The sequence below is a fragment of the Oncorhynchus mykiss genome, chromosome 1 (genome assembly GCF_013265735.2).
Source record: "Oncorhynchus mykiss isolate Arlee chromosome 1, USDA_OmykA_1.1, whole genome shotgun sequence".
NCBI classification, from domain to species: Eukaryota; Metazoa; Chordata; class Actinopteri; order Salmoniformes; family Salmonidae; genus Oncorhynchus; species Oncorhynchus mykiss.
In genome coordinates, this window is record NC_048565.1 from 30,405,618 (window position 1) to 30,471,887 (window position 66,270).

General features: G+C 41.4%; 1 protein-coding gene across 1 annotated transcript; it reads right to left on the bottom strand.

Moving 5' to 3' along the window:
* Positions 1-8,463: 8,463 nt before the first annotated feature.
* On the bottom strand, positions 8,464-55,726 carry slco3a1 (solute carrier organic anion transporter family, member 3A1). Its single transcript, XM_021598330.2, has 10 exons — positions 55,060-55,726; positions 49,057-49,516; positions 16,334-16,432; positions 15,507-15,794; positions 14,134-14,298; positions 13,775-13,973; positions 13,264-13,399; positions 10,697-10,869; positions 10,497-10,561; positions 8,464-10,365 (listed from the first exon to the last, which is right to left on the bottom strand). The coding sequence occupies exons 1-10, from the start codon at positions 55,201-55,203 to the stop codon at positions 9,995-9,997; spliced, it is 2,100 nt and encodes a 699-aa protein (XP_021454005.2). The 5' UTR covers positions 55,204-55,726; the 3' UTR covers positions 8,464-9,994.
* Positions 55,727-66,270: the final 10,544 nt, after the last annotated feature.

Below are 66,270 nucleotides of genomic sequence, written 5' to 3' on the forward strand. Positions count from 1 at the left end.
AACATTAATTAACTAGGAAGTTGGGGCACCACAGAAAAATGTTGTTTAAAGAGAAACTATTTCCCGGATTTAACTCCCGTCAGATATTTTCATATCTTATCGATTACAGTCTTATTAATATATTACCTCATCAGTCATATTCTGAATGTTGCAAACTCCTGGATGTCTGCACGAACAGTAGCATAAATTATGAATCAACGGCATACCAATTGCCTTAATTATTTATTTACTAACTAATTAAATAATCACACAGAAGTACATAAACACACACAGGATAGGCTATGCGTTGGTTATTATCATGATACAATGAAAAGTCCCTAGTGGACTAAACCACTTTAACAGCTTGTTATATCAAATGAAAAGGGAGGGGCAGGTAAGAAAGAGTGGGAGAAAAGACAAAGGACTCCACTATTGTACACACAGCTGATAACTAGGCTCATGGAAATGCTAATACTTTGCACATGAACAGCCGCTCATTTAAAAAGAAATAGCAAGTCTTATTTTATTGGTCACATACACATGGTTAGCAGATGTTAATGTGAGTGTAACGTAGTGCTTGTGCTTCTAGTTCCAACAGTGCAGTAATATCTAACAAATAATATAACAATTCCCAACAACTATCTAATACACACAAATCTAGCAAGTAATCTAACAATTCCCCAACAACTACCTAATACACACAAATCTAAAGGGGTGAATGTGTACATATAAATACATGGATGAGCGATGGCCGAGCGGCATAGGCAAGGTGCAATAGATGGTATAAAATACAGTATATCCACGTGATATGAGTGATGTAAGATATGTAGACATTATTAAAGTGGCATTATTTTTAGTGTCATTGTTTAAAGTGACTAGTGATCCATTTATTTAAAGTGTCCAGTGATCGGGGCTCAATGTGGGCAGCAGCCTCTCTGAGTTAGTGATTGCTGTTTAGCAGTCTGATGGCCTTGAGATAGAAGCTGTTTCTCAATCTCTCGGTCCCAGCTTTGTTGCACCTGTACTGACCTCGCCTTCTGGATGATAGCGGTGTGAACAGCTGGTGGCTCAGGTGGTTGTTGTCCTTGATGATATTTTTGGCCTTCCTGTTACATCAGGTGCTGTAGGTGTCATGGAGGGCAGGTAGTTTACCCCTGTGATGCGTTGTGCAGACCGCACCACCCTCTGGAGAGCCTTGAAGTTGAGGGCGGTGCAGTTGCCGTGCCATGCTGTGATACAGCCCTACAGGATTCTCTCGATTGTGCATCTGTAAAAGTTTGTCAGGGTTTTGGGTGACAAGCCAAATTTCTTCAGCCTCCTGAGGTTGAAGAGGCGCTGTTGCGCCTTCTTCACCACACTGTCTGTGTGGGTGGGCCATTTCAGTCTGTCTGTCTGTGATGTGTACGCCCAGGAACTTAAGACTTTCCACCTTCTCCACTGCTGACCCTTCAATGTGGATAGGGGGTTGCTCCCTCTGCTGTTTCCTGAAGTCCACGATCATCTCCTTTGTTTTGTTGATGTTGAGTGAGAGGTTGTTTTCCTGAAAGCACACTCCAAGTGCCATCACCTCCTTCATGTAGGCTGTCTCAATGTTGTTGGTGATCAAGCCCACCAGTGTTGTGTTGTCTGCAAACTTGATGATTGAGTTGGAGGCGTGCATGACCATGCAGTCATGGGTGAACAGGAGTACAGGAGAGGGCTGAGCACACACCCTTGTGGGGCCCCAGGGTTGAGGGTCAGTGAAGTGGAGAAGTTGTCTCCTACCTTCACCACCTGAGGGCAGCCCGTCAGAAAGTCCAGGACCCAGTTGCACAGGGAGGGGTTGAGACGCAGGGCATCCAGCTTGATGATGAGCTTGGAGGGTACTATGGTGTTGAATACTGAGCTGTAGTCAATGAATAACATTCTTACATAAGTATTATTTTTGTCCAGATGGGATAGGGCAATGAGCAGTGCGATGGCGATTGCGTCATCTGTGGACCTGTTGCGGCGGTATGCAAACTGAAGTGTGTCTAGGGTGGCCGGTAAGGTGGCGGTGATATGCTCCTTGACTAGCCTCTCAAAACACTTCATGATGACAGAAGAGAGTGCTACGGTGAGGTAGTCATTTAGTTCAGTTATCTTTGCCTTCTTCGGTACAGGAACAATGGTAGCCATCTTGAAACTTCTGGGGACAACAGACTGGGATGGGGAGCAATTACAGTGCCTTGCGAAAGTATTCGGCCCCCTTGAACTTTGCGACCTTTTGCCACATGTCAGGCTTCAAACATAAAGATATAAAACTGTATTTTTTTGTGAAGAATCAACAACAAGTGGGACACAATCATGAAGTGGAACGACATTTATTGGATATTTCAAACTTTTTTAACAAATCAAAAACTGAAAAATTGGGCATGCAAAATTATTCAGCCCCCTTAAGTTAATACTTTGTAGCGCCACCTTTTGCTGCGATTACAGCTGTAAGTCGCTTGGGGTATGTCTCTATCAGTTTTGCACATCGAGAGACTGACATTTTTTCCCATTCCTCCTTGCAAAACAGCTCGACCTCAGTGAGGTTGGATGGAGAGCATTTGTGAACAGCAGTTTTCAGTTCTTTCCACAGATTCTCGATTGGATTCAGGTCTGGACTTTGACTTGGCCATTCTAACACCTGGATATGTTTATTTTTGAACCATTCCATTGTAGATTTTGCTTTATGTTTTGGATCATTGTCTTGTTGGAAGACAAATCTCCGTCCCAGTCTCAGGTCTTTTGCAGTCTCCATCAGGTTTTCTTCCAGAATGGTCCTGTATTTGGCTCTATCCATCTTCCCATCAATTTTAACCATCTTCCCTGTCCCTGCTGAAGAAAAGCAGGCCCAAACCATGATGCTGCCACCACCATGTTTGACAGTGGGGGTGGTTTGTTCAGGGTGATGAGCTGTGTTGCTTTTACGCCAAACATAACGTTTTGCATTGTTGCCAAAAAGTTCAATTTTGGTTTCATCTGACCAGAGCACCTTCTTCCACATGTTTGGTGTGTCTCCCAGGTGGCTTGTGGCAAACTTTAAACGACACTTTTTATGGATATCTTTAAGAAATGGCTTTCTTCTTGCCACTCTTCCATAAAGGCCAGATTTGTGCAATATACTACTGATTGTTGTCCTATGGACAGAGTCTCCCACCTCAGCTGTAGATCTCTACAGTTTATCCAGAGTGATCATGGGCCTCTTGGTTGCATCTCTGATCAGTCTTCTCCTTGTATGAGCTGAAAGTTTAGAGGGACGGCTAGGTCTTGGTAGATTTGCTGTGGTCTGATACTCCTTCCATTTCAATATTATCGCTTGCACAGTGCTCCTTGGGATGTTTAAAGCTTGGGAAATCTTTTTGTATCCAAATCCGGCTTTAAACTTCTTCACAACAGTATCTCAGCCTGGTGTGTTCCTTGTTCTTCATGATGCTCTCTGCACTTTTAACGGACCTCTGAGACTATCACAGTGCAGGTACATTTATACGGAGACTTGATTACACACAGGTGGATTGTATTTATCATCATTAGTCATTTAGGTCAACATTGGATCATTCAGAGATCCTCACTGAACTTCTGGAGAGAGTTTGCTGCACTGAAAGTAAAGGGGCTGAATAATTTTGCACGCCCAATTTTTCAGTTTTTGATTTGTTAAAAAAGTTTGAAATATCCAATAAATGTCGTTCCACTTCATGATTGTGTCCCACTTGTTGTTGATTCTTCACAAAAAAATAAAATTTTATATCTTTATGTTTGAAGCCTGAAATGTGGCAAAAGGTCGCAAAGTTCAAGGGGGCCGAATACTTTCGCAAGGCACTGTAAATATGTCCGTACACACACCAGCCAGCTGGTCTGCGCATGCTCTGAGGATGCGGCTAGGGATGCCATCTGGGCCAGCAGCCTTGCGAGTGTTCACATGTTTAAATGTTTTGCTCACGTCAGCCACTGAGAAGGAGAGGGGTGGGCTGCAGACTTTGTTAGCATGCCGCGACGGTGGTACTGTATTATCCTCAAAGCGGGCATAGAAGGTGTTTAGTTTGTCTGGAAGCATGACGTCGGTATCTGTGATGTGTCTGATTTTTTTTTGTAGTCTGTGATTTTCTTTAGACCCTGCCACATGCGTCTCTTGTCTGAGCTGTTGAATTGCAACTCCACTTTGTCACTGTACCGGCATTTCGCTTGTTTGATTGCCTTGCGTAGGGAATAACTACACTGTTTATATTCAGCCATATCACCAGACCTCTTTCCATAGTTAAATGCGGTGGATCGCGCTTTCAGTTTTTCGCGAATGCCGCCATCCACCCACGGTTTCTGGTTAGGGTAGATCTTAATAGTCACAGTTGTTACAACATCTCCAATGCACTTATTTATAAATGCACTCACCGAGTCAGCGCATAGATCAATGTCGTTCTCTGAGCCTGACTGGAACATATTCCAGTCCGCATGATAAAAACAATCTTGGAGCGTGGCTTCTGATTGGTCAGTCCAGCGTTGAATGGTTCTCGTCACTATTACATCCTGTTTAAGTTTCTGGCTAAGAGCCGGGACGATCAAGATGGCTTCATGGTCGGATTTGCCAAAGGGAGGGCGGGGGAGGGCTCTGTATGCATCGCGGAGGTTAGAGTAGCAGTGGTCGAGAGTATTAGCCCTATGTGTCTTGCAATCAATATGCTGTTAAAATTTAGGTAACATTGATCTCAAATTTGCTTTGTTAAAATCCCCAGCTACAATAAATGCAACCTCCGGTATATAGTTCCTTGAGGGCCGTCTTGGTGTTCACTTGAGGGGTTGTACACAGCTGTGACTATAATTGATGAGAATTCTCTTGGTAGGTAGAATGGCCGGCATTTGATTGTAAGAAATCCTAGGTCGGGTGAGCAGAAGGACTTGAGTTCCCGTGTTGTTATGATCGCACCATAAGTTGTTAATCATAAAGCATACACCCCCGCACTTCCTCTTCCCAGAGAGGTGTTTATCTCTGTCAGCGCGATGCATGGAGAAGCCTGGTAGCTGGACCGATTCCAACACCATATCCCGAGAGAGCCATGTTTCTGTGAAGCAGAGAATGTTACAGTCTCTAATGTCTCTCTGGAAGGCAACCCTTGCTCGAATTTCGTCTACCTTGTTGTCAAGAGACTGGACATTGGCGAGTAGTATACTCTGGAGTGGTGAGCGACGTGCTCGTTTACGAAGCCTGACCAGAAGACCGCTCCATCTGCCCCTTCTGCATCGCCAATGTTTTCGGTCAACTGCTGGGATTAGATCCATTGTCCTGGGTGGTGGTTTGAAGAGAGGATCTGTTTTGGGAAAGTCGTATTCCTGGTCGTAATGTTGGTAAGTTGACGTTGCTCTTATATCCAATAGTTCTTCCCGGCTGTATGTAATAAGAATTAAGATTTCCTAGGCTAACAATGTAAGAAATGATACATAAAAAAACAGAATACTGGATAGTTTCCCAAGAACGCGAAGCAAGGCGACCATCTCTGTCGGCGCCATCTTAATTTAAATAGGCCTGTCTGTAAACTAGTTGTAGCTTGTTCCTTTGTTCCCTTTGTTCTGCAAGTGTCTGTTATAATAGATATGTCAGACGTACCAATGATCGTTTGATAGGGAAATGTTCTCCAGAATGGATCAATCAAAATACTTACTTAAACAGCTGCAGAGACTGAATGTTCCTTTGTAGTCTTTAGTTTTGTAGAGATTTTCTTCTTCTCTGCTGAAAGTTTCAGAGTTCTAGCCATTATGTCCCTCACAGCTCACGCTGTTGGTCTCGTTGGCCTAATGTAAATTTTGTCGGAAGTGGGTTTTATACACTTCTGGGAAAAGGGGGTTCCATGATGCCGATGTGGGCACGGCCACTGACTTGGTTAAGACTTCATATGAAAAACAATTCTCTCATTTAGAAGGCTAACATCACATTCTTCTCACAAATAGTTTCATATTTAAACATATACATTCCACAACATTTTGATGTGACCCTGACAACTGGGAAATATATACATTCAGAGATGCAGTTATGCTGTTAGACTGTCTTTAGTTACATCACAAATTATTAACAAATTCGACATGATTGTTCTTTAAATACCCACAGACTATTCCAAATGTTTGCAATACAGAAATACTGTTAATTATTCAACCTTTGGATGTTACCGGGCTCTGGCTGGGCCACTCAAGGACATTCAGAGACTTGTCCCGAAGCCACTCCTGTGTTGTCTTGGCTGTGTGCTTAGGGTCGTTGTCCTGTTGGAAAGTAAACCTTCTCCCCAGTCTGAGGTCCTGAGCGCTCTGGAGCAGGTTTTCATCAAGGATCTCTCTGTACTTTGCTCCGTCCATCTTTCCCTCGATCCTGACTAGTCTCCCAGTCCCTTTCGCAGAAAAACATCCCCACAGGATGATGCTGCCACCACCCTGCTTCACCATAGGTATGGTGCCAGGTTTCCTCCAGATGTGGCGCTTGGCAGTTAGGCCAAAGAGTTCAATCTTGGTTTCATCAGACCAGAGAATCTTGTTTCCCATGTTCTGAGAGTCCTTTAGATGTTGTCATGTGCCTTTTGTGGCTTCCTTCTAGCATGACCAGCGGCTTCTTGGTCACCTCCCTGACCAAGGCCCTTCTCACCAGATTGCTCAGTTTGTCTTGGTGGTTCCAAATGTCTTCCATTTAAGAATGATGGAAGCCACTGTGTTCTTGTGGACCTTCAATGCTTCAGAATTGTTTTGGTACCCTTGCCCAGGTCTGTGCCTCAACACAATCCTGTCTCTGTGCTCAACGGACAATTCCTTCGACTTTATGGCATGGTTTTTGCTCTGACATGCACTGTCAAATGTGGGACCTTATATAGACAGGTGTGTGTCTTTCCAAATAATGTCCAATCAATTGAATTTACCACAGGTGGACTCAAATCAACATCTCAAGTTGATCAATGGAAATAGGATGCACCTGAGCTCAATTTCGATTGTCATTGCAAAGGGTCTGAATACTTATCTTTTTTTATTTTTAATACAGTTGAAAAAATGTCTAAAAACCTGTTTTCGCTTTGTCATTATGGGGTATTGTGTGTAGATTGCTGAGGATGTTTTATTTATTTAATCTATTAAGGCTGTAACACAGAATAAGGCTGTAACACTTCAACATGTGGAAAAAGTGCTTTCAGATTTGCAATATACAGATTAATCTAAAAATGCATTAGGGCTGCAAGTAATATTTGATTCTAAGGAGAAATACAGGAAACAGAGGAAAAGCATAATACATCCTTGATAAATCACCAATAATTGAATGCCAGTCTCAAGATGCTGCAAAATCAAACCAGGCAAATAATTTTGCTTTGTTTATCTGTACAGTATATGTGTGTGTGTGTGTGTGTGTGTGAAAGCATCATCAAACACATCCCATAATGTTACAATCTTTGCAATGTTCTACCACTTCCTCTGTTATTATTTTCATTATCAAGGGCTATCAAATAAGGGCTATCAAAGAAGAACTATTAACATGCACACACTGAAATTGTGAGGCCATTTTGTAGCACAATGTTTTTCTGCTTTAAAGATAGAGGCACAATACTGCACACACGGGACACATGGAAAACCTCCAGCTTAAACATAGAGGGATGTGAAGACTATTTTTCCTGTTTCCTCCAGCCAGAGGAGTGGAGAGTCATGTGGGCTGATAGATTCTGTCGTGTCTGTCCTACTGTTTTGCCAAACGCTCTGATGGCTACAACTAAAAAAAAGATGCTATCTAGAACACAGGAGGCTGCTGAGGGGAGGGTTCATAATAACGTCTGGAATGGAGTGGATGGAATGGTATCAAACACATGGAAAACATGTTTGGTGAGTTTGACACCATTCTATTCATAGCGTTCCAGCCATTACTATGAGCCCGCCCTCCCTAATTAAGGTGCCACTAACCTCGTGTGATCTAGAATCTAAAAGGGTTCTTTGGCTGTCCCCACAGGAGAACCCTTTGAAGAATCATTTTTGGTTCCAGGTTGCAGATGAACCCTTTTGGGTTTAACCTTTTGGAGTGAGTGTGTAGAGTAGAGTGATGATTAGCTCTAAGCCGCCTTGCATTCTCTTCCCCTCCACCAGTGTTAACTCAGTTCATCTGCAATGGCTCAAAAGAGAATCTAAGCCATATCAATAATAACTCTAATCTACTTACCAAGCTGACCAGATGAAAGCACTGTGCAGTTGTCCATTTACATTTTCAAAAGACACTCAGCATACATCAAGTACAAAGTACCAATAGGTCATACATATGCTCTGGGAAGCTATTTAAATATATTCTGACAAACTGAAATCAATCACTACACCTGTATTTTAATCATTTTAGGACCTGGACATCAGAATTAAGAGGGCTGATTGCTGAGTGCTTTAGACACATATTAAATATACAGATCATTCATTTCTCTGCCTACGCGTACAGTGCATGTCAGTACATACATTTTCTCTGTAAAGAAATAAAGTGAAAATGACACCATGTCTGGTTTATTTTCTGAAAAATATTTTATTTCCAGAGTAAAATAAATGATATATTGCCATACAAAAAAGTGTAAGAAAAGGGACAATGCCAAAACTTTAACTGTAGAGAAAATGGAAAATAAGAAGTTAGATGTGCCATCAAGCCTTGAGGGTTTTCAAATAAATATGTCAAGGGATAACAAAATAAGAACGCCTATTACCTTGTAGGATTATCAGCCATTGCATGTAAATTACTCCAAGTACCTTTTGTGAGACTTCACATGTAGATTCTGCATGCCTAAAGCAACAAGCAGTGTTACTCTGCCCTATGAAAAGCCCCTGTTTTAGTTTGCTTTGATCTTGTTCATTGTTTGTTTCTTATTCATTTCTTGTTATGACATTGGCTCCCATCTGATATGTGATTCCAACTAAAAATGTCTTAATAATTAAATATCAAATTATTATATTATCATCTCAGCTTAGTTAACTCTAATTAAATATTCTGAACCTCACAAGTACAAATATATAAACTTTAATATTCATGGTTTAGCTTGAAGAGATATGGTATGTCATTATAACACACACAAAAATACTTGTTGATTTTCCAATCTTTGCTTTTCCACTATGGTCCAAAAGCTATGGTCCCCCCCCCCCCCACCCACCCCCCCAAACATAAATCATATTCTTATCTAGTAATCCCTCATATTAAAAAATATTAGGGTTTAATAAACTAGGCAAATAAAAAGCAAAGAAATGTTTACAACTTGAAGACCCTTCAGAAATGTGTCTGCAAAAAGACAGATATACAGTATCTCTTTCACAATGATAGAAATGAGTATGAATAATATAAGATAACCCATAGAAAGACAAACTGTATTCTATGTTCATAGTCAAAAACAGTGTTTCTGTTCCAGCAAGAGTACTGTTTTTGTACAATGTATGCTGACATTAACACCATTTCAGCTACCTCCTCTGAACTGCATTCTGACACTGAAAGCATACAGTAACTTCAGACTATCATCCTATATAAGCGTTCTACTTCCTCTACTATATAGAGTACATGAGAAAGTGCTCTGTTCGTTTCATCAAAGTAAAACGTAAATTACACAACACCGAATCATTTACACTTATATATTAGTTCCCTGGCGGAACGAGATGTAACACATAGTAATACTGACCGAACAGGACCTGTCATTTTCACTGACTGGATCCATTTTATACTCAAGCGAGTATGGCGCCCACAGTAGTATAATATTGACCATCTAATCAGCTATGAGCAGGACAGAACCAGACAGCAATTGTCTTCTACTAACAATCACAACAGAGTTCACTGGCACTGGACGACATCCTCGCTGATAACACCTCTACAAACAAAATGGCCTCTATCAAAAGTTACCAATTTGGAGAAGAGAGCAGCAACAGTCTTCCAGAGCCTGAATAGGACTTCAGATAAAAAATGTTCTATCATTTAATAAATAAAGAAAGACAGAAAGACGATAATCCTTCAAGAGAATTATGAAGGTCGCAGATAGTCCTCTTGATGGTTCAGAAACTATAAAACCGACTCCATATTTTCGCACCACTCATGGTCCTCTAAGTTGTATATAAACTTTGTCCTGTTTGGGTTCTGACTCCCATCCTTCATGTTGTCCATTGTGAGACTGGAGGGGAACAGTTCGGTTGGTGTTGTATAGCCCTCGTGATTTTTTATGTATTTCTTATAGTTCTTGCGTAAACAGTACCAAGTAGTGGTGTACAGAATGAAGGCGGTGACCTTAAGACCAATGGCCAGGCTCACATACAGATGTCTGTAGGCGATATTGTCATACAGCAGGCAGGCTCCCTTATCCCCACACTCTGTACTCCAAAAAAGGCATGTTGAGTCAATCCCAGCACCAAAGATCAGAGGAGGGGGGATGAATCCTACAGAACAGGTGTGTAGAGAAATCAATACTATAGCATCTGAAACCTCGGTATGTTTGATTTATAAACAAAATAATGTAATAGTGCAACCTGACTAGTTCAGATGCAAGTCTAACAGTACTGTAACTTACCAAGTAGTCGCAGCAAGAGAAACAAAACTCCAAGAGCATATGATTTCAGCTCAGGGCTCACAGTCCTAGGAAGAAGAGACACCAGTAATTGTTACACACAGAAAAGAGAGAGCTGTCTCTGAGTAATGTAAAACCTCTCTACAGGTTGACTGGGTTCTACTGGTATAGCATGGTGGTAAGGTGAGTGCCAGTGGGGTTACCTGATGAGGATGATGACGGAGGGTGTTTGAGCCATGGAGCCGATCATGCAGCAGGCACAGATGACACAGAGGAAGGTGAGGAAGGCCTCCTGGCAGCCTGGACTGGGACACTTCCCTGGGACAGCTGTGGCCATCTCGCTGTCACTGGATATACATGTACACCCTGTCAGATTCTGAAGACAGGAGAATAGATGCATCTGCGTTAGTATTACTGTCTTAAATTATGTGACAAAAAGCCAGATTAACAAAGAGACAACAAAACAGTCTCCCATCTCTCTATAGGTGGGTTTTTGGGGCTTCGGTTCACTGCACAGGGATAAGCATCTGACTACAGAGCAAGGTGTAAAAATGAAGACCATATAGCCCAGGGATGGGCCACTTTGATAGGGGTGGGGACCACAAAAGATCTGAACTCATAAGGGACCTCAGTGGCTCGCGGGTCTGTGTACCCACATCCTTTTTTACAATTTTCTACATTGTGGAATAATAGTGAAGAGATCAAAACTCTTTCCCTTGATGACAGCTTTGCACACGTTTGTCATTCACTCAACCAGCTTCATGAGGTAGTCACCTGGAATGCATTTCAATTAACAAGTGTGCCTCGATAAATTTCTTTCCCTCCTAATGCGTTTGAGCCAATCAGTTGTGTTGTGACAAGGTAAGGGTGGTGTACAGAAGATAGCCCTAGTTGGTAAAATACCAAGTCCATATCATGGAAATAAAAGCTCAAATAAGCTAAGAGAAACGACAGTCCATCATTACTTTGAGACATGAAGGTCAGTCAATTTTGAAAATTTTAAGAACTTTGAAAGTTTCTTCAAGTGCAGTCGCAAAAAAGATCAAGCATTATGATGAAACTTGCTCTCATAAGGACCGCCACAGGAAAAGAAGACCCAGAGTTACCTCTGCTGCAGAGGATAACTTCATTAGAGTTAACTGCACCTCAGATTGCAGCCCAAATAAATGCTTTACAGAGTTCAAGTAACAGACACATCTCAACGTCAACTGTTCAGAGGAGACTGCGTCAATAAGGCTTTCATGGTCAAATTGCTGCAAAGAAACCACTACTAAAGGACACCAATAATAAGAAGAGACTTGCTTGGGCCAAGAAACACGAGCAATGGACATTAGACAGGTGGAAATCTATGCTTTGTTCGGATGAGTCCAAATTTTAGAACCGCTGTGTATTTTTGAGATGCAGAGTAGGTGAACGGATTATCTCCGCATGTGTGGTTCCCACCGAGAAGCATGGAGGAGGATGTGTGATGGTGTGTGTGTGCTTTGCTGGTGACACTGTCTGTGATTTATTTACATTTCAAGGCACACTTAACCAGCATGGCTACCAAGCATTCTGCAGTAATATGCCATTCCATCTGGTTTGCGCTTAGTGGGATTATCATTTGTTTTTCCACAGGAAAATGACCAACACACCTCCAGGCTGTGTAAGGGCTATTTGACCAAGAAGGAGAGTGATGGAGTGCTGCATCAGATGACATGGCCACCACAATCACCCGACCTCAACCCAATTGAGATGGTTTGGGATGAGTTGGACCGCAGAGTGAAGGAGAAGCAGCCAACAAGTGCTCAGCATATTTGGGAACTCCTTGAAGACTGTTGGAAACGCATTCCAGGAGAAGCTAGTTGAGAGAATGCCAAGAGTGTGCAAAACTGTCATCAAGGCAAAGGGTGGCTACTTTGAAGAATCTCACATATAAAATATATTTAGATTTGTTGAACACTTTTTTGATTACATGATTCCATATGTGTTATTTCATAGTTTTGGTGTCTTCACTATTATTCTACAATGTAGAAAATAGTAAAATAAAGTGTGTCTAAACTTTTGACTGGTACTGTATTTGTGCAGATAAACTACCTAACTCTCTTACCTAAATGCATTATACCAGTAGCCAGGGCTAGCCCTAGCCTTTTGGGTGCCCTAAGCAAGATTTGGTTGGCCAATTTTTTGGTGTTTGTAAGTCAATTTCCTGCAATTTTGCCATGAGGCATAGAAACAGTGTTGCAGTTGTATGCATTTTGTCATGGGGTGGAGAGAAATTGGGCGATTTTACACCAAAATCTCATGCAATTCTACTGATTTTGCCATGGGGCAGAGATAATTTTCCTTCAGCTTTGTAGCTAATTTCATACAATTGTATCCATTTTACCATGAAGTGGAGACATGTTTGCAGTTTTAAAGCTAATTTCCTGTAACTCTACACATTTTGCCATGACTTATGCCATGTTAATATGATATCTGAGTGAGAGTGACTAACAAAATCAATAGGGCCCGGTCGGTGTTTGGCCATAATGACAACAGGTTTAGATAACTGGCAAGACTAACTTACCTATCTAAAATTTGTTAGCTAACATGGCTAATTGAGTGACTGTCCGTGACTGACATAACAAGAGAAAAACTACCGATGCACAATCACATTTCTAAATCACACCTTGTGTATTCTATTATTCAAACGCTCAAAAGTCATTTAAAACCCTGACTAAACTCCAAAAAACATAAAAAAAAATGGAGATGAGGGTGGAAGCCTTCCAGGGTAGATGCCTGTACTTACTGTTGTAGTGCAGCCTGCGAAGCAGGAGGACAGGTAGGTGACTCCGTTGGAGCCGCATACTGGGCTGACTGATGAGGTGTAGCAGTTACAGTTACTCATGCAGGGGACCTCTGGCTTCTCGCCCACCCGCAGTGTTCTGGAGAGCGCGAGAGCGAAAGAGATAGAGAAAGCTGTTTAGACTATGCTGTGTACATATCAGAAAGGAATAAAAAGCACATAAATGTTTCTGAAAGTTTCTGTAGCTACTATGTATCTAATTGAGCATGTTTTAAATGGTGGAAATCACATTTCTGTGGAACTAGACAGTATAAGCTACTATCTCAGCTATTATCTCAGAAATCAGTGAAAGCGCTATTTCCAAACAGATTTTAAGTAACTTGTATATTGACTAATGTTTCTGTAGTCAGTGTGTGGCCGACCTTGTTCCTACTTTCATCAAACCCCCTTCCACCAAGAGAAGCTCTGCTATTACATATGCTAAACCAGTGGTGTAGGTACAGGCTGTTCTTACTCGTTGCCATAGGCGACGGTCACCCCAGCGACAGGCCCTGTATCACAGCCAAGGAAGAGGAAGGAGACGTAGCAGGCGGTGGAGATCAGGTTGACCAGCATGGCCATGCGAATGGCCCCCAGCGCTGAGAGGTTCAGCTTTTTGACCAGAAGCCCCCCCAGGAATATCCCCAGACAAGCACAGGGGATGGCAGTCATTCCTGAAGAGAGTTAATACCGCCATATGTTAACCTTATCACCTTCTCATATACTGTACTGATGCTTCTCACTGTACTGCTCCCTGTGTACTGTGTTGCACCAGGGGGTCTGTGGCTGTGTGTATTTGTGTGTGTCATGCATGTGCTTGCCACAGGCCCTAACCTAGTAGTTGATTAGCTGAGGAGGTGGTGAGGTTAAACTGCTGCTCCAAGTACTTCCCCAGGAAGGCAGCGAAGCCAGCCACCACACCGATCTCCATACAGGCTGCCAGCGTGATGCAAGTGAACACCGGGTTTGACAGAAGGTGCTTGGTAACCTTAGGGATCACTGAGAAGAGAAGATGAAGAGATCCTTAATTTCAAAGTGCCACATGGACACAGACAACTGCTAACAAGTCTAACTATCGTTTGCTAAAATATTCTGCTAGTTATAATTTAACTGGTGTAAGGGTAATATCAAAATCTGAAAACATTTTGTATTCTCATGTGGAATGTATATTTCTCTTTCTTCATATTTAGTAACACGCTAAATAGTATCTGTGGAAGCAGAGGATTTAATTGCCTTTATTTTCTCATAACAGACAGCATAAATCATACACTACCCCTGGCTTATCAGAGAATAGTCTATACCAGGGCTCTCCAACCCTGTTCCCAGAGAGCTACCCTCCTGTGGATTTTCGCTCCAACCCCAGTTGTAACTAACCTGATTCAGCTTGTCAACTGGCTAATTTTTAGAATCATGTGGGCTAGATTACGATTGGAGTGAAAACCTACAGGACAGTAGCTCTCCAGGAACAGGGTTGGAGAGCCCCGTTCTACACTTTACAAAACAGCATCTGAAACTAGGTTTTAAAAAAATCTTTATTGCGGTTTTGAGAAAAAACATACATGCGGTAAAGTGGTCAATGAAACGCAGACTATGGGGGAAAGCGCAAGGACACCATCATTGGCAGGCATTCAAAAAATCGACATTAGTAAAATCCGTAATGATTTATGTGTTCTAACAAACCCACAATGTGGTTATTAAAATCCGATTTTAATATGTATTGCTTTTTTTGCTGCATAATATTTACAAGTTGTCCTTTTCAGGATTATAAAAAAGACTGCTAAATGCTAACTTCTGTTCCTTTAAGCTGGTGGACTGGCTAGCCATATAGAATCGGTGGTGCTAGTTGAAGCTGTTTTTACGTGTAATGTAGTTGATTGGTGACACCCATACAAGCATATACTCAGATTTGTACCCCAACATTGATGGGGTAAATGTTCCCATTTAGTGTCTACTCTCTTCCACAGGTGTTAAATTAATACATAGTTTGTGGGGACTACATTATGTTTATTTGGTCTTACACTGAATTCTCCACCATTGACATGAGTATTGTATAGAACTATGTGTGGGCACATAATAGCCAAACAAATCATGGTGGGATAGAGATGGAGAATAAGTGATGTGATACGGTATATACAATAGCATAACAATTGTTAATTTAACTGCACAAATACTACATTTACTATAAACGGACAGAAAACAATTCTCACCTCTGAGCTGCTGAAAGCAGGTGGGACCATTGATGGGCTCATGGTTGTTGCGTCCCACCCCGTTGCTGGACTTGGGCATCTCATTATAGTCCAGGGGCAGAGAGGAAGAGGGGAGCATGGCCTGCTCACTCTCCCCTCCACCGTCCTTATCCTTCTCTCGGTCTGACAGGGTTTGGGGAAAGCCAAACATGAAGAGGGATGAGAAGAAGAGTAAGGCACCACACAGGAGGAAGCCCCCCCACCAGGCTCCAATCCACCGAGGGTCATCAGAGGTAATGTCCAGCTTACCTGTGGAGGGACAGAAAAAAACACATACAAGCATTGTTAACATCAAACACACATTTCAGTGATTTCCCCATAATCAACATTGTCTGGAATGTTATTTTGGTTAACCTTGAATAGCACACTACTTAGTTCTAATTATTTGGTATTTTATTAGGATCCCCATTAGCTGTTGCAAAAGCAGCAGCTACTCTTCCTGGTGTCCACACAAAACATGAAATAATACAGAATGTCAATAGACAAGAACAGCTCAAGGACAGAAATAAATACATGTTTTTTTAAAGGCACACGTAACCTACATATCAATACATACACACAATATCTAGGTCAAATAGAGGAGAGGCGTTGTGCCGTGAGGTGTTGCTTTATCTGTTTTTTTAAAACCAGGTTTGCTGTTTATTTGAGCAATATGAGATGGAAGGAAGTTCCATGCATTGCTAGATCATTTAACTTCTTAATGAATGCAGTTTTGTATAGCCTGTGCTCTGTGTTTTTTCCACAGTATTGGTGTAAGGTGAGGTCGGTTGTATTTCCCAGTGACTTACTTGTGTCGATGAAGACAAAGTCCACATAGAACTTGGTGCAGAGGGACCCCAGGAGGAAACCACAGGCTGGTCCAAACACCAGAGTAGAAAAGACAATCCCTGGGATGACATGGAGAGATTAGTTCAGTAGACAACACAGGTATGAACAAGTTATCACCAGTTCATGGGTGAAATATAACAATTCTTAATTTAACCACAAGGTGTCGCACCTTGTTCACTAATCCACAGCCTTTTCCAGAGGGCAGCATGAGGCAAGCTCAGAGCGGATTTTTTTTAATGCATGCTATGCAAATAATTATGCAAAACAAATGTATCAGCTTTAAGGAAGCTGAATTGAACTACACTTGAATATGAGTATCAGCTCTGATCCTAACTAGCCAGATCTTGACAATCATCATCACTGATGATGCCATACAATAAGGAGAGAAATCTATACTTGCGCTAGCTACATACATCATGAAAAAGATTCAGTTGACCTACTAAAATAAACCTACTCCAAAAAAGCCTGAGTCTAACAGTGTGGCCAGCTGGAGCAACACTGTGTGACCACAAATCCTCATTAAAGTGCTGATTGTCAGAGGGTGAGAGCCTGGCACAGGGAGTCAGACAGACAGGGGAAGACAAAGGGCCAGAGCTCATGAGGACCTGGGAGGCTCTATTTGGCCTCCAAATATCCTGTTTCACCTTTCAACACATCTCATTTAGTGTAAATTGATCCATTCAAAGTGGAACATAAAAACACATTTGAATGTGTTAGTGAGCCAGTGCTATACAGGGTAATGGATAATATGGATCACTTGGGTACGAGCAGAAGGATGCTCTTGGACCAACTGATACTCTCCAGAGCCTCCTGCTGATCCCCCTCAGTCCTGCTCTGGCTTAGGCTCAGGCACAGGCCAGTTGGGTCTTGTGCTGGGGAGGCCCAAAGCCCATGGTCATGTCATTCCTGAAATAAAATCCTGCTTAGCATAATACTGAGCTTTGGCAGACGCTGTTTGAAATGCCTGACGGACAGACAGACAATGGGAGGTGGGTAGACAGGCAGCACTTCAACTAACACAAGTCAATTCACAGACCAAAAACCATAGATACTGTAAATGTCAGAAGATAGAAGTGTGGTTCATTCATTTTCATCAGGTCTGTACAAGATACAGTATGTTTGCAGAGTGTGTTTCACCTTTCCCACTAATGCATGGTAGTAGTCACATTAAAAACTTTTATTGTTACAAATAATACAATTCAATATTTACTAATAATAAGTTACAGATAATAAGAAGTCTTTTAATCCCAACATTTTTAATATGCATAATGGGTTTAAGCCCTAAAATGTTTCAATCGAGCAATGTATTTCCTGGAATTAAATTAGAAAATGTGCAAACAAAAAACAAATGTTCTTGATTATCACAAATCAATCCTCTCTAGCAAGTACTGAAAACACTTAAGCAGCGGGTGTGGCATTAGGCCCTAGCTGGTTGACTAATTAGGGTGATTCAGAGATACTCAAAAGCAGTAGCACTCCTTGCTATCCCAGCTCCCTTTGCAGTTGTGCTCCATCAACGTGAGGTGGTGGAGGTAGGGAGCGGGAGCCCCATTAAGTTGAACAGCCACCTGACATTAGCCCATGCTGGCTCTGGGTCGGCCTTAGCACTGCTGCCGATAGGAACCACAGCTACAGTCAGCATGACAGATGTTACGCATACACCTCAAGCAGCCAATGAATGAGTCAGTTTCATCATTCACTTAATTACATTGGCTCAGGTTAAAGCTGTATGTAATGTACATCCCTGTGAACACTGACAATGAGTCCCTGTTTCCTGACCACACCACCATACTGCCCACATATTCATTATATCCCACAGGCTATGTTTTACTTTGCTGCTTATAAGGTTATACTCTCAATAAATGACTATGTTTATCTTACGCAAGGCAATGCACAGCAATAAAGTACTGCACACGGTTCCTGTCATAACACAGGACAAATCAGGTGACTTTTTCTGGATAAAGAGAGGGGAGTCTATAGTGTTCGCTTTGCGGTTGTCAAGCTGGAACAAAAATATATTGCTTCTTCCTGAGACCTAAGGCAAACCCTGGTTGTCTGGAAGGTTGGCGGTAAAGGCCAACGTGGTCTGTTGGTTGAAGGCAAATATAGATGCAGCACACTTGGCAAAAACTGGTTGAATCAACATTGTTTCCATTTCAATCCCAAAAAATCTATGTGATGACATTGAATCAACGTGGAAAACTGATTGGATTTGCAAGACGTCATCAACATATGGGAATTTCATGTTTTTTTCCACCCAACTTTGAACCTAAATCCTATGACATGATGACATTTTTAGTTGATTTCACGTTGAATTCACGCTAGTTGACAACTCAACCAAATGTAAATGATAACTAGACATTGAACTGACGTCTGTGCATAGTGGGAGCTACTGTATGTATGTATCCTTAAAACACTATTGTACAGCAGGATCATTTTCCTGTTCCAGAGTCAATCGTACAACATGTATCACACATAGGCCTCCTAGATTACTCTACGATCAATCACTTTGGCTCTAGTCTAGTACAGTATGTTGTCTATTTCTCCAACCAGCAGTAACAACAACTGCTGATCTGAAGCCATCTCTTACTGGGATTGGATAGCCTACAAGTAAATTCCAGTGAAACAGTAACTTATGCACCAAATCATCACTGGTAGCTTCACCATGGTGTTCTACAGTAAGTAGACGTCTTAAAAAATACTACATGGAACAAACTATGCTCAAAATAGAACCTGAGTTGTAACATTTTTATAAAAACAGGAGAGTTAGCACAATAAGCAGATATACCAATGAAATTGTTTATGCAGTCTGACAGACTTTTTTAGGATTAAAAATTCAAATGAATGCTGTGCATGTGCTGTTTCAAGCGTTTCCTTAAAAACAGAGAGTGTTGTCTCATAGCAACAACACCATCATTGCTCTCACCACAGAAAACCTCATAGTGGAAACTGAGTTAGGGAAATCACCTTCAAGGGGATGACGGTTAGACCACAACCACTCACAGGCTAAAAGTTTCCACCAAACTCTCCGCCTCTGAGTGCTTACAGAAACACAGTACAGTCACCTTGGTAATCACACTCAACTATCCTACATCTGGTGCACAGTACATGTCATGAACCTAACATATTTCAACCTATCAAGGACCACGCGTTCTGTGCATCTGACAGTTTTAATACCTTGTATTGAGAAGATGTTATTGTCATCCTGCTGGTTTAACCGTTCCAGATGAGGGAAATAGCAGTGAACAGAAGATATTCTTAGTACTGTATCTGGGACTCCAAGGGAGTCTTATCTGGAAGACATGAGATGGCCAGATACTCAGGTCTAGGAGAGGTTTTATTTTTTTTGAGCTGTCAGAAAAAAATCTCTGAAGATGAGCAAAAACTCGCCCTGTTCCTCTCTCCATGCAGGAAGGTGCACCACATGAGCCTACCCCTCTGCAACAGAGGACATGCAGGCAGCCCCCATCTACTTCTCTTTCTCAGGGCTTTATTCAAAGGGCTTTATTGGCATGGGAAACATATGTTTACATTGCCAAAGCAAGTGAAATAGATCATAAAAAAAAGTTAAATAAACAATAAAAAATAAACAGTAAATATTACGCTCACAAAAGTTCCAACGGAATAGAGAGATTTCAAATGTAATATTATGGCTATATACAGGTTTAAGAGAGGTGGAAACTTTTAGCCTGTGAGTAGTTGTAGACTCACCCTAACCGTCATCTCCTGGAAGGTGATTTCACTAACTGAGTTTCCTCTATGAGGTTTCCTGTGGTGAAAGCAAGGATGGTGTTGTTGCTAAGAGGAGACAACACTCGCTGTTTCTAAGGAAACACTTGAAACAGTGCCTGCACAGTATTCATTTGATGCACAACAGGCCAGTTAGCATGTATAACAAGATGCTACAGTTTCTCCTAAAAAAGTCTGTCAGACTGCATAAACAATTTCATTGGTATATCTGCTTACTGTGCTAACTCTCCTGTTTTTATAAAAATGTTACAACTCAGGTTCTATTTTGAGCATAGTTTGTTCCATGTAGTATTTTTTAAGACGTCTACTTACTGTAGAACACCATGGTGAAGCTACCAGTGATGATTTGGTGCATAAGTTACTGTTTCACTGGAATTGACTTGTAGGCTATCCAATCCCAGTAAGAGATGGCTTCAGATCAGCACTTGTTGTTACAGCTGGTTGGAGAAATAGACAACATACTGTACTAGACTAGAGCCAAAGTGATTGATCGTAGAGTAATCTAGGGGGCCTATATGTGATACATGTTGTACGATTGACTTAGTGATATAGTCTCTTTCTCTCTCTCACTCTATTTGTCATCTCAGGACAGTACGTGAAAAGTAAGTGTTCCTTTCCCCCGTTCCTGACGTCAAGTGGATAGGCCTCATTTCTACCTATTACATTTCTCTATCTCTCGCTCTCTTTGTCTTTCTTGCTTTTGCTAAGAGTTCTACGGTCTACCGGTTGAACTCTGTGGGATGATGAATGCGGTGTGGCCATATGGAGAGGTGTGACTTTGCCTGGTTTATTTAGGAGATTCCCCACTAGGCCACTGACAAGCTTGTAAAGGTGTAAGCATGCTTCAGTTCGGCTGGCACCTAGCCGAACCGAACGGATGTGCTCATCTACTCCCTTAAAAGACCTTTGCTTGAAAAACGAGAAACAAAATGGTAATAGTACCGTTTGTCCATTTTGAGACGCCGTAGCCGGTACACACTTCGTCAAAATAGTCCGAATGAATGTAAAATAACTCAAGAAATCTGTCATTAATTTAGTTGCACAATTTTACATCTAACTAAGATGTTTGGTGCAGTATTTCTTAATGAATTTTTTTGCATGAAAACGAGTCGTCTCTCACTGAACGACAACAAAGACTTTATTGAACAATCACTACTGAGCCCGAACAGCCCAAATATCCCTCACCAAAGTCCAAAACAAACAAAAAATTCACAAAATGTTGTCTTAATATATGCACAATGTCACGTCTACTCCCGCTCCCCCTCTCTGGCGCTCGTTTTCGGCAGTTTACTCATTATTACGCACACCTGTCACCATCGTTACGCGCACCTGTGCCTCATGACACTCACCTAAATCCATCACCTTCCTGATTACCTCCCCTATATCTGTCACTCCCTTTGGTTCTTTCCTCAGGCATTATTGTTTCTGTTGATCTCTTTCATGTCTGTACGCTACTCGTGTTTCTTGTTTTGTTCCATGTTCGTTTATTTATTAAATTCACTCCCTGTACTTAATTCACTCCCTGTAATTCACTCCCTGAACTGTTTCGGCTGGGAAGCATGCGGATGTCTTTACATTTAGCATGGCCTCTGGTTATTCCCACCCATCTTGTGGGTGAAGCAGCTCAAATGTTTACACACTTCAAGTCTTTCCACTAGATCTGAGCATTGATAGATGAATGTGATAGAAAGCATTTTACTCTGCATGGGGAGGTTACAGTACAAGCAATTGAGAATGAAAATCAGACACACTTTAAACTAGAAAAAGAATTCCATTGATTTCATGAAAGCAGTTAAGACAAAACTGCTATATAATACTATGCTAGGGAACTAATGGGCATTTTTGTTTAATGAAATAGATCATAATTAAGGCCATGATCAGAGCCAAATGGGCTTGTTTGTAAATGTCCATAGTATTTCCCTTAATTGTGTCTGAAATCCCCTTTGGAACAAGTACAAAACAAATACATTTCTTCTTGTTGTATTTTGTTCAAGAATGTATGTATCCCGTGAATTACTCTTGGTAGAGCATGGGTAGGCAACTGCATTTTTGTCAGAGTGGATGGTCGGGGGGCCCGGAACATAATTATAATAATTTGTACACTGTAAATTGACCACAACTAAGCCCATAAAGTATTTGAAAATAATCATTTTATACCTTGATTACATTGAGACATGATCACAGATGTCTTTTTATTTTATTTGTGGGAATATTTGGGAACAGATTTCCTAAACAACCTTTTAATTATTATAATTTTTTTACAGTTGTTTACAGATGAAACTGATATTGTTGCATCAGCTAGTCTCCCGTTTCATATGCGCTATTGCAGTTACGAGATTCACAGGCACAGGAAATCGTTCTTTTGTCTGGATAGGACAGAAAATGTGACGTGCCGCTCACTATACAAAGAGACGATTCCCTGTGTTTGTGAACCTCACAGCTGCGCTTGCAAGAATAGTGCATATGAGTCGGGACAACCTACGCTTTTAGGGAATCTAAAGTAATTGATGTTGGGACGTTCACAGAGGGCGCTGTACACAGAAATATCCGTCGCAACCGGTCCAGAACCACTCAAAGTCTCCTATATAGGGAACTTAACATCTATGCTAAAACATAATGCAGGTCACAAAAAGAGACAGTGAGAAACCTTGCAGAAACCTGAGCAGCCTTGCACAGCCTTGCAGTGTGCAGCCTTGCACAGCCTTGCAGTGAGCAGCCTTGCACAGCCTTGCAGTGAGCAGCCTTGCACAGCCTTGCAGTGAGCAGCCTTGCACAGCCTTGCAGTGAGCAGCCTTGCAACGGCTCATAATAATGTCTGGAATTTAGTGAATGGAATAGTATCAAACACATGGAAACCATGTGTTTGATGTCTTCAATACCATTCCATTAATTCTGTTCCAGGCATTACTATGAGCCCATCCTCACCAATTAAGGTGCCACTGCCGCCTGTGCTCCAGAGCAAAATGAAACCTCTTGAGACAAACGTTTCAAAGCTATGCAACCATAAAACACATAAGCCTACACACTAGAGGTCTTCACAGGTGATCCGGAAAGGACCTGTGGCTTTCCCACCCGAATCAATATGCATAAAAAAAATGTTTAATTAAAGAGACCCATTCTGAATAGACCCAAGGACAGTAGGACCCGTTCCGAAAAGGCCCATGGAAAACAGAACCAAATAGTCAGTGCTGGTTCAGATCCAAGAGACCCGTTCAGATCCGAGAGACCCGTTCAGATCCGAGAGACCCGTTCAGATCCGAGAGTAGAAAGAGAGAGAAAAATAAACCTCAGATTGGGCGCTGCCAGCACGATCAATAAACAAGTGATATTGGCCAAATGATCCACAGTTATGTGTCCTTAAAAACGGACTATAGCAAATTACAAAAAAACAATGAATTATGTTTCGATATGTAGCAAATTCAAAACTGTATAGCCTATTGTTTTATAGCCTATTGTTTTTAAAACAATAATTGTCCACCTCACGGTTCAGCTGTCAGAGATTTGAGCGCTAAATGCATCAGGGCATTGCATGCATATAGGCCTAGGCATCCACAGTATGATATGAATATTTAACAAATAAATATAAAGGAAGAGAAGCTTAGGCCTAGCCCTGGAGAGACCGAGAGAAAGATAGAGATATGCCGGCTCCATGTTCCCGACAACGACATGCATTTCTTTATACTTATCTACTGCACAGACATACAGTTGAAGTCGGAAGTTTACATACACCTTAGCCAAATACATTTAAACTCCATTTTTCACAATTCCTGACATTTAATCCTAGTAAACAATTCCCTGTCTTAGGTCAGTTAGGATCACAAATGTGTTTTAAGAATGTGAAATGTCACAATAATAGTAGAGAGAATGATTTATTTCAGCTTTTATTTCTTTCATCACATTCCTAGTGGGTCAGAAGTTTACATACACTCAATTAGTATTTGGTAGCATTGCCTTTACATTGTTTAACTTTGGTCACACGTTTCGGGTAGCTGTAAACAAGCTACCCATAATAATTTGGGTGAATGTTGGCCCATTCCTCATGACAGAGCTGGTGTAACTGAGTCAGGTTTGTAGGCCTCCATGGTCCTATACGCTCTTTCAGTTCTGCCCACACATTTTCTATGGGATTGATGTCAGGGCTTTGTGATGGCCACTCCAATACCGTGACTTTGTTGTCCTTAAGCATTTTGCCACAACTTTGGAAGTATGCTTGGGATCATTGTCCATTTGGAAGACCCATTTGAGAACAAGCTTTAACTTCATGACTGATGTCTAGAGATGTTGCATCAATATATCAACATAATTTTCCATCCTCATGATGCCATCTATTATGTGAAGTGCACCAGGACATTTCTCCAAAAAGTATGATCTTCGTCCCCATGTGCAGTTGCAAACTGTAGTCTGGCTTTTTTATGGCAGGTTTGGAGCAATTACACCCAAGGATGAACCAGACTCGTGGAGGTCTACAATTTTTTAACTGAGGTCTTGGCTGATTTCCTTTGATTTTCCCATGATGTCAAGCGAAGAGGCACTGAGTTTGAAGGTAGGCCTTGAAATACATCCACAGGTACACCTCCAATTGACTCAACTTATGTCATTTAGCCTATCAGAAGCTTCTAAGGCCATGACATAATTTTCTGGAATTTTCCAAGCTGTTTAAAGGCACAGTCAACTTAGTGCATGAAACCAAGATTGAACTCTTTGGCCTGAATGCCAAGCGTCAAGTCTGGAGAAAACATTGCACCATCCCTTACGGTTCAGCATGGTGGTGGCAGCATCATGCTTTGGGGATGTTTTCAGCAGCAGGGAGAGGGAGACTAGTCAGGATTGAGGGAAAGATGAATGGAGCAAAGTACAGAGAGATCCTTGATGAAAACCTGCTCCAGAGCACTCAGGACCTCAGACTGGGGGAAAGTTTACCTTCCAATAGGACAACGACCCAAAGCACACAGCCAAGACAACGCAGTAGTGGCTTCGGAATAAGTCTCTGAATGTCTTTGAGTGGCCCAGCCAGAGCTCAGACTTGATCCTGTTCTAACATCTCTGGAGAGACCTGAAAATTGCTGTGCAGCGACGCTCCCCATCCAACCTGACAGAGCTCGAGAGGATCTGCAGAGAAGAGTGGGATAAACTCCCCAAATACAGGTGTTTCAAGCTTGTAGTGTCCACCAGAGAAATACAGGTGTGCCAAGCTTGGAGTGTCCACCAGAGCTGTTACCAGAGCATTGAATGTTGATTTCTCTACCATAAGCCGCATCCAACATCGTTTTAGAGAATTTGGCAGTACGTCCAAACGGCCTCACAACCGCAGACCACATGTAACCATGCTAGCTCAGAACCTCTACATCTGGCTTCTTCACATGTGGTATCATCTGAGACCAGCCACCCGGACAGCTGATGAAACTGAGGCATATTTATGTCTGTAATAAAGCCCTTTTGTGAGGAAAAACTCATTCTGATTGGCTGGGCCTGGCTCCCCAGTGGGTGGGCCTGGCTCCTAAATAGTTGGGCCTACTGTATGACCTCCCAGGCCCAAACATGGCTGCACCCCTGAACAGTTATGTGAAATCCAAAGATTAGGGCCTACGGAATTTATTTAAATTGACTGACTTCCTTATATGGACTAAATTATTACATGTTTATATGTTTACATTTATATTCTAAATAATTAGCCTACACGTTGGGGAAAAATATAAGGAAGTGTGAACATAATAAAGGCTGCTGAACCTAATAGCCCGTAGAGCTTATGCCGTTAGCCTTAGTTCATTTCTTTGCCTTGCTCTCTCTGCAGAGGGCAATTCTTGTTCCCTCCATTAATCCTGCTCAAGTTTACTAAGCATCCAGGAGAGTAATCCTCCTGAGCTCAGTTAGAGCTTGGGGACGCAGGGCAACGTGGGAGGCCAAGCAACATCCTGCCCAGCCCAGCACAATTTCACATTGGACCAGATTGAGAGGCAGAGACAGAGATCATCCTTAAGCTAGTGCCAACCGCCAGTGTTTCAGAGTCTGAGACCTTTCTGAATTAGGGTATACACCGAACGGGTATCACAAAAAACAACACAATGTATAGGCGAGGAAGGGCAGGAGGGCATTTGTACAACTGCCCGGACGGGACACAAAACACATGTTAGTTTACTGTAACATTGTTTGCTTCAGTAATATCACTTTCTATTGACCTTCAGATAAAGCCATGAGTTAAGTACAGTGAACTCCTGCTGCCTGGAGTGATTAAAGGGATACTTCGGGATCTAGGCAATGAATTTATCTACTTCCTCAAAATGTATTTATTTAACTAGGCACGTCAATTAAGAACTAATTCTTATTTACAATGACAGCCTACCCTGGCCAAACCCTAATGACACTGGGCCAATTGTGTGTTGCTCTATAAGACTACCAACCACAGGTGGTTGTGATACAGCCTGGAATTGAACCAGGGTCTGTAGTGATGCTTCAAGCACTGAGATGGAGTGCCTTAGACCATTGTGCCACTTGGGAGTCCTAAAATCAACCCCCAAAAATAAGATGAACCCATGGATAACATTTTTATGTCTGCATAAAGTATGAAGTAGGTTAGAAGTAGTTTCGCAAGCCAATGCTAACTAGCGTTAGTGCAATGATGAAGTCTTTGGTATCTACTAGCATGCTATCAGTTACCACAGACTTCTAGTCATTGTGATAATGCTAGTTAGCAACTTCCTTCAAACTGCACGCAGAGACATAAAAATGGTATCCACAACTTCACCGGACTTCTGGGGAATGCAGAGCTATGTGAAGAGAGAAAGCGCCATATTTTCTAGAGCTGTCACATATAGTTTACACAATGTGCTCCCTGGTCTCGCCCAACTCGTTTCCTCTTCCCTCTCTCTCCACTGAGCTAAATCTGCACTGAAATTGCACCTTATTGTTCTGTCAAGACATTTTGTTAAGGGTAGTCTAGGATGGGGGAAATGTAACTAAATACATTATGAGTCTTTGCTTTTCTAACAAGGAAAGGACAGTTGCCAAAATGGACAGTTGCCAAACTTCTGTATTCAACTGCTGCTGATGTTAGCTCTCCAACAATGCCCTACCTATGAAGTTATCTGTTGTCAAACAAAACATTTCCACCGATGTTATTCAAATTCTTACATTCTAAGAGAAAATAGGTATGAAATATAGTATATTAAAATAAAATTAAGATACAGAGCAAAATTGCAGTGCAATAACATTACAACATTTTAGGTATTGCGTATTGCCAAGAACGATAAACCTAGTAACATAAATGTTGTTGTAGCTTACAGTTCTTTTCAACCTGGATTATTAAGGAGATGGGGTGTTTTCACAGTTGCTTGAGTCTGTCCCATTCAGACTGGTGATTAAGTCAGCATCAGTCCTAGTGAAACATGGGTCTGTTTTCAGAGCTCACCACTGTATTAAGAGATGTAAATCACACTGACTTTGATTTCTTGTCAGATGGAGAGTATACTGTATGCCTTTGAGTGGAAAATATAATCACACATTACTGAGCTGGTTAGAAAATTGACTGTGCTCTAATTGAATACCCCAAACAGCCTTAGAATATATAATGTCAGTGTAGCTGACATTAGAAGCCTACAGCCAGAACAATACCCTGCTAATTATATTATTTATGCACTTTTGTTGTACATGAGGAAATTATTACGATAAATTATTATGGTAAATATAGTATTATACTGTATCAAATGAAACATTCTAATTTTCTATGTAGGATTCCCATGGGAATATTAGAAATAGTTTAAAAAATCAGAATATATCAGAGACAAATAAATACTAGAGCGTATAACAATTCACCCAGAAACCCTAACCCAGCATTCCTTAGAGAGCAACTTTCACTTTCACTTCTGACCCTGACTTGATATCATTTGGGTCTCTGAGCTGACTTCCTTGACCGTCAACACATAAGGCATCAAAAAGTCCAAACATCTCTGCATCATCTTCACATTACATAATTTACAAGCTGCTGCTAAAACCCTGGTTTTATTAGAACATTTATTTATATTTTCAGTGGTCTTAGTAGCTCCACATTCAATAATTTCTGAATGTATCATTCAAACTACCCATCCCGGATCCGGGAGAATTGTCATCAACGGACACCTAATTAGCATAACGCAACGGACAAAATATATTACTAGAAAATATTCATATTCATGAAATCACAAGTGAAATATATTGAAACACAGCTTAGCCTTTTGTTAATCACCCTGTCATCTCAGATTTTGAAATTATGCTTTACAGCCAAAGCAAGACAAGCATTTGTGTAAGTTTATTGATAGCCTAGCATAGCATTATGCCTAGCTAGCAGCAGGCAGCTTGGTCACGAAAATTAGAAAAGCAATCAAATTAAATTGTTTACCTTTGATGAGCTTCGGATGTTTTCACTCAGGAGACTCCCAGTTAGACAGCAAATGTGAATTTTGTCCCATAAAGATTATTTTTTATAGCCGAAATACCTCCGTTTGTACTTCACGTTTGGTTGAGAAATCCACCGGAAACTGCAGTCACGACAACGCCGAAAAATATTCCAAATTAGATCCATAATATCGACAGAAACATGGCAAACGTTTTTTATAATCAATCCTCAAGGTGTTTTTCAAATATCTATTCGATAATATATCAACAGGGACAGTTGGCTTCTTAGTAGGAAAGAGAGAAACAATAGCCGCATTTGTCTATTACGCACAAATCACTCTGAGAGCCTCCAGCTGACCACTGATGCAATGTTGTCGTTCAGGCTCATTTTTCAAAATAAAAGCCTGAAACTATGTATTGTGACACTAGACACATTAGGGAAGTCATAGAAAAAGGAATCTGGTTGATATCCCTTTCACTGCTCAATAGGGACACATAGGAACGCAGAGCTTTCTAAATAAGAGTCCCTTCCTGATTCGATTTTGCTTAGGCTTTTGCCTGCAATATCAGTTCTGTTATACTCACAGACAATATTTTTACAGTTTTGGAAACTTTAGAGTGTTTTCTATCCTAAGCTGTCAATTATATGCATATTCTAGCATCTTGTCCTGACAAAATAGCCTGTTTACTTTGGGAACGTTATTTTTCCAAAAATGAAAATAGTGCTCCCTAGTTTCAAGAGGTTTTAATAAGGAGGTGGAAGATGGTGAGATGCCATAACCTCTGGTTATCAAATGGTAGCCCTGTGAGGATCAACGCTGGAGACCGGAAACAGGTACAGGGAGAACATTTAATGAACAACGGACATGAAACAGGAGAGGAACAGCGTCTGGACAGGGGAAAAATAACGACATCAGTGGGAACAAACGGGGGAGCAGACAGTTATAGACGGGGCAATCAACAAAGGGAAGGAGTCCAGGTGAGTCCAATGAGCGCTGCTGCGCGTAATGATGGTGACAGGTGTGTGTAATGTTGGGCAGCCTGGCGCCTGAGAGGGAGAGCGGGAGCAGGCGTGACAAGCCCATAGAATAGTGTGATAATATCAGTGTCGTTTCTAGACATAAGCAACCGCTTTTGGGGTCTCAACTAACTGTTAGTTAGAATAGTAGAATACACAACATGCAACGTCCAATCAAATCTCGTTTAGGGTACCCAAAAAAGCTAGAACAGCCTTGGATAATATCCATATTGGTTGAGACTTCAAATAGATTACTACATTTGCGCCGTTGAGTCATACTGTACTGTAACATTTTGAAAGGAAACATACTATATGTCTTACCTGAAATACATTTGTCTACACAATGAGGGAGCAGGCTGCACCATCCCAATGTCACAGAGGGGTAATCAGAACTTAATGAAAGCATTTTACTGCTGTTTGATTTGAGAGCAAAGCAAACTGTCTTGAATCTTCCTATGGGAAGGAGTGTGAGAATGTGCTGCCACTGGTGAGGGGATTCAGCAGCAACAACACTGTTTGGTAGACATTCATTTTTGATTGGGCTCTGTCTTTCTGCAGCATTGATATTAGGAGATTCCCTGTAACTCATTAGCTATGCAAGGTCCCCTGACCAACCCCAAAGGATAACTGAGGTAATTATAACAGGAATAGAGATGCTCATTTCATGCCCTGCTCAAGGACATAGGTCTTCAGAGTTGCCACATTCTCTGTCTCTCACAGTCACTAAAATGGCTTCTCTCCTTGCTGTAACGTACTTGACCATTTCAAACATACAACCAACCTGTCCAAAAGAGTACAGACTGTGGGAGTGCCATTCATTAGTTTGGTAAAAAGCGCATTTAGCTGTATTATCCCTTACAAAAAAAGACTGCAGTAACTGCAATTGACTGTGGTATTTTGGACACACTATTTGCAGAATAACTGTAGTGTACTGCAGTAATACTACACTGTAACTGCAGTTACACTGCCAAATTACCGCAGTAAATTGTTGTTTTATACTGGATGCCGTATTTGCAGCATACTGCAGTTATGCTGCATTCTAACTGCAGTTATACAGCACTCTGACTGCAATATTTTTTCATAAGGGATGTCAACAGTGACCGCTCAGACCAAGCAAACAGGACAAATAACGGACGAACCCGCTGAGTAAACTTAGGTGAGGACGTCTATTTTCATCGAGTACACCGTATAAGAGGGGATTAGGCCTAGCCCGATCTGCATCCTGTCTACCAGTCACAACTAACAGCATTACCCTGCCTGGCCTGTAAAGTCTTCAGGCTATGGTGTATCACAATGTTAACATGTTGTTCTGCAGGCATCTGCTTTAAACCGAGTTAAACACAGACAAATGTATCTTACTGATGTGTCCGGATATGCCTCCAGACACACATGGTCTTATACATATAGTTAGTGCAACAGTATCATTGTTTCAACATAAGGATTTAGGTTGGGTTTCAGTCAGCTGTTTTGTAAACAGCACAGGTGTTAACTGAGAACTTCCTAACTGTCCTGTTTTGAGGTTGACCACGCACATTTTTCACATTTGGGATGATATGTTAATCAACTGTCATAATGTTACCAGTACAACAATCCACAACTATGTTGACCTAAATAACAAGCCAAAGAACTAAAGTAGGCTCTCAACTCATAGTCAAATGCCATTACAATACATCAGGATCATCCTGCTTACTGCTGCCCCCCTAGACACCACTCACGTCAAACCATCAGCATGTAAACCAGCCTGCTGCTCAGGGTGTTTTAGCTAGTTATTGTGCAGTATTGTGTAGGTCAGGAGGAGAGGAGGGGGATTGAGGCTTTCTGTGGAAGTGATTGGTCTGGTATTTTATTTAGCTGACTGGAAAATAAAAGTGTACATTTGAAATACATAAAAAAAACAATAATAAGCATAACTTTCCAGATAATCATTCCTTTCAGCAAATGACCTGGCGTAGGCAATTTTGGAAACGTCACACAGACACACACATACTGCAACACTGTACAAAATACTATGCTAGGGCTGGGACGATAAACCCAAAATGATCGACACCGACCACACAGACCACTTATCGCAAGCGGTTTTGCTTATATCGTTCATTACAATAAGTAGCTTATACTAAGTGTGAAGTTTGAAATGCAATAAGTCTGCTAATATGGGTGACTGTTAACGAGGCAATTGATGGCTACAAAAATCAAACTAGCAGTAGTAGTTTAAAGGGTAATAAAAAAAAACTGTGGTGCACATTAATGTTATAAACGTATCGTTCCATTTATCCTTATTATCCATGTCCCCAACTCCATACTGTGTCCTACTAAAATAGCACACTCCAACATGCCTTTCCCTTGTAGGGCTATGAGCCTAAATATGTGAGTGCCTTTGAGTGTCATAGTTCTCTACAACTTGCACCTTTGTGCATTAGCCTGAGGACACAAGTCTGGTTCAGGAATTTCAGGGGGAGTTTTCAAGTGCTGGGCCAAACTAACCAGTCTCCTGCAGGCCCCTGCAGTCCAGTGTCTGTGGCTGTGTGGATTTACAGTAAACCTCAAAGAGATCACAACCCTGAATGGGAGTTCGGTGTCAGGGCTTGCTGATTGAAAGCATCACATCAAGTGGACAACATCAGCTATTTTAAGCCCAAATGCAGCACAGAGCAGAAAATTCTATGCTGATACTTGTGACTGTGCCCCTGTGCCATCATCATGCACAGAGTAATTTAACAAGACATAAAACAAATAACTGTTGTACACAACTAAATCTCTAAAGCTATATGCAATATAGCCAGCCAAATAAAACTATATACCCTTCCGTAAAGAGCTCTTTTAAAAGGCAAATATTTTCAGTCACTTGAACCAATGTCCAGTTTGAGGTAACCTAAGGAGAGGGAACATTTAGTGTGGCCTATATTTGTCAAAATAGCCCCTAAACTGATGAGGTCTCCAATCACATCTATAGCCATGAAATTCTTTGAAAGGCTGATCATGGCTCACATCATCCCAGACACCCTAGACCCACTCCAATTCACATAACAGATCCAACAGATCTCTTAACAGATCCACAACTGACGCAATCTCTATCGCACTCCACACTGCCCTCACCCACGTGGACAAAAGTAATACCTATGTAAGAATGTGGTTCATGGAATACAGCTCAGCATTCAACGCCATAGTCCACTCCAAGCTCAGGACCCTGGGACTGAACACCTTCCTCTGCAACTGGATCCTGGACTTCCTGACGGGCCGCCCCCCAGGTGATGAGGGTAGGCAACAACACATCCACCACGCTGACCATCAACATAGGGGCCCTTCAGGGTTGTGTGGTTAGTCCCCTCCTGTGCTCCCTGTTCACCCATGACTGCACAGCGGTGCACAACTCCAATATCATCATCAAGTTTGCTGATTACACAACAATGGTAGGACTGATCACTGACGACGATGAGGCAGCCTATAGGGAGGAGGTCAGAGACCTGGCAGTGTGGTGCCAGGACAACAACCTCTCCCTCAATGTCAGCAAGACAAATGAGTTGATTGTGGACTACAGGAAACGGAGGGGATAGCACGCCCCCATCCACATCAATGGGGCTGTAGTGGAGCAGGTCGAGAGCTTCAAGTTCCTTGGGTTCCACATCACCAAGGAATTAACATGGTCCACACACACACACACACACACACACACACACACACACACACACACACACACACACACACACACACACACACACACACACACACACAGTTGTGAAGAGGGCACGACAGTTCCTCTTCCACCTCAGGAGGCTGAAATGATGTGGCATCCTCAAAAAGTTCTACAGCTACACAATTGACAGCATCTTGACTGGCTGCATCACCGCTTGGTACGGCAACTGCAAAGCCCTACAGAGGGTGGTGAGTACAGCCCAGTGCCTCACTGGGGCCAAGCTCCCTGCTTTCCAGGGCCTCTCTACCAGGAGGTTGGTCCCAAGTCTGGAACAAACAGGACCCTGAACAGATTCTTCCCCCAAGTCATGCGATTGCTAAAATAGGCTGCTAAATAGCTAATGAAATGGCTGCCCGGAATACCTACATTGACCCTTCTTGGAAATAATTATCTTGCACTGACGCTTTGCACACACACTGGTCTCTACCCACACACTCACACATACTTACACTGACACCCCAACACACATACGTCCACACACACATAACATGTACACATGCATACTGACGCCACACACACACACACTTTCACACTCACCACATACGCTGATGCTACAGCTCAGTCTATTATCTATCCTGTTGCCTAGTCACTTTACCCCTACACACTTAACCAGCATGGCTACCACAGCATTCTGCAGCAATACACCATCCCACCTGGTTTGCGCTTAGTGGAACTATAATTTGTTTTTCAACAGGCTGTGTTAGGACCATTTGACCAAGAAGGAGAGTAATGGAGTGCTGAATCAGATGACCTGGCCTCCACAATCACCAGACCTCAACCCAATTGAGATGGTTTGAGATGAGTTAGACCGCAGAGTGAAGGAAAAGCAGCCAACAAGTGCTCAGCATATGTGGAAACTCCTTCAAGACTGTTGGAAAAGCATTCCAAGAGAAGCTGGTTGAGAGAATGCCAAGAGTGTGCAAAGCTTTCATCAAGGCAAAGGGTGGCTACTTTGAAGAATCTCAAATATAAAATACAGTGGGTAGAACACGTATTTGATACACTGCCAGATTTTGCAGGTTTTCCTACTTACAAAGCATGTAGAGGTCTGTAATTTGTATCATAGGTACACTTCAACTATGAGAGACGGAATCTAAAACAAAAATCCAGAAAATCACATTGTATGATTTTTAAGTAATTATTTGCATTTTATTGCATTATATATTTTTATTTGTTGAACACTTTATTGGTTACATGATTCCATATGTGTTATTTCATAGTTTGATGTCTTCACTATTATTCTACAATGTAGAAAATAGTCAAAATAAAGAAAACCCCTTGAATGAGTAGGTGTGTCCAAACTTTTGACTGGGACTGTATTTGTAAATATCTACCTCAATTACCTCGTACCCCTGCACATCGTCTCGGCACTGGTACTCCCTGTAAATAGCCATTTTATTTTTACTCGTTATTGCTATTCGTTATTAACTGTTTATTTATTCCTTGTGTCACTATTTGTATTTTTATTTTATATTTTTGCATCTTTATCTTTAACTCTGCATTGTTGGAAAAGGACCTGTAAGTAAACATTTCACTGTTAGTTTACACCTGTTGTTTATGAAGCATGTGACAAATAACATGTTATTTGAATCAGTCCTATTTCATTGTTTTGGGAATGCAACACCATAGCTTGTGACCATCTTGTGATAGTGTGGATGTCAATAAAGAATAAAATCACTTAAGTAAGACACTACAAGCTGCCGAAGGCTAAAAACAGAAATGTATTGAATGGACACATGACACACTGCAGGACATTGTCATAGCAATAAATGCTCTTTGGATCTATAAAAGAACATTCAGAGTCATTCAGAGACAATGTGGCTATTGCATTAGGATGTATGATATTGATGTACTTTGTGTGGGGCTTCCTTTAAAGGAGAATAATAATACGCAACAGGGACAGAAGGATTATGTCGCACATCCAGAGCAAGACAGAAACAGAGTAGCAGGCACTTTTTGTCTATATCAAGTCTTTGCTATGATTAGAAATCACCTTCGGGTTAACATTCTAAACGTGGATTGTCATTAACATTTAACAGTCCAGTTTGGGTGAAGACAGAGCTTGACACCAGCAACATGACCCTGCATAAACCAGAGAGACCATTTAAGGACAATAGCTTGCAGTGCTAAGCCTTCCCTCTCCCCTCATTGACGATACCCAGCTAGGATATTGGTTCCCAGAATGTTTCTGTTTGTTTGGTTAGGGATAATGTTCTGTGAGCCACAGTCTCATCCACACACCCGACTGAAGAACTGGGGGGACGCTTCAGTCACACTGGCTCCGGAGATAAAAATGAGTCACTGAAGTGTCATCCTGTGTGTTAATCTGGGAGAGTATATACTAAAACACATAGTTCCTAACTTTGTATTTCAAAAAGGAGTCATACATTCATGTCATGTTTCATGCTTTTAGCATCAATCAAATATGTGTTTGTCTATGTGTGCGTACATTCTGTATGTGTGAGTACATACTGTATGTGTGTGTTTGTCTGTGTGCGTACATACTGTATGTGTGTATGTCTGTGTGTGCGTACATACTGTCTGTGTGTATGTTTATGTGTGCATACATACTATCTGTGTACATATTGTATGTGTGTGTGTGTGTATGTCTATGTGTGTGTATGTCTATGTGTGCGTACATACTGTATGTGTGTGTTTGTCTATGTGTGTGTATGTCTGTGTGTGCATACATACTGTATGTGCGTACATAATTTCTGTGTGTGTATGTCTATGTGTGTGTACATACTGTATGTGTGTATGTCTATGTGTGCGTACATACTGTCTGTGTTTGTCTGTGTGCGTGCATACTGTCTGTGTGTATGTTTATGTGTGCATACATACTATCTGTGTGTGTATGTCTATGTGTACGGTACATACTGTCTGTGTGCGTACATACTGTCTGTGTGTGTATGTCTATGTGTACGTACATACTGTCTGTGTGTGTTCCTGTTTTGTTTGCTGTCTGCCTACATACGTGTGAAGAGTTTGATCTTCTAAACACTGTAAGTCAACATCATAAACTTGTGTCACCACACTCAGGGTTTCCCAAACTAACTAGACAGCTGATACAAATAATCAAAGCTTGATGATGAGTTGGTTATTTCAATCAGCTGTGCAGTGCTAGGGCAAAAATCAAAACGTGCACGTTCCTGCTGAGAAATAAAAAAATAGATATTCTCTTGTTTACAGCCTGTGATTTGCAATTATTTCAATAATGCTAGGTTAGAGCCCTTTCACAATGATAATTATAGTCATTCTGTGCTGTAAGACTGCATAAACAGATTCAGCATGTTTGCAAACAGGGCATTGATGTGGAACTGGAACATTGGTGGACTGTCAGACTGCCACCTCTGTGTCAGCACCAGGTCAGGGAGGGAGGGAGGTTGAGGGAGAGAAGGAGAGAGAGAGAGACGCCATAGGCAGACCTGACTCTCAAGAGAAGACAGGCTATGTGCAAATTGCCCACAAAATGAGATGGAAACTGAGCTGCACTTACTAACCTCCTGCCAAAGGTATGACCATGTTAGACACACATATTTCCCTCAGATTACACAGATACACAAAGAATTTGAAAACAAACCCAATTTTAATAAACTCCCATATCAATTGTGTGAAATACGACAGTGTGTCATCACAGCAGCAATATTTGTGACCTGTTGCCACAAGAAAAGGGCAACCAGTGAAGAACAGACCCATATTTATGTTTATTTACTTTCCCCTTTGTACTTTAACTGTTTGCACTTAACATGACATTCGTAATATCTTTATTATTTTGGAACTTTTGTGAGTGTAATGTTTACTGTTAATTTTGATTGTTTATTTAACCTCTGTTTATTATCTAGTTCACTTGCTTTGGCAATGTTAACATATGTTTCCCAAGCCAATAAAGCCCTTACATTTAATTGAAATTGAATTGAGAGAGAGAGAGAGAGAGAGAGAGAGAGAGAGAGAGAGAGAGAGGATATAGAGGGAGGAGGGCACCGTTTAACATCCATAGCAACCCTGTGCTGGGCCTTGTTACAATTTGTATGATCTGTTTGTTATGCTGACTCAGATGTTTTCCTGAGGCCTGGAGTGTGACACACACAGTGTCCATTGTGCTTATGGGTGGAGGCAGGCAGGGCAGAACATCAGGCGGTCTATGGGAGGCTTAGGCGGGGTGCAGCGCTCTGCTCTCTTCTACTGGAGTGCCCCCAGCTGCCACATAGAAGGAGAGGAGGAGCCAGTGCAGGGTAAAGGGATCAGTGACTGACTGCAGCTGGTAGCAGCTCCTTCAGCAGGTGGCTTGGCCTAATTACCAGGCTAAAGATGCCAACAGCAGAGCTCCTCCTTCCTCAACCAGGAAAATATAATGAAGCTGCTTGGACAAGAGAATATCTGACACAAATTACAATTAAGTAGTCATTTTTCTGCATCCTGAGGAAGAGGGTAAATTGATGGGGTTTGCCAAATGTGAGGTTGGCAGTGATCTGTAATGTGGAGAGCGTTCAGTGCTATTGACTATCCACAGTGAGCTCATTTTTGAAAGTGAAATATGGAAGTGATATTGTAATGTGGTGAGGCCAGAATATTTTCCCCCAAGGCATTATTGAATGGAAAATATATAGGCCTACTGTTCATCAGGTTTTGTATCACATATAATTTTTTCTCAGATATAGGGATTACACATACTAAACTCCTGTGAATTCATTGAAAACCAACAGAATACAGGAGGACCAGCGAGAGGGATCTCCTAACCCTGGCTACTTAATAAAAGTTGATTCAGTCAAACATCTGATTGTTTGTAATAATTATTGACCCTATTGATTCAAGTCCATTTAATTAGGCAATGTTATCCTGCGCTCCACGTCAGCATTGATACAGGGATGAAGTGCTGAACATTCTACTGGGTAATCCTTGGATCCTGCAGAGCCACTACTTACATACCACTCAATCAATGAGGTTGGGGATTTGTGTTAATGCCAGAAGAGGACAGTGAATCTGCACACTTTGACCACCAACCACAAGGTCAACCTAACCTCGGAAAATGAACAGCTACTGTGCATCCAAGAACTGATCTAACCAGAGGCCTGCGTGGATCTTGCGTTCTTCTAAAGCGGAAGGGCCAGTTCCTGGGCTGTGATTTGTGAACACTTCTCTGTGTCACTGGGTTGTGAGCAGAGGCTCGCTTCTCACATCAGCCTGAGCCCTCTGGCAGCTGCATCCTTCCCAGCAGGCATATGGCCAGAGCCGACAGCCGTGCCAGGGAAAGACTGAGTATCTCAATCCAATAGTCAAAACCAGCTGGACAAACAGGCATTTCCGTGGCAATGGCTTGCTGATGTTGTTGTGTTTATGGTCTGCCTCTGCCCCCTTTTATCCCTTAACCCCCCCAGACCGAAAACAATGTCCCCTTTTTAATCAGCGGAAGGTGCACACAGCTAGAGGATGAGGCGAAGTGAGAGGTTTCACTTTCCCCCCAGGTGACACAAGCTTGTCAAACTGCCTTCCCGCCTTTGGAACAACGACTCCCATTTTTAGGTTGCCGACATGAGCATCTCATCGTTATATGCAGGCCTCTGACACAGCACAGAAAGAGTGAAGGAGACGAGACCAAAAAGACAATATGAGAACCAGCGGACATAAACACACAAATACAAAAATTGATTAATGCGATACAGGCGTCTGGAATAAAAAATACATGCAAATTATTCAAATTAATTTGATATATCGGCCAGCCCTACGACAGGGCCTGACCCAGATTGCCTTGAGAAGGATGCATGGTGGTTTACTGATGGGACTAGAGATAGAGAGGGAGATGAGGACGTTATGACGTCCACCCCTCTGCCTAGCCCAACACACATCCACTCTACCTTCCCTAAGCATTCAGACACAGAGCTGGCCCGGGCCTTACAGTAACAGGGCTCAGAGTGATACAGTAGGGGCCAGAGATGGGGTGCGGTGGTTTGGGATGGGTGGGAAGTGTGCGGGCAGTGGACCAGGCCACTGGTCCTACTCTCTGGTGCTGCAGATGGCGGCCTATACAGTACAGTGAGTGATATGCTGAGAGGCAGGCCATGGGTGGCAGGCAGCACACTGCTCTGGTGTTAACGTGTTAAGGCCTCCATCTGGGGCTCTGGGCCACATCTGTTATCCAACACTGACCCACTTCATTCAAAGGTCTGACCTATTTTGAGGCTTCAAACTCAACCTCCACATCCCTCTCTGGTGAGACCAGTTGGAATTCAAGGGACGGATGCATGGTACTCATCTGGCTTGCCCAGCACCCGTGAGCCACACTGGAGCTTTTAGGCTCTGAGTAAAGTGCTCAAAGTCTCCAAAGCAGAGATATACCAGGGCATCTGGACAGCAGCATGACTGGTGAAGCTCTTTCCTTTGCTCTGATGAAACTGCCCTGCCAAAGCACATACATGGGTCAGTGCTCAGTGCTCTGGGTCTGGTGAGGGCAGGGGAGCAGGGCATGGTCAAGGCTGCAGACAACCTTTTAACACCAGTGCAACATGCTCTGATCAGTCATCTGTAACTCTTCATGGTTGACTAGACTCTAACTCAAATGATAGAAGCACTAGCAAGAGCTACAAGGGAGATGACACACAGACCTTTTAAAGCATAATTCTAAGGCATGTTGAAGGACATCTTTTAGATACATAGCTATAAACATAGGCAATAAAGGTGCTGTGTTATATTGGCATCAATAAAGATAACGTAGCATAAATGAATAAAGAAACCATTCAGCTCTTATCCCTCACCTTCATCTAAATTTACACAGAGCACTGCGACATCATTGCTTGGGTGACAAGTTAATGCCCACATTTGTCATATGTTCATGGCCACTCAGAAAGTATAGCCTTCACACAATGTGGTATCACATAAGGGACAACAGCAGAAAGCAGTTCATACAGCGGATACAGGCCTTACTGCTGCAGCTACCCTTACATCAGTAGAACACACGTGTGAACAAATCCCGTGAAATGTTTTACATGTGAAATAGCTGTTTTCACATGTTGAGCTTAAATTTCACGTGAAACCATATTTTCACATATATTAAATGTTAACACCACCTTTTCACATGTGACATTTTTCATGTGAATTGTTCACAAGTGTGTTCTACTGATGGGGGAAAAAATTGATACAGTTACAAATCGCAATATTATTTTGCAATGATATTATAGCGATATTTTACTCAAGTATTGATTCATAAAAAAAAACAAAATAATTGTATTTGTATTTTTTGCTACTGTAGGTAGCATTAGCTAGCGCTAGTTGGCTGTACCTGCGCCAAAACTCTGGTATTTTCATTCTATAGCTTGTTCTCTATCTTCTTTTTAAATAGCGAGTCAACATGTTTTCAGTACTTATATTTCCCTGATCAAAACTAGCTCTCATGCCCTCTCTTGTCTCTCTGTAGCAAACATACAGTACAGTGATCAAAATGTTTGGAACTTGAAATCACAATAAAAACGCAGTATCGAATCGCAATACATATAAAATTATAAGAATCACAATACATATTGTATCGGCACCAAAGTATTGTGATAATATTGTATCGTGAGGTCCATGGCAATTCCCAAAACAGACACACAACAACAAAGTTGTGCCATGGGCAGCTGTAATGATTCCTGTATAAACGATGGGCTTGCATAATCATAGTGTTGGATAACTTAAGGATAACATGAGGAATGCCCAAATGGAAGCTGCTATACATGATATATTATAGCCTATTCCTGCTTCATTGATACAGGGCACAGGAGGTGACTCACTTGCACTGCATGGCATTTGTTTTGCTTCATCAGCAGACAGCATTGATAAATGCTATCATTATGTTTAAGTAACGACAGCAGAGTCAACTAATGATAATGATGTTATACGCCCGCCCTATTTTTAATGACGACTGTTAATAATGGCTATCACTTATCAATCACTGTAGTACAGTTTGTCATTTACCAGCATGTGTGCTCTTTTGGGTACAAGGTATCCTGCTTCTTATTGTCTCAAACAAAGCATTATGTGATTGCTTCCCATGATTTCATTTCCAACGTATGTGTAGCGGTAATTTCTAGGCGCTCTCCTGACATGCTCTCATGTTGCTGTGCATTTAGATCCAATTGACATGGCTCAGTAAGGCCACTGTGCTCTGACAACTGGTGTGTAGTTACTATAGTGGTGCCTCTGAAGCATTCAGGGAATTATGCAGCCAAGCAGGTGATGACAAGCCTGCCATCAGGCTAGTGGAAATGCAGGTCCACGCAGAACAGAAAGATGAAGAGAACTTCTCTGCTGCATGTTGATGAATCCATGCTGTTTATTGCTTAAGAATAAAACAAACTGGTGTTGCTAGGGCACTCTCAACATGGAGCTTATCACAGAGATGGAAAAACCCATTTAGAATCTAATCCTTCAAGATGACATAACAGAGCTGAGTTTAAGTAGCTTTTAAACATGCCTCGCGGAAGCCACTGATTGGATTCAGAACATTTTAGCAGAATGTTGACGTGTCTTTCTAGGATCCCTCCGAGGTTTATGCCACTGCAACAGAACCAAAGCTGAAGTGACATTTGTAACAGAGCTAACATGAACCTACGTTATGTCGCAAAATGTGGTGGATGCTGATACTGTAAATACAGTACTATACTACATAGATACAGTACAATATAAGAGCGAAATTGTCTTGTGAAGTGACTTGATATCTCAGGAGAGTACAGTGCATTTGGAAAGTATTGATACCCCTCGACTTTTTCCACATTTTGTTACATTACAGCCTTATTCTAAAATTGATTCAATTGTTTGCTTTCCTCATCAATCTACACACAATACCCCATAATGACAAAGCAAAAACAGGTTTTTAGAATTCTGACCCTTTACTCAGTACTTTGTTAAAGCACATTTGGCAGTGATTACAGCCTCGAGTCCTCTTGGGTATGACGCTACAAGCTTGGCACACGTGTATTTGAGGAGTTTCTCCCATTCTTCTCAAGCTCTGTCAGGTTGGATGGGGATCGTCACTGCACAGCTATTTTCAGGTCTCTTCAGGGAGATTCAAGTCCGGGCTCTGGCTGGCCCACTCAAGGACATTCAGAGACTTGTCCCGAAGCCACTCCTACATTGTCTTGGCTGTGTGCTAGGGTTGTTGTCCTGTTGGAAGGTGAACCTTGCCACATCGGGTTCTTGGTCACCTCCCTGACCAAGGCCCTTCTCCCCCAATTGCTCAGTTTGGCCGGGCGGCAAGCTCTAGGAAGAGTCTTGGTGGTTCCAAACTTTTTTAATTTAAGAATGATGGAGGCCACTATGTTCTTGGGGACCTTCAATTCTGCAGATATTTTTTGGTACCCTTCCCCAGATCTGTGCCTCGCCCCAGTCCTGTCTCAGAGCTCTACGTACAATTCCTTCGTCCTCAATGCTTGGTTTTGCTCTGACATGCACTGTCAACTGTGGGACCTTATATAGACAGGTGTGTGCCTTTCCAAATCATGTCCAATCAATTGAATTTACCACAGGTGGACTCCAATCAAGTTGTAGAAACATCTCAAGGATGATCAATGGAAACAGGATGCACCTGAGCTCAATTTCATAGCAAATGGTCTGAATACTTACAAAAATAAGGTATCTGTTTTACTTTTTTTTTTAGAAATGTACAAACATTTCAAAAAGCCTGTTTTCACTTTGTCTTTATGGGGTATTGTATGTATTTATGTATTTAATACATTTTTGAATAAGGCTGTAATGAAACAAAATGTGGAAAAGGTCAAGGGGATGAATGCACTGTATATGTTTTTAAATAAGACCGTTTTAAATGAATCATTTAACAAACTCCCGAATTAAACTCTAAAAGGTCTTTACCTATCACATCTATAGGTAAAGAGTAAGTGGACTAGTTACAGTTTTGACTTGAAAATCTATGACAAGGTGTGAGAATGGCTGTCTAGCAATGATCAACAACCAACTTGACAGAGCTTAAAGAATTTAAAAAAATAATAATGTGCAAATGTCCATTTTGAGTTCAGGCTGTAACACAACAAAATGTGGAATAAGTCAAGGGGTATGAATACTTCTGAAGGCACTGTAGCTTGGTAAAAAGCTGAAGAATATGGAGGCCTGACGAAGTGTGCAGCGGTTTCCTTTTTATTTTACTCAAGCTTGGTAAAACATGGTTGGCAAATAAGCAACATTTTGGCTTGCTAGCGAAATTGTACAGTCGGGATTTTGTCTATATCGATGCTGTTACAATTACCAAACGTTTGGTTAAACACATCATTTATGAAACCATGATGTGATGTTTGACAGGATTGGATGTTGCAATCAATTTCAATTGCATTTTGAATTTCTTTGTGTGTCAGCAAAGTTGCTTGAGATGATGTCAATTGCAACTAGCATCTGCAACAGAAATTGCATCCAAATTGCATTCGTGTAACATAGGCTTAAGAGTGCCGATTTGACACACAATGGAATTGCATTTCAAAAGGCCACATTTCACGACACCTCTCTAATAGAGGCTTTTGTTTGAACCTTATATCTTTATCAATGAAAATACATGAAGCATTAACTGAAAAAGACAAGATCGAAAAGATCCAAGCTTGAGAGTTCATCCTATTATGACCTCCCCTCACATCTAGGAGAACGTCTCTGAAACCTGTGAAGTTAATATGATCTTCAGTTACAAGATGGACAGCAGTGATAACACTTTTCCAATCATCAAACAACTATGTGTTATAGACCCCATATCATAGAAACACAGCCTTTTAAAAAGCACATATCCAATTTATACATTGACACTGAAAAAACTAACGTGATCCTTTCAGTCTTTATCTAGGTCCTCTCGTGTTAAAGGAGATTACCCAGGATGGAAAAAGCCTCAAAAGCTGTGAGAGGTGGATGGGTGGGGTTAAGTTAATGCTTTATGGAGGGAGCATCATTGCTAAGCTACAGTCAGTTCATACATGTATGTACAGTATGTTTTTGCAACCTGAGGCCCTGTGGGAAGAGCCATAGTTAGAATGAGATGGTGAAGGATCATAGAGCAGTGGGAACGGACGGATATCCTGTTGACACTAACTCTCTAATCATATTTGTTTCCTTTGGCCCAAATGACATGGAAAACAAGATCAACTCGTAAAACACAGTGTTTATCCACAGCACCACTTTTAACATCAAGTCGTGATGGTAGCCATTTCACTCCTTCCTAGACAAATCCTTTCAACCCTCAATAATACATTTGAGCAAAATAATACAATGTTCAGTGATCAACATGACTGGACCTGCAAATTCAACAGTGACTAATCACAAAACTGAAAGTAAAAAAATATATAGAAAATGCTAACATAGTTTGAATCCGTTTCATCTGATGTTAAAGCGCTATAATTCCTGCCTGGTCGACAGGCCAGCCCAGCTCTGCCGCTGAGTTAGTAGGAGTTGTTTTTCACAGAGCTATGTGGTATGCATGTGCAGTCGGGCCGGTCAGACCCACCTCATGGCTGGCTGGTTGGCATTCCTGCATCACTCTGTAATTATGGCTCCACTCCTACAAACCACTGCTCTCTCTTCCCCAAAACACACTCTCACACTTACACAGGCCTTCCACTGATGTCATCCTGCCATTACCTCAACAGTTTATCCCAGTGGCTATTTACAATAGGCTATGCCTGGGGCTATAGGTGGTGTCATTGCCATCGTCACCATCATCAGTTTGTGATGATGGTAATTTAGAAATGAACATATCACAGCAGAACATACATCTGAGCAGAGACTTCTACCAATGGTGTGATAGTGGTAGTATATTAGTCTAATCACCATAGTTTCATCTCACACTCTGGGTCCCACTGCACTACGAGGAGACAAGGCAATATGTTACTGTGAGCTGCAGATTAATATTCATGTCTCCTGACACATTGATGTACAGTATGAACTTGGTTGTGTCAGACTAAGAACAGACTCAAGACAGTGATAAATCTTGCCAGCAGCTTTCTTTAACATGTTCAAATAGTACATACGGCTTTCTCGCCCTTTACAAGGATCACACTGCATAGTTCTGCAGGAGTACCATCCTCTCTCACTGCTCTCTGACTGCCTATCCTACTACCATCTCTTCCTTCTCTGTCAACGGTTTCTATGCCCTTTAACCCTTTAAATGCACCGCAATGCTCCATCCATGTTATGGACAGTATGTGAGGCTGTTCATTCAGGTTATCCTTACAGCATTAATGCATAGTAGTGAAATATAAAGAGTTAAATCTGCCATAGCTAGCATGTAACATTGTTTAGGCTGGACAGATGGACAGACACACAGACTGCAGGAGACAGGAGACTAGCGGGCTAAAGGGTAATCACTATGCTGACTGTCTGTTTTAGTCATTTAACATACAGAATCAATTAGGCTACCATAACACCAGCTATTAACCTTCATATTGTGGGCCTTTGGGATGTATTAAGCCCATATAAAACAACATATTCAGCCTTCCCCCGTGCAGGTGCTGTATGTTGAGTTTTTTGTTGTTGTTGTAATGTCTATGGGTGTGTTTGGTCTACATTCGTCAACAATAATATACTTCTGTAGGGCCTCCCGAGTGGCACAGTGGTCTAAGGCTATGCCACTAGCTATGCCACTAGAGATTCTAGGTTTGAGTCCAGGCTCTGTCGCAGCGGCCATTACCGGGAGACCCACTGGGCGGTTCACAATTGGCCCAGCGTCATCTGGGTTAGGGGAGGGTTTGGCCGGCAGGGATGTCCTTGTGCACTAACAACTCCTGTTGTGGGCCGGGTGTAGTGCACACAGACACGGTCGCCATGTGTACGGTGTTTCCTCTGACACATTGGTGTGGCTGGCTTCCGGGTGAAGTGGGCATAGTGTCAAGAAGCAGTGTGGCTTGGTTGGTTGTGTTTCGTAGGACGCACAGCTCTTGACCTTTGCCTCTTCTGAGTCCATACAGGAGTTGCAGCGATGAGACAAGACTGTAACTACCAATTGGATACCATGAAATTCGGGTAAAGAAAAATATAAAAAAATATATATATGTGGAAATATAGAAGCATCTACAGTATTTCAGTTTTTCGAGGCAGTGAAATTCAATGCTGTCATGCTGAATTCGGAGTGTCTTGCAAAAGTGTTTGAAAAATATTTAACAAAGGAAAAATACGGCAAATTACAACTAAAGTAAAACTTTTTCTGATTACCTTAACAATGTGTATTTTCCCTGCGTACAATGATGTGTACATTAATGAACAATCATTGAATACATTATCAGCATGTGAAAAAAAATCTTAGAGAGATTCAGACAATCTCGTCCATTCATGCTGCTACAAGCACATGACATGCCCACAGCATGAGGATTAGAACGATCAGCTGAGCACATGCTCCCAACTCAATAACACATTGTTCTCCAACGCTCACCACTTGTTTTCCTCCAACTCTCCGTGCAGCTTATCTGAGGAGAACAGCACCAAATCTCCCTCTGTGCCTGCCAAACTTTAATCAATGAGAGTCCACTTCCTACTGTACAGTGTTAACAAGGCGTTGCAGTTGTGCATTACGTCAAAGCTGTTGTGTTCTGTGCTTGTTTGTTTCTGTCACTTCTAGAAAAAACATAACTCGCTGTGAAAAATAGCTAGGACTCGAAACAAAGTGCATATGAGTAAGAATGAAAGTTAGGGAGGTCTACGCTGCTGGCCTAAGATCACACAAGACACTGAAGGCCTTTATCCTTGAGTTTGACCATCACATCCTAGTTACACTAACAAATATCATCTCCATTGCTAATGTTGTGAGTGTTTCCGGAAGTTGTCTCCCATTCAGCCGTACTTTCAGTCTGCTGTACTGCTGAGATATCAAACATGGCCACGTATGCAGCCAGCAGCTGATTCACAAAGCCATGTTGTCTCTATCCCACCAAAGGCTACTTATGTGCATACATGGACAACACGTTATGGCCATGCCTCTATCAAAACATGCCTGCTTTGAAGAGAATTGGGTACTGCATATAAAAGGTTAACAATGCTCTCTCTCTCTCACTATCAACAAATAATACAGAAGAAAGAGCACATGTTGGGCCTCCCGAGTGGCGCAGCGGTCTAAGACACTGCGGCGATTGAAGCGCCACTACCAATCCAGGTTAGATCCTGGGCTGTGTTGCAGCCGGCCGCAACTGGGAGACCATGAGGTGACTCATAATTGGCCCAGCGTCGTCTGGGTTAGGGGAGGGTTTTTGGCCGGCTGGGATGTCCTTGTCCCATCGTGCTCTAGTGACTCCTGTGGCGTGCCGGGCGCATGCACGCTGACACGGTCACCAGTTGTACGGTGTTTCCTCCGACACATTGGTGCAGCTGGCTTCTGGGTTAAGTGAGCAGTGTGGTTTGGCAGGGTTGGGTTTTGGAGGACGCATGGCTCTCGACCTTCGCCTCTCCCGAGTCCGTACGGGAGTTGCAGCGATGAGACAAGACTGTAACTACCAATTGGATATCACGAAATTGGGGAGAAAAAGGGGTGTAATTTTTTTTTAAAAGTGTTTTTTTCAATAATAATTATTATAAAAAAGAAAGAGCACATGTTGCAGGGAAATGTCCAATAATCCCTCAAAGATGTATCACCTTGACAACTGTAGGTATTCAAAGCGAGCTGCAGTCAGAGAAATGAGTTGTGCTTCATCTGACTGTGAATTATCTCTGTAGGTGGTCTTCCTCTTGCAGCAGATTTGAGCCAGCAGCCTGCATCTAGCCTAATGGCTGTGCTGTAACATGCCCTGTGTACACCCTTCAGCCAATCAGAATGGAGTATTAAGCCATGGTGTGTAATTGTGGTCATACAAGATGGTCTCATGTTAAGACTACACACATACTGAATGCTCAATGTACGCCAGCTAGCTTTACAGTTAGGCAGAAAAACATCAGTGATCAAGTGCCTTCAACAATGATGTCAAAACATGGGCCTTTACAGTATCGTTAAGGTACATTCACAAATAATAATCTGCTATTTAAGGTTATCTCAGAAAGTGCTTTGAATGCACTGTAAAACCTTGAAAAGCCACGTCAGCAGTGAAATACTTGCGTGAGAGAGCAAGCCAGCTGAGTGGAGATATTTTGCACTTTAATGCTCCTTTTCCATCCCTGGCATCTGCACTTGACTGTGACTCAAGCACAAATGTAATTGAGATTATAAACCCCTCACAGATCTGCTCACCTTGCGGTCACTTAGGTCAGATTGTGCTTGGGGACAAAAGAAAGACTGAGCACAACACAGAGAATACATTCACGCTGTATTGACTCAGAGGCAGGGATGTGTACACACTGCACCTTCCCGCAGTGAGACAAACACAACCACTGTTAGTCCTTCCACCATAGAGATGTACCAATGTAAGTAGTCTTGTGAATCCCTGAGCGCTGGAACAAATTCATTTTGAAATGGTAGTGTGATAACAATGTCCTTATAATAAATATTATTTTAATATATAATATATGCCATTTAGCAGGCTATTTTATCCAAGGCGACTTGCGTGTTTATATTTTTTAAGAATGGGGGGTGCTGGAAATCAAACCCACTATCCTGGCATTACAAGAGCCTTTCTCTACCAATTGAGCTATACACACACAAAATATTTTGCCATTTTGAAGCTACTCTCCAGTAATTTTACACAGTTTGTCATGGAGCTGAGAGACAGTTTTTCAGTTTTAAAGCTAATTTCCTGCAATTCTATGCATTTTGCCAAAGCTCATGTTGTGTTCCTCTTCTCAGACATTACAACAAAACCAATGGAAATGTGCCCTGATTGCCCGGTTTTGAGAATTCAAAGGTTCTCCCTAATTGATTTATTATTCTTTTTTTACGGCGGACCCCCGTTTGAAAACCCCTGTATTCATGCATCTACCTCACTTACCTATATACAGAGAGGAATCTTTCCTCTTCACATGGTCATCTATGTAGGACACACCCAGGGGCTGAACTGGGGTGGCTCCAATCCCCAGCAGCATCTGGGCCCCAATCAGCAACAGGTACATCATGTTGGTGTTGGCCTTGTTGGAACACATCTCCTCTATGTACTGCCCACCATTCCTGGTACTGTTGGCGCACCCATTCCTGCCCACCTCAGTCCTCCATGTCTGCCCTGGCTGGTACTCGTATTGTTTGGTTAGAAACTCCGGCAGTGCTGACAGAAGAGCTCCTAGCGCCATGACGATACCCCCACAGCCAATCAACCTTGGCCGGTGGGCTTTGGCCCCGAAGTAGCTGACGAATAGGATGAGAGCCAGGTTGCCAATCTCAAAGCTGCTGGCGATCACACCCACGTCGGCACTTTGGAGATTGAATCGTCGCTCCAGGGTTGTCAGGACACTCACCTGAGAAAGCAACAGCGGAGGAAATATGTTACTCATAAAAGGCAATCATAACTAACTTCACAAAACTGATTAACTTTGTAAATGGCAGGGCATCATCATTATGAGGCTGAAATATGACCAGTCTTAAAGCCTATTGCTTTCACACTAGCTGAGAATAATGTCATTGAGAGGAACATGAAAACACCTAGCTTACAAATAGCAACTAAATAAATAGGTTACAGTTTTACCATGAGTAAGAAAATTAGAATCACTTGAAACATTTGATGCATTTGAATGAATGGCCTTTGGTATAAGGAATAGCATGCAGTTGACATTTAAAAACAAATAACCAAGACTGTAGGCCTAAACATTGAGAAAATAAATACATTTGTATTTAGGGTATTTTTGAATTCCGATTAAGTGTCATATGATTTTGGTTTTTACAGAACAACTTCATATAAGTCAAATTAAATGTTTCTATATTAAACTTCTCTGAAAGAAGTGATTCTACCAAAAGTAATACAAAATAATGACATAAAACTCTATATATTGGAATAATAAGGGTTAACGTGCCGAGGGGTTTCCAAACCTTCGGTATATGCAAATGAGAGGAAATATGATATTATTTGCATGGTGGAATTTTGAATCAAGTAGCACACAGACCGCAAGAGGGTTTAGAGCAAATGAGAGAAAGGAAGCACGGCTATGAAAATACCATGTTATGGAGGTTGTGTCTTTTTACATAATACCTTTCCTTTGGATCTACTGACTCACAGACCTCTTCAGATGTTTCTCATTGTGGTCTGAGTAAAATCCCGTTTGCCAAGATACATCCCTGTCTTTCATTAGCTGGGCACTGCAGCACTTACTCCCAAGGCTTTATTGAAAGTGCCTTCTCCCCTAACGCTCACTCTCTCTCTCTGAGTTAATGGTGCAGCATTTAATGCAAGTGAAAGATAAGAGCATAACACTGTCTCCAGATAGAAGCTGGGGCAGCAGGGGATTTTGTCTCCCCTCTGCCATTGTTGGTAAAATACATGGAAGTCAGACATTATGGATTGCATTTCAGTTCATAAGATAAGATCTTAACTCAATATAATGATCAAATTGATCTCCATTTCATTTAGATTTTCTTCATGTGATATGCGCTCCATCACAGACTGTCATGAAAGCAGACAGTGAATGACCAGTTTTCTTTTTATAAGGCACTGATTTCAATGATGAACGCAACCTGAATGATGAAAAACAACTTCAGAAAGGCTCAGGAGGACTGTACATAGTTTGATAGCAATGACCTTGGTGAATCTGGCCAACTGAGTCTTCTGTTTTTGGTACAAGAATATGGTTGAAGCCCAGTTACCTGCATTGGTTGCCTCCTAGTTGGTGATACGGAACACCCCCAACTAATAGGGTAGAAAGATTCTTAAAGAACGTAGCCAAAAACAACCACCCACACATTTGTATCAACACTGTACAGGCAACAACGATGTATAGAAAGACCAAGACAAGACTCTGAAACAGAAATGTATGGAATACACACAAATGCTCTACCATAAAGAAGAGGGGCAATATCCCTTACTCTGCAGGAAGTATAATACGCTGCCTATTCTCAAATGTGTGTATCCTCTGATTTATCTAATTTTGCATGCAGCATCCTCGTCTGCCTTTACTTCAATTGGTAAGTATTGCCTGGAAGGATTTCACAACAAATAATGTGGGTTTGTAATGTCTGAGAACCAACTGCTGAGCCATATCCCACCCGTCACATTTTCACAAATGTATCAAACTATTTTCAGATGTGTCCCAAAATGCCCTTGAAAGGGCATGGTCCTGTTCCATTCCCACAGCAATGTCAAACAGGCTAATAGGCTAAGTTAAGCTCCTCTAAGGACCATTGGAGACAGGAAAATAGAAGCTAACGTAGATGCCAGCAGGAAAAATGATATTTTCTCTGTGATTACAAAGTGACTTAAGTTACATTAAATGGAAGGTGTGATTGAGTAATAACTATACTAATACAACTAGCTACACTTTGATTAAATGTAAACACAACAACGGGATGATCAATGTAGTGATGTCATCCTTTGCACAAGGCCTATTATTATAAAATGTTTTATTCTCCTAAAACTACAGCTCAGCAATAGGGATGCTATGGGTGTCCAAAATGGGCTTGCAGTCTCATCTGAGTTGCCAGAGAATGTACCGTGGCTTCCCAGCAATACTGGAAGCTTGAAGAGTTGGGTTGGAAACATCACCATTTGCTCCTGTCCTCAGAGCCCATTCCAAGCCAATGCAACCTGCTCACGGCACAGCTGGAGCTCTCAGCACTCAGCAGACACCAGCACAGACTACTGAACTTCCACCTCACCACCACACCACAGCAGAGGAATGGCAGCCAGGCCAGGTAGACCATGTCATGTCATCTACTGCCCAGGCCAGAATCAGGCAGCATTTGGACTGACAGCTTAGTGAGCTCTGAAAAATGCAGTGAATTTTGAAGAGTACCTGTCCCCTAAATTCCAATGCACTCTGCCAGTGAAGCATTTTACTAAAGAGTAGGCACAGCATTCCGAGATACTCAATAATTGACAAAAATATCTTTAGTTCCAGAAAGAAGCGTAACTCTGGCTACAGTAAGCTAGTTAAAGATAGACATGGAACCTTGAACCAAAAACTAAACAGTCAGTCACGAGAGTGTGTTTATTTATTGCAGCATGGTTACAATGCAAACTTGTCTGGCTGCGTTTTCGTGGACAATGTGACTGTCACCTCAACATTACCTCAGAGGAACCAAGCCCCACACAGACATCCCTTTTTAAACAGGAGGATGAGGCTTGTGTAAGCACAGTATGAGACATAACAACAGCCGATTGCTAAATAAAAGTGTTGAAGTGCGTCTCAGGTTCCTATTCTGTATAGAAGCCCTTTCAAAAGGACAATTCAGAGTCAGCCAGAGGCCTTTTTCTGACAAAATCCTATCTAATTCCAAAACATGAAGTTGATCCCTTGGCAATTAAATATTTCACTGACTGTCTGTACTCTCTAAGCTTTACCAATCTGCAAGTTGCAAGATTGGAGACTGCATGGTAGTAACAACAAACTTTAACTAACACCTAACCTGAATGGATTTAAGTCTCGAAAAAGTTGGTGTCTAATTATCATAATCAACTATTAAACTGGGTTTGAAAATCGAATATATGAGGGAAAAATTATAAAATACATAGATAGTTCAGCCTGTTTTCCCACGAGTAGGTGGAGCACATAACAGGAAACACATTCACCACTGTCACACATTACCACAACATAGAACATGGGACTGACTACAAAAGCTGAAACCACATTCAGTTGAATTTCCGAGAACTGAGAACTAAAGGTAGGCCTACACACCATTTCCAGATACTTCTCAAAATGAGCTAGGGAAGCTGACAGTCATATCACAACCCCATAGCGTTGAGAGTAATTGTCCATGCAGGTATGTGCACTGACTGTTTACCCAGAGACTATGTTGCCTGGAAAAGAGCCCGTCCACTGTAAGCTGCTAACGTGGAGCAAGAGCATAGGCCACGACCCCTGACTTCCAGGCTGGCTTTCCTGGCAGCACAAAAACACTTTAAGTAGCCTCATCCTATCATGGACACAAGAGTACCTCTGACAGGAGAACATCTAATGAGGTCATGACAGGGTCATCAACTTGTCCCTGTAGCTGGAGCTGGTGCCTGGTTTCCAGCCCATGCAAATGGAGCAGGTGCCATGTGAAAGAGACTACCTGTGCTGACGACCATAGCGCATGCAGAATGCCTGTCCTGTTTGCTTAGGCAAGTCATGCGCTTCCCTCTCAGATCCATCATTGGCAAATCCCTGCCTGAGCCCCAGAGTATACTTTACAAGCAGACATACCTGCTGAGTGACTAGCCTTCCACCAACTCATCTTTGCTTACCAATTTAAAGTACACCCTTTTTAGTTCAATGTTTGTTAACCTTCTCTGGAATAACCTCCTGAAAAGTGTAGTTGAAAACGTTTACATTCTCAAAGTGAAACAGGGCTTTAAATGGCAGTTCTACTGTAGGTGTCAACATTTGAGCTAAACTAAGCTATAAGTGCCTATGTATAAATGAGGACACAAAGCCATCAGTCCCATGGAGGCACTACTGCAGATGTGCCATATTCCGTTTCAACTGCATTTTAATCAAATGAGACATGACTGAACCAATTATCACAGAGGAGTCCTGATAGAACCATTTCTTCCACTGTAACTGGCAAGTGTGTACATAGCAGAGACACATCACAGAAAAATGACTGCAATGTTCAATCCAAGTGAGAGAGAAAGGGTGGAGACTACTGGTCTAATTTCACAAGAACTTGACTTCACATGCACGTAGTGTTATAAAGTTAGTCAAATCAAATAGATTTAAGAAACATATATAACAACATGTTATAAAAATAGAATAAAGAGATCTAAAAAAATTAAATTAAAAAAGTACCAAGTATGTGGGAAAACATTCCACTCAATAATTTGGGGTCATTAAACTCATTATCAAAAGCAGGATGTGATGGATTCTCGTTAATTTTTTGTACTTTTGGCTTAAAAATCCAAGTTCTCTCCTTACAAGGGAAATTCTGACTGTATACCAACATGCCATGAACATTCCCATGGCCAGGAGGAGGCTTTCAGTTCAGTGCTACAAAATAGATGACATGTTCCACTCCAAATAAGGCTAAAGCATTTCAGTTTACATCTTTGATTCCCCTGGGAAGTGGCACTAGCCCAGCATGTGACCTAAAATAACCTACTCATCCATCATTTGTTGTTTCATTTGAACTGTGGTAAAAAATGTTGATCATCACAGGACTAAAACTATGTAAAAGCCTTAACCAAGTAGGCCGCAGAATATCAAAACCATCAAGTTTGAACTAGAGATAAGAGTTGAATAGTCTTGCCTGCTCATCTTAGTCAAGATAGGATTGCTTTCAAGCCTGACACTGATAAAACAGGTAGGGACCTAACATTTCACTCATCTACATCAATAAATGGTGTTATTGCAGTACATTACACTACTGTATATTACAGCTATAGGAGCCCTTTGCCGCATAGACTTCTACCAAGTCACCGGTTCATTCTTGTCCTCTATGGAATCTGAGTGTTGTTTTGGACAATTGGATTATTTAGGTGCGGCATTAGGAGATTAAATCATCAACAACTGTTTTGTTGACAGAGGAGAAATATGCTATGTTTGCTGTTGACAAACGGTCAATGTTCAACTGCAACCAGACGAAAATGTGTTGCATCTCCCAGATGTGTATGGGCACTGGCTACTGCGTATAAAAAAACGGTTTGATGTCAAGCCTTCTTAAACCGGTTAGCTACACATTATCTCATTATGTCATAGCTGTTACACGTTTCATGACAGACACTTTGCTTACACGCACACTACTGGCACGGATATAGAGTTATAGCTAAGATAAAACGGCCCAAATACTAAAATGCATATAAAACATGCGTCTGGCAAGATGCTCTCATGAGAGACATGACAGACAATGACACAGTTTAAAATGTTTCACTCACCAGGTAGGCTCCAACAGTGCCCTGTGCCAGCATCAGGGCACATTCCGATATCAAGAATATCTTGATGTTTGAGAAGCATGATGACTTTTTACGGATGCTCTCTCCAGGGCTCCTGTCGGAACACATTTGTTTTTTCACCTGCATCCTTTTGAGAAGCTATTTTGTATCACAGCGAGAAACGAAAGCCAGAGGGTAACCGGCCAGCCCGGAGATAAACATAGAAGACACCGACTATGTTTCCCCTGTAGGCTACATTCAGTGGGTGTCTGACGCACGGTCTCGGTCTATTTTCTCTTTCAACCTATGCTTTACATCTTACAAACTATGACTGTAAATATACAGCCAGACTCCAAAAGTCTTCCACTCCACAAGCTTTAAAAATTGCCACTTCGTCGAATAAGACACATGAACTCACCGACGATTTTCTCATATGCATACGAGAATAACAGACGCCGGGTTTTCTCTCAAATAACATGTTTTACGAATCTTGACGCTCGTTTACGAATGTTAAGCGTAACAATGCATAGATTCTAAAAAATTATCGATAAGAACCTTGCCACGGCGTCGCTGCTCCAGCTATACTTGGCATGGTCTTTGTAGCCTGCTGTACAGTATGCGAGCATACACTCACTCCCTCCACCACTTGTGTAGCCTACTAGTATGTTCTGAGTCCGCGCCTCTTCCAACCACTAAGAGCCGTGGCCTATAGTGGCGATGTGTAGCATGCACCATATTCTAAACTGACTTGCGTTCGAATAGACTCTCTCTCTATAAAACATACACGTTGATATAGGGAATTTGTTCATTCTAATTTATAGGCCTATTTAAAATAGTAATCATTTCACATATTGAGCCTAAAGTAAAAGGGCCATTTCAAGATATTAGCAACACACTGTGAGTTGCTATGGATTACTCAATGTTGTGAACAACATGATTAAATAAATGGCCCACATGATGCCAACAATTACCGTAACAAATCCTTCCTGTATGATATACATGCACACATTAAATCATCCATCCTATTATTCTGTTTGCCCACATAACTGAGGTCTGAGATGATTATATTAGTTTTAGCTTAGTCAATGGTCTTTAAGTGAGAAGTAGACAGGACTGAGGACCATGACCTTTTGCCTCGACATGATATCACAGCTGGTCTTCTATGAGCAAAAAAATACTCTCTTATCTGACACTCCAGCAACCTCTAACTTCTACCTTTTTACACTGTCATTATGTGTACCCGAGCCCCCAAGCAGTGGACATCCGTTTGTCCAACAGAGAGCCATATGACAGGTGATAATCTACAAAGGGAAAATATATAGTAGTTTAGTGTTTGTGGTTCCATAAACCTGGTCAGTCTAACTAGTGCTTGTTAAAGGGATAGTTCACCCAAATTGCAAAATTATACATTCGTTTCCTTACCCTGTAAGCAGTCTATGGACATGGTATGACAGCAATTAATGCTTTGGTTTAATTTCCCTGCCTTTGTTCGCACATGCTAAAGTTTTAGCATTTATAGTACAGATCCCATTCAAGTCATGGGACTGATATTAGCATTTTTTCCATCATGTCCGAATCATCTGAAAGTGTCTCAAATTGATTGTGAAGCTCAACAAAGTCAGTATTAGACGATTTGATCACGATGCGCAAAAAAGCCAATATCAGTCCCATGACGTTTTTCCTCACATGATTTGTTCATAGGTTTTTTGGTAAGGGATGTGATAAGCAGGGCCTTCAACAGTAGCATTTCATGGTGAGAGAAGTATACAAATGCTGATGATCATTCTACAACAGATTATATCTACTGCTTTCCTGTGTGCCTGTTCCTAAATAATAATGCTTTGACCCTTTGACAGCACTCAAGGAAATGATAGAGATACGAATGGAATGTATGCAATTTCATTTACAATTCTATAGGTGAGATTTTGTCAATTAAAACAGTGTGTCACAGTCCAAATGAAATGCTGTTCCACTGTTATGCCTGCCTATGTGTGATTTCACAGTGCAAAGTCATTTATTTTAATCTGTGTACAGTTCTTTCAGTGAAACACGTTGAAGCAAATGTTGCAAATAATGAAATCAATTCTGTAATTTAAAACACATGGACGTCCTCCTTCCCTCTACCCTTTTTTCTGCATGAGTAACAACATCACTGAGGTGAATAGAGGAAGGTAATTTGTTTCTGCCAGCGATTAATAATTGCCTGCACACTAGAAGATCATATTCTGTTGGGTGCCCATTAATTCAAATGATGTTATGGTGTAGAGGGCATGGAGAGAGAGGAGAACTCAGGCAATGCTATATCATTTAAAACAAAACACAGGTGAAAGATTAACCTTCTTCAATAAACATTTCATGAACTCTGACCAATTATTGGCACATTGCCAATTACTTGTGTATTTAAATCACTTACTCTGGGTCAACGTTTGGGGACATTTATCAAGTGGGACATATATCAATATTCAACAGAACTATTCTGCATATAGTTTTTCATTAATGTAGAGTCCTCACAAGTGCTGTTCGATGACTAGCTTCTGACAGTAATTTCACTTGTCAGGATCAACATTATTCAACTACAGTTAATCAAAAAGACGACACCAATAGATCATTTGGTGTGTCAATAATCAATCTACGGTTCAATGATTGTGTTTGTCACTTGTAATTCAACCTCTAATTTTAGAGGGTTAGACTTTCAGCTTGTTTGCTGCTTGTTTTAGTGGTTAGATGTATATATGTAATAGATAAGATAACAAATGAATTCATGAATGAGTGAGAGTATGTAAAAGCTTATAGAAAGTCTGTGTCTGTTTGCATATGGGTGTGGTACGCCTGCCTATTTGCCTGTGTGTGGTGTGTTCAAGCATCCTGCCACACACCCTTTCCCAACAGTCTTCTCAGTACATGAGTCAGGTTGGAGGTGCAGAAGTGAGTGGGTGGACTTGACTGGTACTGCCAGGAATGCATGAATGGAAAATGGTGCTGCTCTTTGGAATAGCTGTTATTTATAGGATATGGAAAAGGGCGGACCGCCAAAGAACAGCCCAGCCCTTCTGTCCGGTCCCATCAGGGAAAAGCAGGAAAAGTAGGAACAATGACTAAATAAATACTCAAAGTACTCTGAAAACACAGTGATTTTACATCCAATTGTAAGAGTACAATTAATTAATCCACTAATTAATACATCCTCTGTCATTATTTGTTATTTAAAAAAAACATAATAAACAGAACCAGAATTCCTAAACACAGATGTTATTAACTTGCGTAGAGTTGTTTGGCAGCTAGGTTATTAATCCAAAAAGCAAGAGAGGTTGCACATTGATTCTGTGAATGACAATCACTGCTCTTATGTCATTGCTATGAGGACTGTGGTGAATGTGCCCCATGGGCTCTATATTTCAGCTGGAGTGAGAATGGGGAAAGAGCCCTGAAATTTAATTTTACTTTCATGATCTATGACAATATGGGACAAGGTAAGGTGCTCTTTATTGTATCACAGGTACCACGCAGATTATGTGCTTCATTCAAACATAATGTAAATCATTGCTACACACTAAGAAAAGAGGGTTCAATGGTTATTTGGGAAGGGTGATGGTTCTATGAGGAACCATGATGACTTAAATACATATTTGAGCCCTTCAATTGGTCTTTACTGTTAACAAAAGGGTTCTTTGCTCTTTTTGTGATAATTAAAATTTAGGGATGGTGGCTCATTAGAATATTTGCTTGTTTGGTTTGCTCATGGCTCTTTTTGTGCAACCGTGAGTGAGAGTGTCATTCCAGTTCACGTAATCTGTTGTGTTATGCTATTACCTCTCATATATGACTATGACCATGGAAGGTGTCTTGTGAAATAGTCACGTATGGCCTTGTGTCAGTTGAGAACGTTAGACTAAGTCAGTGGTTCTCTATTCTCTCCTCAGCAACCCCCAGTTCCAGAGCTAAAACATCTGATTCAACTTGTCAATTAAAACAATAATAACACTTATGGAATATTAACAATATAATATGGATCACCAGAGAAAAATACACTGTATGGCTCTTCAAAAGGATCTACAAAGAACCTTTGAGACTGAGACATTTTCTTTATAGAACCATTCTCCATAAAGGTTCTATAAAGAACCAGAAAAAAGGATTCTAAATAGCCCCAAAAAGGGTTGTAACCGTAGCGTAACCCTTTTTTGGTGCTATATAGAACCTTTTTTTTATGATTATTCATAGAACTTTAGGAAATGGTTCTTTATAGCACCATACAGGCTTCATTTAGAACCTTATGAGCATGGTTCTTTATAGAAACTTCCATTAAAAAATAAATAATTAAAGTGCCAAAAAGGGCTCCGCTATGGTTACAAGCCAAATAACTCTTATTTGGTACAATATAGAACCATTTGTTTTTAGTGTTCATCTCTTTTTGATGGAAGTTTGTGTTAAATATTTAAAGGTAAAAGGACATTTTAATAATTATGCCATAAAGTACGTAGGTAAGTAAGGCATTATGATTCCCCAACTGCCCTCAGGTGGCGCCAGGTGAATTACTGTCGTCATTATCTGCACCTCTCAGACTGATGCTGAAGAGAAGGCAATTTAACACAGTGTCTTTTGGGGTATTTTACAGGATCAGTATGACCCTGGAGATATGACATCATAGAAGTGAATGCGTTCACAAAACATACGCTGCTTCTCAAGGTGTTTCTTATTCACACAAAGTCCTGGGGGTTGTAATAGTGCCAAGAAAAGCATTTATCCACTGCTCATGTCATCAGTTGTTGGGGTCTATGTGCACACCTAAACCACTACCATACCTGTAAGATGAGGCATAACATGTCCTTACACTACTAATCAAATCAACATAACAAAGAGAGTCAATTAAAGTACATGCTTTATATTCAATTGCACAAGATAAACAATAGATGGAAGTCAGGGTTTGACATGCTACAGAATGAACTGTAACAGCCATTATTCTGAGAGAACCCAATGTGGGGTCTAGTCTATGCATGCATACAATATCTTAGTATATCACTTTAGAATATTCACTACTCTGTATAAGAATACAAGAGTCAGAGAGTAAAGAGGAGACATTCTAACAATAACATCATAAACCTTTTGATGATGCTCCATGTGGCACACGTATGTTTAGTGTGAGTTAGAAAAGGACGTGACAAAGAGTTGTCAAAGAGATAGCTTTCTGTCTCTGGGGTTCAAGTAATCCACTCCTGTGTCCACACACATCAAGATGTTTTACCTTTTATTTCCAATGGAGATGGTGTGTCATACACAGTATTGACTCAACTCACATATCATTATGCTTGACTGACACCACTCATGATGTATATGCATTCATATTGCTCCATCAATTAATATCACCTGGAATCTATTGGCATTATTTATGTGATTGTCATTCGAATTCACAGATGAGTAAGATACTAATACAAAGTGTATAATTGTACCAACTAGCTCTCACAGTATTAGACGTTCATCCATGTTTCTCAAACGTCAAAGTTTGAAGTTGTTCCAATCATCAAAGTAAAGTTAAGTTAAGGCATTAACACCAAATTCTTAAGATTAGGCATTAACTCTGAATGGTTAAGGTAAGGGTTAAGGTTTGGGATGGGCTTAAAACAAAAATAAATGTATCTTGCTGGATTTGAACATGCAACATTTGAAATCAGAGGCAGTTGCTTATGACTGTCCGCCGTCTCCATCCACAACACCAAAGCCTACTTGAAGGTAACAGCACTCACGGTTGCCCCTAGTGGCCGGTTTCCACGTCATCTCTCGACGTCCTCAGACATGGATGGACATTGAATGCTGACTTGTATCATAGGTGACCTGGCTGATTGTACAGTCTCCGCAAATATGCATGACACTTTCAATGAAGCAAAAAGGGCATAATTCATACAGTGTTACTATAAACCTCAACATTCTGTTTCCAATTGAATATGTCAGCAGTGTCCACAAGAGAAGCCTAAAGTCCCTGCATACTATACCACTGCCCATCCCCTCCTAGAGCCATCTCCATGGCAACTGCTGTGGCATTAGAAAGAGCGGGGCTGAAGATTTTCAGGGGGATGCTGGGATCCTGTGACAGATGAGATGAGGATTATGGAGCATCCATTTGGTTGTTAAATATCTTAGAGGCAAAAATACACACAGGCCGCAATATGGCTTGGAAATTACAGCTTGCGCTGTAAAATTCCCCTAACTGACCATCCGAGTGTAATGCTGCCAAAGTTAGAGACAAATTACTGTGCATTAAAATATTTGATGAGACAAAATAGGAGGGGCATACAACAAGAGTATTAATGCTGATTACAAAATTCTTGCCAACAGGATGTTGGCATACAACCATTTGCTGCAAATGACAAACGTTAGATAATTTATTCTAAAAACTTGGAAGTCAATCTATTCGATAGACACAATGGAAAAATCTAACGATTTAGTATTTAAATATTGAAATAGCACGGAGAAAAACAAATTGGTACAATTTAAGGCCAAGTGGCAAACAATAATGCAGGCACTAGGGAACGAGGGTGTGAGCATGTGGGTTTGGGCAGATGGGATGTAATCATTGTTTGTGTGTGTCTGTAAATTGTTGTTCATATGTATAAGTTAAAATAATAACTATAAAAAAATATATGTATATACGTGTATGTTTATTCTGGTATTATCCACCATGTAGCTTGTTTATGGCAATTGGAAATCAAATCAGGGTGTTCTACGGAGATACAATAGATGATCAAAAGTAATTGGCACCTGCTCGTCGAACATCGAATAAAAAAATCATGGGCGTTAATATGGAGTTGGTCCCCCCTTTGCTGCTATAACAGCCTCCACTCTTCTGGGAAGGCTTTCCACTAGATTTTGGAACATTGCTGTGGGGACTTGTTTCCATTCAGCCACAAGAGCATTAGCGACATCGGGCACTGATGTTGGGCGATTAGGCCTGGCTTGCAGTCAGCGTTCAAATTCATCCCAAAGGTGTTTGATAGAGTTGAGGTGAGGGCTCGTTGCAGGCCAGTCAAGTTCTTCTTACACCAATCTCAATAAACCATTTCTCTATGGACCTCGCTTAGTGCACGGACAGGGGCATTGTCATGCTGAAACAGGAAAGGGCCTTCACCAAACCGTTGCCACAATGTTGGAAGCACAGACTCGTCTAGAATGTCATTGTATGCGGTAGCGTTACGATTTCCCTTCACAGGAACAAAGGGGCCTGGCCTGAACAGTGAAAAGTAGCCCCAGACCAATATTCCTCCTCCACCAAACTTTACAGTTGGCACTATGCATTCAGGCAGGTAGCGTTCACCTGGCATCCGTCAAACCCAGATTCGTCCATCGGACTGTCAGATGGTGAAGCGTGATTCATCACTCCAGAGAACATGTTTCCACTGCTCCAGAGTCCAATGGCGGCGAGCTTTACACCACTCCAGCCAACGCTTGGAATTGTGCATGGTGATCTTAGGCTTGTGTGCAGCTGCTCGGCCATGGAAACCCGTTTCATGAAGCTCCCGATAAACAGTTTTTGTTCTGACGTTGCTTCCAGACGTAGTTTGGAACTCGGTAGTGAGTGTTGCAACCGAGGACAGACGATTTTTACGGGGTTCAGCACTCTGCGGTCCCGTTCTGTGAGATTCTGTGGCCTACTACTTCTAGGCTGAGCCATTGTTGCTCTTAAATGTTTCAGCTTCACAATAACAGCACTTACAGTTGACCGGGGCAGCTATAAAAGGGCAGAGTTTTGATGAACTGACTTGTTGAAAAGGTGGCATCCTATGAAGGTGCCACGTTGAAAGTCACTGAGCTCTTCAGTAAGGCCATTCTACTGCCAATGTTTGTCTTTGGAGATTGCATGGCTGTGTGCTCGATTCTATACACCTGCCAGCAACGGGTGTGGCTGAAATAGCCATATCCACTAATTTTAAGGGGTGTCCACTTACTTTTGTATATATCGTGTATGTGGGATGGGATGAGAGGAGCTGAGGGGTGGGATTAAAGGATAGTGATGTGTAATCGGTGTGACTGAAAACACTATTTATAATGTATGCTGGAAATGTTTGAGTACGCCCTATTCATATGTAATGTATATAAAAAAACTGTATTTGTTTGGTAAATACTGTGCAAAAACAGTACCGTGTATGAAAAATGTGTGTACAATGTATAAAAAATGTACTTTTGTCCTCTGAAGTGCTGATTTCTCAAATGCTGATTTCTCAACACTGGCATAATAAAGTACATGCAAGTGCTGCACAGCCAGACATTAGGCATACAGCAGACTATGTCAAATAGATCCAACTGCTGAACCTAGATGAACCAAAAACCAGCTACTGGTGTGCCTTTTTCCTCAAAAATTTCCACTATAAAGTTGGCAGTAAAAGTCTCAGCAGTCCAGGTGTTTTCCATGTGCATGCCGCCATATTTTTGTTTTTTTTTGCTTGTGTGTTTCCAGGTTACCATGGTGGCAGAGGCAAACACTGGGCTGACAGCTGAGTAGAGAGGCTGACTGCTCTGTCCCGCAAGGCTCTTTAGGAGGAGACATCTTTCAAACTCCCAGCCCATGCAGGACCTAAGGCACTGTGGGTTCTCTATGTGCAAATGGTTCCTGGGCTTTTTCTATCAGTGTTGATGGCCTGACTGTTCAAGCACACACTGTAGAGATAAGATGACAAGCATTGACTCATACCTTGTGTGTTCACATCTTAGAATTGGGAGGGTCAGTAAAGTTCCCTTCACCTCTTTGTGAATGTGAAAAGGTAATCACACCCTGCTATTGTTTGACAATGTCATAAAACAGGAAGTGTTGTGTTATGAACAACACTGATAAACCTGTATAATATGAATAACTTCTTTAGGGCTAGGCCCCTTTTTTCTCAATTTCCTGCCTGAATGACGTGCCCACAGTAAACTGCCTGTAGCTCAGGCCCTGAAGCCAGGATATGCATATAATTGGTACCATTGGAAAGAAAACACTTTGAAGTTTGTGGAAATGTTGTAGGAGAATATAACACAATAGATATGGTAGGAGAAAATCCCCCCTAAAAACAACAAGCATTTTTTTTGGAGAGACCATCCTCTTAGAAATCCTAAAAAAATGGCATATTGAAAATTAGCTCCCTGGATGCAATTCCTATGGCTTCTAGGGGGTGTCAGCAGTCTATGTTCAAATAAGAAATAATAGTTTTAGTAGAAGGACACAGTCTTGGAAATGTGTGTTTGTGCGCGCCATGAAGACCTTGTGCACCTGCTAAAATCGGTTTCCTATTGAACATACTTCTTTCTGAAAGAAATATTATAGTTTGATTACATTTTAGGGTATCTGAGGAGTAAATAGAAACATATTTTCACTTGTTGAAACAAAGCTTAGAGGTCGATTTTCAGATTCTTCCCTGCAAGTTGAGCGAGTGGATTACTCAAATCGATGGCGCCAACTAAACCCACTTTTTTGGATATACAGAAGGATTTTATCTAACAAAATGACAATACATGTTATAGCTGGGACCCTTTGGATGACAAATCATAGGAAGATTTTCAAAAAGTAAGTGAACATTTAATCTTTGTATGTGAATGTATTAAACCTGTGCCGATGGAAAAATATTTTGATGTGTGGCGCCGTCCTCAAACAATCGCATGGCATGTTTTCGCTGTAATTTCTACTGTAAATTGGACAGGGAAGTTAGATGAACAAAAATGTAAGCTTTCAGCCGATATAAGACACTTAGAAATACAATTGAAGTTGGAAGTTTACATACACTTAGGTTGGAGTCATTACAAAAAGTTTTTCAACCACTCCACAAAATTCTTGTTAATAAACTATAGTTTTGACAAGTCGGTTAGAACATCTACTTTATGTATGACACAAGTAATTTTTCCAACAATTGTTTACAGACAGATTATTTCACTTATAATTCACTGTTTCACAATTCCAGTGGGTCTAAGTTCACTGTCCCTTTAAACAGCTTGGAAAATTCCAGAAAATTATTTCATCGCTTTAGAAGCTTCTGATAGGCTAATTGACATAATTTGAGTCAATTGGAGGTGTACCTGAGGATGTAATTCAAGGCCTACCTTCCAACTCACTTTGCTTGACATCATGGGACAATCAAAAGAAATCAGCCAAGATCCCAGAATTATTTTTGTAAACCTCCACAAGTCTGGTTCATCCTTTGGAGCAATTTCCAAATGCCTGAAGGTACCATGTTCATCTGTACAAACAATAGTACGCAAGTATAAACACCATGGAACTACGCAGTCGTCATACCGCATACAAAAGTATCTATATCCACAGTTAAACAAGTCTTATATCGACATAACCTGAAAGGCCGCTCAGCAAGGAAGAAGCCACTGCTCCAAAACTGCAATAAAAAAAAGCCAGACTACGGTTTTCAACACATGGGGACAAAGATCATACTTTTTGGAGAAATGTCCTCTGGTCTGATGAAACAAAAATAGAACTGTTTGGCCATAATTACCATCGTTTGGAGGAAAAGGGGGGTGGCAGCAAGCCGAAGAACACCATCCCAACTGTGAAGCACGGGGGTGGCAGCATCATGTTGTGGGGGTGCTTTGCTGCAGGAGGGACTGGTGCACTTCACAAAATGGATGGCATCATGAGGCGGGAAAATTATGTTGATATATTGAAGCAACATCTCAAGACATCAGTCAGGAAGTTAAAGCTTGGTCGCAAATGGGTCTTCCAAATGGACAATGACTCCAAGCATACTTCCAAAGTTGTGTCAAAGTGGCTTAAAACTTCTTAGGGATAGGGGGCAGTATTTGGAAGTTTGGATGACTGAGGTGCCCAAAGTAAACTGACTCTTACTGCATGGTAGTATTGGATTGAAAACACTCTAACGTTTCTAAAACTGTTAAAATAATGTCTGTGAGTATAACAGAACTGATTTGGCAGGCGAAACTCCGAGGACAATCTATCCAGGGAATCTTTTGTTGATGAGGTCATTGGATTTTCCAATACCTTTCTAGGGTGAAGCCGAATTATTACGACCCAGATTACAGTTCCTATGGCTTCAACTAGATGTCAACAGTCTTTGAAATTGTTTGATGTTTTTTTGTTGTTTAAATGAAGAAGTAGTTGTATTCTTTCTAAGTGTCACTCAGGTGGACTCTAGTATTTTGGTGAGCGTGAATGAGAGCGCGCTCCGTGTTGTTTTTTTCCGGTATTGGAAACAGTTTATTTTCCGTCTTAAATTTTATAGATGATTT

What these genes read in the sequence shown, in the direction of transcription:
- slco3a1 (XM_021598330.2), bottom strand. Translation starts at nt 55,203, where the DNA reads ATGCAGGTGAAAAAACAAATGTGTTCCGACAGGAGCCCTGGAGAGAGC. An exon ending in CTGCTTTCAGCAGCTCAGAG is followed by an intron (nt 14,299 to 15,506) that starts GTGAGAATTGTT and finishes TTCTCTTCTCAG; the next exon opens with TGATCCCTAAGGTTACCAAG. An exon ending in CTCAGCTAATCAACTACTAG is followed by an intron (nt 13,974 to 14,133) that starts GTTAGGGCCTGT and finishes AACTCTCTTCAG; the next exon opens with GAATGACTGCCATCCCCTGT.